This window comes from Toxotes jaculatrix, chromosome 17, assembly GCF_017976425.1.
Source record: "Toxotes jaculatrix isolate fToxJac2 chromosome 17, fToxJac2.pri, whole genome shotgun sequence".
NCBI lineage: Eukaryota > Metazoa > Chordata > Actinopteri > Toxotidae > Toxotes > Toxotes jaculatrix.
The window spans coordinates 13172694-13233641 of record NC_054410.1 but is presented as its reverse complement, the minus strand read 5'-3'; the positions used below and the strand labels follow the sequence as shown (position 1 = coordinate 13233641).

The window sequence follows — 60948 nt, the reverse complement described above, 5'->3', positions numbered from 1 at the left end:
ATGTTTGCTGTATTGCATGCTTACTTTGAGTGCTTTCGCTTTCTGAGGTCATAATGCTCACTGTTCCTGGCCAGGGTAGTATTGATTTTACTTCTGAGAGGGTGAATACTGCATAGCATAGGTTATATTAAGATTATATTACAGGCGGTGAGGCCTCATGTGTCTGACCACATATACTAGACACTGATATGTCCTTAATGTAAATGCCCAAGCAATATTTAGGTCCATTAAAGCCTCAGGTAGATAAACCACAGCTTGAGATAGAATGGTAGGCGGGCTTTCCTTGAGATGGAAACTCCTGACCACAGTCTCAAGGCTGACTCACATGGCCCAAAGTGACACGCAGGTCCACACTGGCTGCTGATAGGAGGGTTTCCCATGACTGTGGAACAATAATGGACATTTTTTTTCCATTATTGTCTTTTATTTCACTAGCCACATCACAGTGTAAATATTTAATATAAAAATGTGGAAATGAGGAAGCACCAGTCAAAGGTGATTACAGAAAGTATAATGGGTTAAAGTAATGAAGCATAGCATTAGTTCAGGCAGAACACCGAAGTCACGCCAGCATTAGCTGATTGGCATCATCTGTTTCATTTATGCTTCACACGTCACTGGCTCATTCACAGCTGTGTGGCTATCATCTAACTGTCCAATCCAAATTCTTACACAGGTGAACAGCACAGATGCCAAAAACTGACACCTGATATGATCATGCCAATGCCCTTTGCTGCCACGGCTCCCTTAACCATCACAGCTTACTTATACACTTCTATTTGGTGTTGTTGATTTAACTCAGATTCATGTGCTATGTATTTTCATTAAGTGGGGTTAGCCCTTGTTGCTGCTCTGACTCTTTGAGACTCCCTTCAACGACCAGAGCCTTTTCTAGGTCTAACTACTGCTGGCTCGTTTAAACCCTATATTCTATACAGTCCTCTTACTTTCTACCACCAGTAAATAAAGTACAGTACAGTACTTCCCTCTAAAATACAGGACAACAGAATGGGGGTCACGCCTTGAACGTAACATCCAAACATATACACATGTACAACACTGCTTTCTACCTCTGCTGTGTAGGACATAGGTTCTCATGGACAAAAAAGTGTTGATTCAGTTTCTCCAGTCGCAAAGAGAAAACATAACCAGGCTCAAACTTTGCTCATTTTTTTTAGTTTTCATGAGACATGAGTCAGGTCAGTAACAGATAACTAAGGGTGAGTAAGGTGCATGAGAATAATTCTTGATTTAAAGTTGTTAAGATAAGCTTTCAGTCCAAAGTAAACACAGGACCACTATCTTCAAATGTATTCTTCTTAAAATTTGGATCACTATCTCAGACAGAATTAACATCTATGGGATTGCCATATATCTGTGTGCAGTGTGGGCACAATAGTTTTTATCTTTTTCAGAGCTCAATCGATTGATGTTGCAGTGGTGAAGGCAACAGGAGAGAGCTCTACTAATAATCTGATTCTCAAGGAGTAGTGAAGAGCAGGAGATGTGCCAAGAAGAGAGAGAGAGAGTCAGTGGAAGACAGAGGACAAGAGTATACAGAGCGAGGCAAGGAGTGAGGAGAGTATGGCCAGGTAGAAAGGGGAGGGGAGGAGGACTGAGGAAAGGAGGGGGCAGCAGCTAACACAGCATAATTAGCCTGGGCTGCTTGGTTACCTTCCAAACAAAGCTGCTGATTTGTGGAGCAAAAGAAGAGGAGGGGAAAAGCTAGTGAGACAGAGAGAAAAGAGGAGGGGGAGGATAGAAAGAGATGAGGGGAGTGATTGTGCCATGCCACACACACTTGAAGCTCAGTCTCCCTTGGAGACAGTGGCAGCGCTGGATCACAGCATGAAAGTGCAACAGTAGAGTCTCCACTTCACTGCACTTGCACTGAGCTATCTCCACTGAGCTGTGTCACTATCCCGACAGACAGACAGAGAGAGAGAGAGCGAGCACCAGTAAGAGTGAGAAAGCTGGGCTGGAGAGGAACGGAGAGTCAGGACTGGAGTGTTGGAAGAAGACAGAAGAGTTGACAGAAATCTGTGAGGAGGAGGAGGGAGGGGGGCGCAATCAAGATCCTGGAGAAGAAGCGGAGGAGTCAGGACTCTGAAGATGCACGGAGCTAGCGGGAGGAGCTGCTGAGCGTGCAGCAGCAGCAGCAGCAGCCCAGGCACATTTACACACTCACATAACACACACTCATACACACACACACACACTTCCTAGGGAAGGACAGTGTGTTGTGCCCCCAGTGGAGGATGAAGAAGCACTCAGCCCGAGTGGCTCCTCTCAGCTCATACAGCACTCAGGTCCTGACCTGCCCCATCTCTGAAGGTAAACTGAAAGAACCAGAGTGGCCCAGGACGGCATTTGTACTGAACTGTGTATGCTCGTGTGTGTGTGTATGTTAGCATGAACTGAGCTATTTGCAGTAGTAGCTCACAGTGGCTGCTTAAAACTGTGGAGTACATTTATTTTTATGGCTGGCATTTACAAGTGACAACATTGATCACCATAAGGCATGTGCAGTGAAGTGTATAGAGCACAGATATTCATGTAAAATATTAGCCTGATGAAAATGTTTACCACTTAAATCTGTGAAGCATAAAATATATTCAATTCAGATTCCTGCTGGCAGAGCTGAGAACTTAAATGTGTTGACAGCGAGTGTAGCTGTAGCTGTAGCATATGTTTGGTTGTTTCTGGCTGCCCTGGGCGGCCCAGCGCTGATGTTGAAAAGAGAAAAAAACAGCAAAAACAAACAGGCCCAACTCAGCAGCTTTCACATCTGTTCATTCTGTTCACCTGTCCCTCTTTCATGCAGCATCTCAACTCTCCACTCTTCAGCATCCTCATCACTAAAAGCCTTGAAGTTCACCTAAATCCCCCCCAGCTTTTACTTTTGCAGCAGAGATTAGGGAGAGATAAAAGCTAATCACTTTTTCATCAGTATCATCATAACCAGTCCACATCGTCTGACCTAATTTGGATAAAGACTTAATGCTGTTTGACCTGTAGTAAGCCTGCCTAGCACTGCAGACGTGACTGCGAGCTTCAGATTGGATTCAGCAGGGCTCCATCCATCAATGTCACTGGCATGCAGCGTCAGTGGCGAGGATAAAACACAGGATGGATTGAAATGTGAGGTTCGAGCAGCATACTGCGTCACACAGAGGATAAGCACTGTTAATGGCTCCCGGTAGTGAATGATACTTTGCAGCACTGTGATTTCTGTAATGAAAGGGCATCATGTTAATGCTTTGAAATACACTTTTATCAAAGTATGGTGAGTTAACTGGCAACTGAATCTATAAAAAGAAGAACATTTTTCAAATTCCAGAGTAATGTATTGCAGTTGTGAGTACTGCAGCTTTAAAATGCTGTTTTTTTTACAACAGCATCATTGCTCTGGATTGTTGTTTGACAGAGGTGGAAAGGACCTTGTCTCAATTTCAAATATAGGTACATATTTTAAGCAGATATTTGAATGATATTGTTAATATTTAGCTGTATTTGTAGAGTCTATGTTTAAACTTCTAGGCATTTATTCATACTTTTATATAACCACTCACTTCACTACATAAACCTTTGCAGTCTGAATGTTACCTACCAAAAATAATCATTGCAGGTAAAAAAAAAAAAAAAAAAAAAAAAGCATCCCTGGGTTCTCCTTTGCACATTTTTAGCAGCATCATTAGTCAGCAATAACACTGTCTGTTATGAGAATACAATTTTGGCCACGAGAGCTGCTTTCACGAGGCAGGGGAATAGTAGAGTTATAATATTACTGCATCTTGGCACCAGATCAGCCTGTAGTGGCTTTTGCTTCAGCACAGAAGAACCTGTATCCAACACTAAAAGCTTTAGGTTTTGTCAGCGCTGTGAAACTCAAACCACTTTGCTTGGTGGATGAAGAGAAGCAGACATAAAGACAAAATGAATAAAAGAGCAGCTTCTCTCCTGCAGTAATATCAGATCTCAGTTTTCCAGTTAGCAACCGCCGGGCTCATTAAGTTGATTAAGAATACTTGCTGTGACAGAATGTAATTAGAACAAATCCCTCAATGATCCTGTAGAAACGAATCTGTATTGGTGTTGAACATTTTGCTTTCACCATATTCTGTACTTCTGCCCCCAGCTGGGACGTACCGTAAGGTGAAACATTTTATCTGAGGTTTTTTGTTTTTCATCTGAGAGATTTTTAAGGTGAACTGAACTGCAAAAGAGTCTGACGTGATCGATGGGTGTCATCATCAGTCTTACATTTTCTGGAATGCTCCAGGTTTTCATTGCCACTTTGTTTAGTTTGAAATGTTTCTTTTCACTTTACAGCAAAATATTGTACGTCTATCTCTACTACATTTGTACTACATTTATTTGACATCCATAGTTACTATATCGTTTTCAGACTAAGATTTTACATAAAAACATATGATGAGCTTAGGAAATACATTGTACATTGTATTCTAAAGTAGTAGTTTCCAACTATAACGGCCCGTTACCCCTTACAGAAAAGCAGCGTCTAGCTCGTGCCTCTTGAGTTGTTTGCAGTTCCACCTAAAACACATTTCACACACAACACAGTTAAAACACAACAGACAATTAAACTTCTCAGACAGTTTCATTTGAATAAGTGTTTGAATTTCAAATATGAGAGAAAAGTCCGAAACAGGAATACAAAATTTGTGTAGCAGAGATTTGTTTTTCTTCTCTCCAACCTCATTAATCATCTGACAACGCCTGAGATTTATCTTTTGACTTTTCCATGGGTTGGGAAACAGTAAACTACCTAACTGTATACAAAGCAATTAGAACCAGCTGCAACACTAAATGCTACTAACACAAACATGCATCAGTATTAACAGTCTATTAATGTTGTTTCTGCAGAATAAATACTTTTAGTTTTGATACTTTAAGTACATTTAGCTAGTGATATGTCAGCACTTTTAATTAAGAGAAATTTTAAATTCAAGACATTGGGGTTTTGGTACATTTACTTAAGAAAGGGAACTGACTACTTATTCCATCACTGCACTGCATGACTCTCTAAAATGTGACTTCACCATTCATTCTTCAGTATGACAGTTAGAACCATCACTTAACTTCAGTACTCTTGCTAGGTGCCAGCAATGGTCTCATGCATTCATTAGGCTTATCAAATAAGTTTGGCAGGACTATTGAGCACTTTTCTGAATGAATGAAGTGACCCTCCTTGGTTTGGTGAAGTTTTCTTCTCTTTGTCTCAGGGAAACTACACACACTAGATGGAAGTGGAGTGTCACCACACTTTACACACAGAAGTGAAGCTGCTACCAGTATTTTTACCGCACATTGGTTAGTTTGTCAGAGAGTTGGTGTTCCATCTACTGTGTTTTGGAAGTAGAACTAGAAGGGCGCTCAGTAGATCCTGCTCCTCTGCTAAGGCCAAATATTGACAAAAAGCCTGAAAAAAATCTTGCAATGTTGAGGGCAGTGATAAAAAAAAAAAAGTCCTGAATCTGCTCCAAAATTGAATAGGCTCTTCCCTGGCCCAATGCCGCAGTCCTCCAACAAGTTTGGAGCAAATCAGTTCAGTACTTTTTGGTTGATCCTCGTGACAAATAAAGAAACAAACCAACAAACTGACCTCCGTGGCAGAGGTAATTATTTCCTTGTGAGTACAATCTACTTTCATTATACATCTCAGTGATGCCACTTGTACTCCCATTGCTTGACATCCTTCTGAGTTCTCACAGCAGATAGCAAACCAAAGCTTATCAGACAATAATGAGCACCCCTGAGATGCCCCCCGCTACTGTGGAGGGGTAATACAAGTTTCAGTGCTCGCAGGGCTCTAGTATCTGTAGCCATGGTGGAAATGGCAGAGCTTCACGTGCTGAGCTAGCAAAGAGGGCACAGGCAGCAAACACCCAGCACATGTCATCTTTTATTCCTGCCCTGGTGTAAATTGATCACACTGTTGAAAGGTAAAGAACGGATCTGAGCTCTCTCCGGAAATGCTCACACACACAGCACTTCACATATTATACAGCGCAGTTAAGGTCCAGAAGCCATTCACTCCCGCAGTCCATTAGGGCACTGAGCCAGATCTACCATGCGTCACTGGCATAAGACTAAAAATAACAAAACCTATCTGTCTGTGTGTCTGTCTGTGTCTGTCTGTCTATCTATCTATCTATCTGCTGGTTTTCATGTTCCAATATATCCCAATTCTCAAGAAATGTACCAACAGTCAAAACAGAGGCTGCCAAGGTTGACATGACTTTGTCATGTGGTTAGGTTTACTTTGTGAACACCTGACTACAACGGGTGTACAGCATGTGCTGCATCATGAGGCGACAAAGCTATTTATGACACACACAGCCACGACGCTAACCCGACATATTTTAAACAAAGCCTTGCCTCATGCATTAGTGCCTTTACAGCAAGAATTGCAAACTGTGGTAGTGATCACTAAGGACGATTGATCAATAAATGCTTATGTGCTGGTCCCCAGCCAGGGGGTCAGACAGTAGGCTACATCGTAGTGTATCTACAGTAATGCAAAAAATATAAAAAAAATATGCAAAGTTTGGACAATATATCTTTAAAGAAAAATTATATTTTGACATTAAAATCTAAACAAAAGTCAAATATTATAACACATGGTTTTATATTTGTCGCTCACATTTAAATTGAATTGAAGGGAGTTGAGCCCACCTGCAGAGATGCTACAATACATGTTCTTCCATTTTCTTTTTGCCTCTTGTGTCTCATCAGGAGAGGATGGTTCGGAGTCTCATGCAGAGACACCAGGCAGCGAGACCAGCGGAGAGAGCCGATCCTACCACACATGCACCAACACAGCCCTGAAGGTGCTTGGTGGCCTGCTGGTGGTGCTGTGTGTGTCATCCTCCTGGGTGGGTACCACTCAGGTGGTGAAACTGACCTTCCAGTCGTTCTCCTGTCCCTTCTTCATCTCCTGGTTCAGCAGCAACTGGAACATCCTCTTCTTCCCCATCTACTACTCTGGACACGTGGTTACAACACGGGACAAGCAGACCCCCATACAAAAATTCAGGTAATCACATTTTAATTCCAAAAAGAAGAAATATTAATACTATTATACTACAAGTGTTTGCCACTGTTAAAATGATCTGTAGCAGAAAGAACACTAAGCACTTTTTCCACATTATTAATGTGGCGGAATGAAAATGATAGAAGCCTTCTTCCATTGACATTTACATTTAGCTGTGTCAGCAGAGTCAATCACCAAAATAAAGGGAAATTGTCAGGTACTTGTGTTTCTGTTTAGCTAAATAGAGGACAGAACATCAGAGAAGAAAACACAATTAAATCAAGATAAAAGCTCCACCAGTGGCCCCTCGAGGCCCCGCTGCTCTTTGCACTCATTTGGAACAAAAGTAAAACACATGACTGTCCATGAGGAACCAGGCAACTAAGCAACCAACAATTTCACGCTCAAAACAAGGTCCTCTTGATACTGAGGGTAAAACTGACAAACAAAAACACTGTTCCAGAAGGAAAAAAAGCAGATAACATGACTTCCTGTGACCTCCCATGGTGTTTCTCTCTAACAGGGAGTGTAGTAAGCTCTTTGGGGAGGATGGGATGACTCTCAAGCTTTTTGTAAAGAGAACAGCACCCTTTTCAATCTTGTGGACACTGACCAACTACCTGTACCTCCTGGCCTTGAAGAAACTGACAGCCACTGATGTCTCCGCCCTCTACTGCTGCCACAAGGCCTTCGTCTTTCTCCTGTCCTGGATCGTCCTCAAGGATCGGTTCATGGGTGTTCGGGTCTGTATGAAAACACCAAATGCAAATTATTCTGTTAAGGACAGTTTCTCATACTTCTCAGACACACTCATGTCACTGACGGCTCTAAATCTCTACCTGCAGATTGTGGCAGCTATAATGGCCATCACGGGTATTGTCATGATGGCCTATGCTGACGGTTTCCATGGTGATTCCTTTGTGGGAGTGGCACTGGCTGTGGGCTCAGCCTCAACATCAGCTCTATACAAGGTCAGAATGCCAAGCACATTAGACAGGGAAGTTTGAGTGACTGTCTCTGCGCTGAATTTAAATATTTCTATACTCACTGATATAACTTTCCTGTTGTCTTATCACCCTCCAGGTGCTGTTCAAGATGTTCCTTGGCAGTGCCAACCTAGGAGAGGTGGCTCACTTCCTTTCAACCATGGGCTTCTTCAACCTCATCTTCATCTCGTGTGTGCCCCTCATCCTCTACTTCACCAAGGTAGAGCACTGGGGCTCACTGTCCTCACTGCCCTGGGGATACCTGTGTGGACTAGCAGGACTGTGGCTGGGTGAGAGTGCATACAAATCCTGGGGAAGTGTGAGGATCATAGTTTCATCCATGTGTTTGCATGAATAAAGCATATGAATTCATTTCATGGAACTCACAATTATTTTCAACATTGATTAAGTCACGACTAAGTTACTTTCTTTATTTAAGGTGTCAGGTGGAGTTTTCTTGTGATGTTCTCATTCTGTTTCTCACCGAAACACGTCGACAAGTGTGCATTCTTGATGTAGAAACAGGCTGAATGCATTTTCTTCCTCATAAAACATTTGTCAAGCAGATTTTTATCACTAGCAGACAAAAACTTCTCAAGGTACCCAATCAACACAGATATCCATAATCTATACCCTGTGGTTGACCTATAAAATATAGAGAACTGAGAAAATGGCACTATTTCTGTATTACTCTTCTTCAAATTCAGTAGCTTGTTTTGTCTAACCAACAATCCAAAACCTAAAGATAGGTTTAACTATCACACATATACATTTGCACTTCTGTGTATAAAACTTCCTCCATGTCTTTTACAGTGTTCAACATCTTGGTCCATGTTGGTGTGGTGTTGACCTACCCCATTCTCATATCCATAGGGACTCTGCTCAGTGTGCCGGGCAATGCAGGTAGGGTTTCTTTATGTGTAAGTATTACCTCAGAGTTACTGATTATTATTTCTTGATTTTTATGTTAGAAATTAAAATGATTGTTAAATGAGATTAAGTGGCCACATATGCTGTGGTTCTATATTGAGAGGTCAGCACTTAGGGCCAATGTAGCAAACAGTTTGCACAGCAAGTCTGCCTCTCTCGTCCTGGAAACCCAATCATCAGTGTGCCTCAACAGACCCTGCAACTATTCCCTCGCTGAGGGAGGATCAGGTTGCCAAGGCGACACTAAATGCCTGCAGACGAGTTCTTTTCTTTAACCACGATGGGCTGTACGAAGGTCAGTGGGTTGCGTCAACTTGTCCCAGGGCTCCAGACCGCAAAGACACAGAGGATGAAGTGGATCGCTTGTGCTGATTATAAGCCGCATTTGCTGCACTCATCCCCTACAGCCGCAGAGTCCTGTGGTTTATCTTACTTTATGTAATTAATCTGAACTTGTTTGTGTTTCTCCCCCACCTTCCCCTCCCTCTCTCCCTGCCCTGCTCTACGGCTCCCTCTTTTGTTCCCTTCTTTCTTCACTTGCTGTAGCCATAGATGTTTTGAAACATGAGGTGATCTTCAGCGTGGTGCGCCTGGCAGCCACCTGCATCATCTGCCTGGGCTTCCTGCTTCTGCTGCTGCCTGAGGAATGGGACTCAGTCACGCTGCGTTTCCTGGCCACCATCGCAGACAAGAAGTCAGAGGAACACGGAGAGGAGCTCACGGAGTCTAGCGTCCACACTCGAAGCCGCAGTCGAGCAAACGGCACTGTCTCCATTCCCTTGGCGTGACATGGCTGAGCTCTGCTAGTAACCTCTGTTAACCAGTTCTGAAGCCCTGTCTGCTCATGTTCCTCCTTTGCCCACCCAGGAGGTGAGGCAAGACATTAGGTCCACATGGACCATCAGGAAGACAGGAAGTATTGTCTTGAACTTTAAACTTCATGTGAAGGTGCATCTCTGTCTCCGTCACTTCACTACAGGAGAGAGAAAGAGAACATTTATGGATTTTGCAGATTGTAGGGGTGGAAAGTGTTATTTACTTTCTTGAAATACTTGCCACCCTCAGTCCCGTTCGTCGCACGCACCCAAACCAAGAGCTGACAAGCCTTCCCTGACATGCTCTGCGGACTGTATTCTGTGAATATAAATATTGGCAGGGCCAGTTTGGCTCAATCTTATATGTATTTATGATATTTATTTAGAGTTGCATCAATAAGAGTATTCATTTTAAATCTTATTGAATAGTATTATATAAAAGAATGACAATTATACTATGCGTAATGTACAGGTTCTTTTGGTTTTATAATAAAGGACTTAAAACCCTCATTCATTGCAGTGTATTACCAGTTTAACTCAGGACCACATGTATGTGGCTAAATCTTTTACTGTAGGTTATTTAAAAAAAAATTTGAACTTCTTTTAGACGGTTTAGCTGTTACTTGGTTGCTCAAGTAGGATGCACACATTGCTGATGCTGCTGATAACATCTAATTTGAAAAATATTACATTTAATGATTAATAAGCATTTGGTCTATTTATTATAGGCTAATATTTGGCTAATATTTTTTTTAATGTATTTGAATGTGATTATTTTAGATCAATAAATTAATGAAAAGTAAAGGGCACAGTAGTGAGGACAAACAGCTAATAAATAAAAAATGTTAGCCAAGACATTTTTCAATGTTAAAGTAGCTAAATTTAAGGTATGAGACCTGTTTTTTTTTTTTTTTTTTTTACTGAAAATGTGGCCCTATGAGAACATTTACAAGCCAAACTATTGTTGTTACCACTATACTTGTATCATGGCCAAGTGTTTTTAGGAGAACTACGTGGTGTGATTCAGTATCTGTAAAGTAATCTGTACAGTGCACTGCACTGGATTAGCAGTGATGACTTTACAGAATACATTATGCAGTGCTTTACTGCGCTGCATTTAGCTGTCACTGGCACACACACACACACTGCACACTGAAAAAGATTGAGAATGATTGTTTCTACTGTAATTCATCCTCTTTCACAGATACACACAATCTGTGGTAATAAGGTATGTCTCTCTGCCTGACAATGGAAAAAGCCCATGGGACCTATCTTGCCTGTAGAGCATGACACTGTGATAGACACTTGTTCAAATGACTCTCTAGTGTCACATAACATTAGTGGCAAAATTAAATTTTAGTCCAAACAGTGCTATTGAGGTGACAAGGGTGTCAGTACAATACTTTTTCACTCTTTTTTTACATCACTCTCACACCCGCACACACACACACACACACACACACACACACACACACACACACACACACACACACACACACACACACACACACACACACACACACACACACATACACATACACATACACATACATAAACTCCCAAGAGTCACACCACAGTGCTGCTGTGGTACAGTCAGTGAGGTGAGACCTCTAATGAAGCATTTGCTGAGGTGACAGTTTCAGCTAAACAGCTGCGGTGGCATTTTGACATATTGAAATAAATGAACTAGAAGAAACAGAGGAATGTGTAATGTTCACATTTTAAATTCATGATGGTCACTGGCATCCAGCTGAATACTGATAAGAGACTTAAATCAAATAGGGGCCTCATGTAGTGATTGTAAAATAATGCTTTAGCCACATTTTACAATCACTACCAAACAGATTTCTGTTTTCTGTGATTTCTGTCTGTCTTACTAACTACTTTGATAGTGGGTAAAAGAAATATATGCAAAATGTGTAAAGAATAACAAAAGGCTTCTATATAGTCTGGTTATATTACAGGCTGAATGCCAATCAGCATCATTTGCTAAAAAGGGTCCAGCAATCAGCGTTTTTCAAAGTAACATGAGACAACTAATAGTGCTAAAAAAAAAAGCTGAATAATGTAAATTATAATAAGACTAAAAGTCTACAGCCATGCTAGCAGCTCTGCCAGGCACTGCGGTGCTTAGAGCTTAATGCTAACATCAGCATACTACAGTAACTTGCTCATAGTGACAATACTATAAAACTATTTATATGTATACCATGTTAGCTTAGTGTGTTATCATGATAATATTTGTTAATTAGCATTTAATGCAAAGTACAGCTGAGGCTGTTGGAAACATAATTAGTTTTGCAGTTATCTGGTCATAAAACAGAAATTTAGATTGGATGGTGGCGCTAAATGAAAGTTTCACAGCAAAAGCTGTTGAGATATTTCAATTAAAAAACAAACAAACAAACAAACAAACAAACCAAAACAAATATATCAACCTCATGATAGCACCAAAAAGGAAAAGTTATGAAAGTCATTACGATTTATCCTCTGGGAATCATGAATGTCTGGACAAAATTTCACAACAATTTATTTCATGCCACTAACATGGCTCATAACCAAAATTATGTAATTCAATAAGGGGAGCAGTCTTGGAAATAATCACCACATAATCTATGCCAAACACAGACACACTTTAGCCAGCGAAAAGGAACAGAAGTCATATTTTTAAGCCAACTAGTGGGGATATAATGTACAGTACAGAAGGGGCTGATGAAACTACAGCCTGACAGGCAACCTGATATGGTCTACCTTTGTAACAGTGTTTGTCTACGCTCTGTGGTTTTCTGAGCACTGGTGGAGTCACATTTTCACTCAGTTAACAATTTCCTAAAGAACCTGCCTCTCTCTTCAGCCCTCTGGGCTTTCCAATAGGGGGTGCAGGGAAATAACAGGTTCTTTCAAGCATTAACTTATGAGTTACAAAGTAACCTGTAGGGAGAGTTACCATAGAAACCTTGCTCATTATAATGAGAAAGTCAACTATGAAGGCAGGGATGGAGTATGCATCAATTCTTTTAACCACAACCAGAAGTGTTTATTGTGTTGCATTTGTACTTTGGCACCAGGCAGAGATGCGTCGGGACAGACATTAAGTTTGCCAGCAGGGGAGATGTGAAGACCACCAGGATTGTTTGGGAGTAGCTGGAACAAATGGGACAAGATGAACAGCCAAATTTGTGGGTTATTGTGTAACTAAAAGTGGTTTTATAGGAGAGGCCAAAAAGCTGCAGGGACTCAACATATACATGGGAAAGGTCAACAACACCAGTGGACCTACAGAGACAGAAGCTACATGTGACTGATTAGAAGACATTAAAAAGGTGAGAATGAATTAATGCCCAATTTGAAGAAAGATACACTAACTTTAAGGAAAAGTCTGTATTTGAGTGTGGTCGCCTTTGAGACAGAGAGCAGGGCAATGGGCTCAACAAGCTCCAGACCCAGGTTGCGTAAAGTGACCCCATGTAATGGTCCACAAGAAGAAGGGGGGCATCTCAAACCACAATGGACCCTCCCTGGTCTGCCAGTCACCCTGGAGCAGCCATCAGGATATTTGGGACAGAGGAAGACAGCCTTACCTCCACTGAAACAGGAAATAACTCTTTCCTCACTTACAGGTTAGTAGAAGTCTCCTGTCTCTAATTTTTCATAACCACTCATGCTTTCATTGTTTGTTTTTTACACATCACTCGGTTGTGATACTGATTTCGATGCTAGATAACACTGCATGCATATCTGTGTTGTAAGAACCAAGCTTTGCAGAAAGCCTCTCACAAAAGGAAAGCAACAATTCAAGCATCATTCATTCTCATCCGCCCCGAAGACCTCAGGTTAGCACTGCAAAATCAGTTGCCTTGTATCGTTTCGTTAACAATAACAAGCTATTCTAGCTCCCTGACTCATAAAAGAAGTTTCTCATCTGTTCAGTCCTGTGCTGCGACAGACATAATTTTGCTTTATTGTTTCTGACTGGTGGTGATTTTTACCCAGACATCCCATCATTATCTCTTCTCAGGCACTACAACCACTAGCCCTTCAAACTGGCCACACAAGCACTGCCAATCAAATTGCCATGGTAATAAGAAAAAAGAAAACTATCCCTGCTGACTGTCCCAGTGTCACTACCCTCAAGCTATTTTGAAACCCAATAAGGAATTTTGATGTTTGTTGTAGGGCAGGGACTGCAGAGATGGGGGTGTCCACCGGTTTTCTACAGCCGGCCGGACAGGACACTCTGGCACCGGGAGAATGACTCAGGTAAAGCATCGGTTCAAAGTATGGAAGAGTTGAAGTGCATCTGTAACATTAATAATTCAGATCATACATTTTTATACTGTAGGAAAATTAAAGTGTGCAGCAGTGCTTGAGAGAGAGGTAGAGGGTGGGAAGATGGGGTGGAAAGAAAGAGAGAGAGTGAGAGAGAGACAGCTGTGAGTGTGGGCCCTTTGTGTCCCAGTGGATCTGATTAAAGTGCCGGTGGAGTGGAAAGTAGGGTGGTCTATAGCCATGACTGGCCCTCAATGGGATCTATTTTCAGGGTACAGGGAACAGAAAAGCCCCCTCTATTTGATACACACTCACCGACACAAAGAAAAGTATTGTCTTGACAGTGGAGGGGTTTGCTTCAAATCCACTTCTGTTGATAGGACAAAATGTTTACTGAGTTACAAATCCAATAAATCATATAAAATATAAATTGTAATTGTTTTTTGCCAGGGTGAAATAAATAGTTTGATCCTTTGAGTAAAAGTACAAATGCAACCATATAAAAACACTATTTTTGTCCTGCATTCAAAATCCTACTCAAGTAAAAATATTATCAGCTATAATATAATCATTTATTTAATTTTACCTTTTTGTACCTCGAACAGTTATCTAAGTGAAACTGAGCATAACAATTCATAGACATCTGAGACATGACCATGGGCCAGGGGCCTTGATCCAAAAGGTGTTAGGAAGCAGTGATATAATCCATAACAATGTATTGCATTTTATAAGCTTGTTGTATATGATAAATGTATTTACTTACTTTCTACCACTGGTGACTTGTGGCTCTGTGGCCTTTCTAGGGAGGATTTCTGGAGGCCCAGACAGCTCTAACTCAGCAGGCTCATCGGCATCGACGAGCTCACCTCCGACAAGCCAGAGAGCAGAGAAGACATAAGGTTGTCTACACAGTTAATGGTAGGAATGGAAATTATTATTTCAGCAAGTAAAACTGGGACAAAGTCTAAATGAATGTTTTCTATAAATTGATTCTAACATCATCTGCTCGTTTCATTTGGACCTTTAGTCGGAGGTCCAAATACAGAAGGGAACCACAGGCTGAAACTTGTGAGAAGGCCCACAGAGAGGGACATCTTCTGCGATGAGACCAAAGGAGAACGTCTGGACCCAAGCTGCCTTCTGGAGCCAAAATCTCTACCACTCCTCCATCAGCCCAACAAACAGCACCTGTGCAAAGCAGCAGATGCGATCCAGAGTGATCGAGCTCAAGGTCCCAAAAGCAGACATGAGGAAAAAACTGTTCAACAAACTGGGCACAGGGGACTATATTTAGACAAAAACTTGTCCTGAATGGCTGAGAGGGAAATAGAAAAAATAGAAGACAGGGGTAAAATACAGGGAGATGGCTGGATGTGGCCTGAACCTGCCAGAAGCTGTCAGACAGGGAGGATCAGAGGTAGAAGAGGAATCTTGGACTGAGAGCAGGTGTAAGAGAACTTTTTGCATTTAGCAACCTGGATCAGAACAGAGTTAAACACCAGGTTATGCAATATCACTATCTTGGCTGTTGTAACGCAAAACAACCAAAAAAGGTTTATTTCTCTCAGTCAATCATGGTCTTGGAGTTTTTTGCTTAATTGGCTTTAACAAATTAAAAGTCATAATGGTCACTGCATCGTATGGGCAGCAATGGCATCAAATCATAATTACCAACAAACTCAGGATCGTCAGTACATTTTCCTTGCATGATTAAGTTTATGGTGCCCTCTACAGGTGAAAGGGACACACTAAAGTGAGAAAACCTGCCATCGAGGCAGTGAATCTGACACTCCTGTTGCCTTCCTACAAACATCCAAAAATAAACTTTCTATTTAGTTCAAAGAGTTCAAAGGGATTCGGATCAGCCAGCTTTGAAGCTCCTGCTCTATTACTGGATGCTTGGTATAGAAATTAGCACAAAAGAATCCTTCAGCATCCAAAGATATCCCATTATTTGAAAAGATCTGCAGCTCTTGAAGAATAATTAGACTGAAAACAGGAAGCTGCTAATTGCACCATCATTCTTCAAGTGGTCTCCCTGAGGCTGGCTCTTAGCGGGTGTAGAGAGGCTGAGAGGAACTGGACTCCAACCAAACACCTGTGGCCACAGCGGCCCGACAAAAGCAAGGTCCTCAGGCACGGTGTGTTCGGTGCACATGGCTAAACTCACATCACACAGCAGAGGGCTGGACAAGAATTAAATAAACAAAGATTATCTGGCAGTGGCTGAGTGGAACTATTTCAATGGAAGAAATGGGCATAGAACTGCATTAAAGAAATCTGAAGAGTCAAACACCGACTATATTGTGCTCTACCACTGGGTGTCATTATTGGGCTGAAGGACACAGTGATGTGATCTTGTATCTTGTGATGTATAATGTAGTGTAGTAAATGTTTTGGTATGGAAAATATTTTGAGAACTTACAGCTATGCAACCTAAGGATGTATTAACATGATTTATGACAATCTATTCTGCTGTTTAACTTTCACAAATTTATTTTTGGCCCATGTGATTTTTATTTTGATGATTATTGTACATAAGTATTAATCCCTTTTATGTATCTGTGTATACAAGAATAAACAATGATGGAATAAATTAATGGCTCTGAAAAACACAACAGAGTTGAAGGCCCAAAGGTATGGGCTAAAGGCACTGGAGCAGAGCAACACATTAAAACGAGTCCATCTACTTAGCAAGCCATTCAATCAACAAAGCAAAGTCTGCCAGTGAGAGGCCAGAGACTGCAGACTTGAGGAGCCAGACTGACCACATATTGGGATACTGAGGAGATTTAGAGTGGCCCAACTCTTCAAAAAAAACGTCTCCCTTTCCAGTTCGCTAGCCACACACACTAGGCCTTAAAGCCAAGTCATCGTGGAGGGGGAGAGCCGAGAGGTCCTGGTGTCTGCCACTCCGCACCGCTACATAAAAAGAAGGTGAAGGATGCCGTGTGAGCAATTGGTTCCAATTGACAGAGGATTGGTCATGGTCAGCCTTCTGAGTGGAAATCCACGTGAGAATGTAGCATTTGGACCAGCAAGGGGCACAAGAGGCCAACAGCAGACAATGAGGGCACTCAGAGGAGTCTGGCTGCTGTGGAATAGTGGGGCACAATATCCTCTGATTTAACCCTTCATCAGCTAGTTATTCATTCAACTTAATACACTGAGGTGGAGCTTACGTAGCAGAAATGCAACAGAGTTAGTATGTAACTTGTCATAGTTCAGGTAAAAATAATCACAAACTGTGAAAAAGGTTCTGAAACGCAGTGAATCTCTTCAAATAAATTCTATATAATTAAGTAAAGTTAAAGGGAGTCCTGCCCTGACATTTGTGTTAGAACAAGAAAGATCAAAAACAAATACTTCAAGTTCTACATTAATTGAGTTAAGGCACCTCTGCAACCTCAAGAGGTGACCCAACCGTTACCACCCTTGTGACTTTTTCACCAATTAGGCAGGTCCTGCACACTGAATAGGACCGGCTGCTTTTAAAGCCTTAGAGGGCCAGAGGGTCAGGGCTCAATCAGAGTCTGGCTGGAGAGGTTGGGTGTTTGAACTAACCACTAGTTGACAGGGCGGGGATGGGGTCAAAAGAGGTGGGGGTGAGTGATTGGTAGGGGTAAGGACTCCTGCCAGCTCTAAAAGAGGAGCCTTTTGTAGCCAAAACACTGGCCAGAGCAGCATGGCCTTTCACAGCACAGCCACCCCTCTCCTCCAGGCCCACAACAGCTGATGACAAGGTCCCAGCTGCTAATTATCCGGCTGATGGAGAGTCACTGAAGTGGGACTGTCAGAGCGAGGGGTGGCCCTTGTGTCTGCAATGGGATAAATTGGAGGGAGGGTGAAGGCTGGAGGATAAAAGAAGTTGGATTACAGGGGAAAGTATTTTTTTTAAATAGCCATCCATCAACCAAATCAATGCTTCCACCAGTCAAAGTTCAAAGACTGTGATCTGTCCCGAGTGAAAGCCAAATTATTTTGTCCTTTGCATGTGAATATTAGGTAATGTAAAATCCATAAACCATTTTGACTGGTCTTTCAATTCTCATTTGTGAGCACTCCAGCAACAACATAGTAACAAGTGAATTTAATGGGGTCACATATCCAGTCTGGATCCTCAGTGCCATTACTATATAATGAACTGTGCAACTTTCCATCAGGCTAATCTTTATGGATCCGTGCTACAGCATCATCTGCCCAGAGGACACCGGAGCGGTACCTGTTGAATTCCATATGAAGTACTCCTTGGATTGAAGTTCTCGGGCTGAAAATAAGACAGACAGAATTTTTTTTACTTTCAAAAAATGTGTAAACAGCAAAAGGATTTTGATATGAAAAGTACTGTAAGCTTACATGTTGCAATCCGTGGTTTGGCAGAGGAATAAACCTGCACTGAATGCTGGTCCACACAGCATCCAGACAGCGTCATGTCAGGCACCTTGAAATACAACTGTTAAGGCAACAGCGGATGTGTTAATGCCTTTAGAATGTAATGATTATGTTTTAATAGGTGAATTAGGAAATTACCAGAGACATAATATTGCTGACCCATGTTTTGACAGACTACTGACCATCACATATGAACTTACTTTGATGTAGGCTGTAAGTTCTGTGCAGAGGGGGTCAGTAGGTCCTGGTGTTGGCCCCGAAAAGGTGATCCTGCCTTCCATCGTGACCTCACGAGATTTAGGGAACTTTTGTCCTACATATCAGTGAGGGGAAATCTACTCATTAATTTCTTTTGCAAACATAAAGCTGCAGTAAAAGGGTGTTTTTTTTTTTTTTTAACACTGAGACTCAGGAGCACAGAGCCTACCCAGGTTCCAGACCAGCAAGTTCTTCTCCTTTGAAGCATCCAGTTGTCCAGAGCTCACCTTCACTTCCACAACATTCATGTGATCCCTGCACAAGGCACACAGAGCCCACATGCAGATGTTATTACAGTTACTACCAACCACGCTGAATTTACTCTGCAATTCCAAAAATTTTCATTAATTAAATTTCATGGGTTCTGCCACATTAATCTGAGTTTTAAATAGAGGTATTAACACAGAGAAAACTAATAAAAGCAGATTTGACACAGGAGAACTGTTTATCTTGATTGGACCATTTTTAAAATGAGAGAGTTTCAGCCTGTAAGAAAACCCTACAGGGACAAATGTTCTTTAATTGTATTTCATGTAAGAACAGTAGAAGACAGTAGAATGGTCTGCTGATATAATAAATGCTAAAGGGTTATTTCTGTGTACTGTGAGAGAATATTTTATTACACGGCTGTTTTGAGATCTGGTTACTGGGTTATTTCTTAGGTTTGGAGAACTCATTTATTCAGTTAAGGCGAGTTATTTAGTGCACTGTAATGAGACCAGTGCAAATGTTTTGCAAAGAGAACTGTGCTGCTTAAATGAGGATGCAGGAGGGTTCTGTATAATACACAAAGTCCTGTGTGAGAAAATGTACAAATATTATAAACTAACGCAAAAATTCTCAGCAAAAGATAAAAAAAAAAAAAAATCAATAATACTGTGTGTGTGTAATAACTGGTGTTTCTAATGTTACTGTTCAGTAATTAAACACTTAAAATATATAAAATATATTTCATGTGTTCTTTTTTTATTGCAGGCTGAAATTAATTTCAGGTTGGTTTTCTGGCATAACTAGAAAACGTGGGCATCAGCAATTTAAAGGGATTGTTTGACCGGCATGAAAATTACATTCACTGATTATCTGTCTTCCACATCTGTAAATTAAAAGTGTTCTCATCAAAGAGACCTTTATTGCTAGTTGGCTCGCAGGTTCACAATCTAATCTTACAGACGACATGGATCATGAGACATCAAACCTCTTTGAACAAACACACACTTGCAAGTTCTCATATCTAAAAAAAATTTGCCCTCTTGTGTTGTTTACCTGTTAAAGAAGGGCAGATGAGCCTCACAGTACTCAAAGCTATTCTTCACACTTTCGTGAAGTTTGAGGGTTACTGACACACGCAGCTGGTTCTCTTCTTCCTTCAGCTGATAGGATCCAAGGATAGGGGGAACAGGAACCTGTTGATAAAATTGGAAAAGTCACTTAACATAGCAATACTAATGTGTGGAATGAGAAGAAAGCAAGTAAGAGTTCTATGTCTTCTAACCTGAGATGTGTAGCTGCACAGTCTGAAAGGCTCCAGAGGAGGAGAGAAGGGGAACTTATATGGTCCAGAGAAAGCTGAGCCATCACCATTATCTATGCTGCTGGCAGTCAGGATACTAGAATCCAGTGAGGTGACGCAGGGATGAACCAGGATGTCCTGGAGCGGAGAACCATTTGGTGGCAGTGTGAGGGTCACTGTCACATTTGGGAGCACCCCCTCGACTTCACACTTTTGAAAGTTAAAAAAACATATGTGGAATAAAGGAAAAGTTAGTAAACAGCCAAAGATTTATAATATTACTTGCTTTCTTTTCCACTGTGCTCTTACTTTGCATGTCACCGTGCCATAAACATCCCAGAGGTCCTGTCTGCTCCGGTTCCCATACTGCATGGAGCGTACTGTTTCCTTCAGTGCTACATTCACAACAGCCCGACCACGATGGAGCCCTGTCTTCCAGGCCGGCTGCTTCTGGTTCCCAGCAGGTGTAGGTACTGTGGGCATAGTAGGTGCCCCCTGTACTGGCACATCCAGGGGTGTGCCAAGTGGACAAAGCTGCAAAAGTACAGAGGGCAGCATTGCCAGGCGAGAGGCCAGTCCCTCGGTATCAGGCTTACTCCCCAAGCCGAGGAGAAAGGTCTGCAGGCCTGCCAGGAGTGTGAGGCCCTGTGAGACAGACAGCAGGTTGGCCAGCGGTGGCCGTGGCTCAGGAGGGGCATCCACTAAAGGTAGGCAAGCGAGGATAAGAGGACCATGAGAGATGGCCAACATGGGCCAAAGTATTCCCTTTCTCGGACTGTCCACATGCAGCTCCAGGGCTGGTGACCGCTGGCAATGAAGGCAGTCATCTCTGAGAGCTACATAAGGCTTGTCTGAGTCTGAAAGGCCCAGCTCAGTGAGCAGGAGCTGCAGCACAGTGCTCTCCTCAGGGACTGCTACATATGATGAACCTGCCAGGCGCTTTGCACGGTGCTCCACAGTGGAGAACCTCCTGTGGGGGGAGACACAAGACATTATAACACAAGGCAGGCTCCATGCAGTGTGACAGCAGAGATTCTAATGATACCAGACCGCTGCTCTAGTCGTCCATGTTAAAATGAACGGGAAGTGTGTTTGTGTAATGAGAGCAATTAACAGTGAGAGTTACAAACCTGGAAAAGCGTATCGACACATTTCCCCCCTTCTCGTGAGAAATAATCCACAAAGCACGCACGCTCATTTGTCCAGCTGTCCTGAAGTCCTCAAATTATGAAAAATTCACATTCCTAAAACATATGAATCATCATATTTTGTCACACATTAGCCGGACCAAACATGCCTCTCTGTGTGGATTTCACTAACGCAGCGACCTACTTCCTGCTGTTGTTTCATGTGACAACAATCACCAATCAGCCGACACACGCGCCTGCGCACTTTCAAGCAGCTATCCCCACCCTACAGTCCCATACAGGAAGCTGGACTGCTAATCAGCTAGCTGTCAACAAAGGGCAAAACTGTTCCAAATCAGCAAATCGATGTGGAAGTCGGCGGTATTGCCGACTCTGAGCTCCTTCTCCTGAATTGCACTTCATTGCACCGCCAGCTGAATCCTGAACATGGCAACAACTGCTCAGCTGTTCGAGGTAAAATGACCGGAGCTGTGTTAGCTGTCACGTTAGCTAAGATGCTAACTATCGTTAACGGTATCTTAACGGTACCGTCCTTATTCAACCTCTCAGTGTGTAATTAAGGATTAATAACGGTACAGACAGCTGGGAGGATGTTGGCTTCATGTCGTAAAAACTGCAATGAAAATAGGACGAGCACTGTTAATTTCTACGAGTTTTCTAAATCGAGGAAATGGCAGTTTTATTGGCTGTTAGTGTGTGTGTTGTACCGTTAACGTTACCCAAGGTTGTGTGCTTTTACCATCGTTTTAATAGCTTTAGCGTTTTGCTGATCGTGTTTGGAGGTAGAGATCAGGCCACTCATGACTTTCTCTGCCCCCAGGAGCCCTTTGATGCAGATGAGTACATTGAAAGGCTGGCATGGAGGACTCCTGGAGGAGGCTCCAAAGGAGGAGCTGAGGCTTTTGACCCCAAAAGGTACACCAGGAGCTTGATACTCACATTTGTATCTCACACTCCCCTGAAGACACTCCCCTTTTTGCAATCGCATGTTCATTTAAAAAGAACACACAGCTGTTTCTGCGCCAAGAATAATTTTATTTTCACAATCTAAATGAATAACAGAAAAAAAATTGTTAAATTAAATAAAAATGCTGTCACACTCTCTGAGCTTTGTTATCGTGTTTGTATATTTAGCTTAAAAACTAATATGACCATGACAAGCTCATAAATAAATTCATGAATAATAATTATAACTTTTAAATATGCAGAACAGCTTTACTATTCCCATCCACTGACACTGTAATCATCTCCATAACAATGCAACACCTTATATGACTTTACACTGTCCTCCTGGCTTGTTCCCTACTGTGATTTATGCTCCATCTTTTCAGATTTTCACTGATTAGACAGTGACATCAGTTTCTTCAGCTATTTGTCAAGTCATGTCTGTCTTTGAGCACATGTTATTCCACTTTATTCCATTTTATTTTCTCTGTTCACAACCAATTAACACTTGTTGGCAACTTTTGAAGGGATCAGGTGCAAAGATCCCCTTTTTAAATGTGTTTTCAGCAAATTTACTTTACTTAAATTGATCTTTTAATGTAAATGATAATTTCTTTATTTACAGCTGTCAGTATCACCTTGCTAAATACTCAGAGTGAAACTGAGTTAGTCATTTGACACTTACAAAAGCTTATCTCGGTTTCTTCTATGCTAATTTAATGTTTTTGATGGTCGGGTGGCAGAAAAACAGGAAATATCTATGTCTAAGAATTTTTTTCATGGTATTTTCACTGCTTGTTGTTGTGTTTACACTTGGGGACCAAGTTATGTCTCGTAAGCAAAAATGCCATAAAAGTTTAACTGTACTGTAGATCCATCCTGCCTTATCTACTTCCTTCACAAAATTGTTGCCACCACGTCCTCGGAAGCTCTTAGCGAGGAGTCAGAGACAACATATCTGTGGAGGCCACCATACTGTGAGTCACCAGCCAGGGAATGAGTGTCTATTGGGAAGGGATGGGAGATGTCTTTAAGCTGTAGCCAGTGCTGAGGGAATTAGTCAAGAGATTATACACTCATCATTTTGGGATGTTTCCTACTCTGTGAAATGTGGTGCTGACTTAGAACATTTGCTCTGCAGTCCTGATGACACTTAAAATGCAGCTGACGAAGCTGCTAGTTCTCAGAGCTTCTTAAGTCTGGGGACCCAGGAATTAAGCATCCAGTACTATTCTGTAACTATTAACTATAACTGTGAGGTCAGTGGGACAGATTTAACCTTGTGGTCAATTACTCCTCAAGAGCAATATTTGTATCCTTTACCTGGTGTTTGTTGAAGATTTACTGTATGTTATTTAGACTAGAGCAGAGTTCTGGATCTACATACCTTCTCTCCTCTGTGATAGGCTGTTGGAGGAGTTTGAGAACCACATTGAGGAGCTGAAGCAACTGGATGAGAAGATCCAGCGACGGGTGGAAAAGCTTGAGCATCAGTGTCATCGTGAGGCCAAGGAGTTTGCCCACAAAGTGCAAGACTTGCAGAAAAGCAACCAGGTGTGTGGTATGGTCAGATATAACCAGTAATGGCCACCTGAATGTCTTTGAGCTTTATTTCTTCATCTTTACACCTCCACTGTTCTGTCTCAATTCAGGTGGCCTTTCAGCATTTCCAGGAGCTCGATGAGCATATCAGCTATGTGGCCACCAAGGTTTGTCACCTTGGTGACCAGCTGGAGGGGGTGAACACACCCCGGCAGAGGGCTGTGGAGGCTCAGCGTCTGATGACCTACTTCAACGAGTTCTTGGATGGAGACCTACGCAGTGATGTCTTCAATAACCCAGACAAGGTGAGTACGCTGCACACGTTCCTTCCATTCACTTCAGTGGAGGTGTGCGCGTGTGACCACTGACGAGGACCCCTGCTGTGATACTGCTGGAGGTGAGAATGAACAGGATTAGGAGGTAAACCATCCATATTAATTTGTCAAGTTTATCCCTTTAGTTGGATCCCTCGGCTAATTTGGATTAATCAACTGTCATTTGCTGTCTGACAATAGCTGGCTGATTGACTCGCATGGATGTCAACATGCTCATGTCAACCCTAATTGCATTTACAGTAGGTTGTCTGGGAGCGAGAATTTAGTTGGTCTTCAGCTTTGTGTCGCATTACAGCAGCAAAGAGCTCGTAGCATGATGGTACATGTAAGGGCGGCGATAACATGGGTGCTGGGTGATGAGGCGCACACTTTGACATAGTTCCTGCCTACACAGAGGCCATATTGATATTAGACAAGTGACCCCTGAAAGTTGGATTTTGTAGTTTTTTAAGTGACAACGAGAGATTGGGATGCTTTAGATTAATTCCTGTTAGTAGGAACATCATTAGAGGATGCAGAGCAGTGAGTCTTGGGGTCAATCCCAGAGACGAGTGCTGGAGATGGAGCTAGTTTTCTGGAGAGGCATGCAGAAATATCTGGCCAGATTCCTTTTCCTGAGCATACCTCCAGACGAGGGGGAAAGAGGAAAGCTGCAAGTGAATAGCTGAAGGGGGGTGGCTTTGCTAATCCTTCTGAAAGGGAGGGCTGGGCCGCCAGCGTGGAGACAAGTGCTGCTAAACCCTGACTGCAGGGAGACGGCTACATTACTTACATGGGATTTAGCTAATCTTAGCTGGGGGACAGATACTTAGAAAACCTTCGCCGAGCAGAAAGGCTGGATCCTCCTCACGGGAGCAGAGTAATGATGTTAGCTGAGGCAGGCATCTGCGGGAACAGAGGAGTTGCGGACGGCGGGCCTTTCGTAGGTCTGGGGCTTTTTCAGCCAGCGTGTATGTCAGGAGGGGCGGGGGGAGGGAGGGGGTTCTCGACAGGGCCCCCTTTTTTTAGACAGATATCCCTGGCCGGACAGATTATTGAAGGCGATTTAGACTCCTGTGGGATTACAGCCCATTCAGAAAAGGCATGCCAATAAAGAGCTGGATGTGCTGCTAAGTCAGGACTGCTGCTGTTGCTGCTGCCGATGCCCAGGTGAGCGCAGCCTGTCTGTTATCAGCTCCGTGTACAACACGGGGAGGTGGAGGAGGGCTGCTCTAAGATGATGATCCCCCAAGTGGAGACACTGCCGGCAGCCTGCCCGCTGTCCGTCTCGATGTCCACCTCTCATGGTTCTGTCGTGCTCTCTCTCTTTTTCCCTCACCTGACATCTCTCTCTCTCTCTCTCTTACACACACACACTCACTTTCTCTCTCTCTCCTTCAGATTAAGGAGGCTGCTGATATCATTCAGAAGCTGCATCTCATTGCCCAGGAGCTGCCATTCGACAGGTGAGTCAGGCATCCTGGAGGCAGCTTTAGGCAAGAGCCCTGTCAAACAAGGGAAAGGTGGCGTATTAGTGAGGTTGACTATTTCTCACAGTGTAAGCCCATTGCAGAACATATCAAGCATTTAAGCATTTTAATTCAGTATCAGTATGTTTCTAGAAATGAAACGCACATTAACTTTTAACAATAATTGTGGGATGTTATTTGTAATTGTCTCCTTGATGATTTCTTATGTTTTTCTCTGGCAGATTTGCAGATGTCAAGGCAAAAATTGCTAGTAAGTGTGTGACAAAGTGTTATCCTCGGCAAAGTGCGTATTGAAAAATACAGTAAAAGGTAGCAACAAATGATAATATAATTTTTGCATGTCTTTGTTTTTGCTTTTCTGTGCAGGTAAGTACCATGACCTGGAGAGGCAGTTAATCCAGGAGTTCACTGCTGCCCAGCGCAGGGGTGAGATTGGACGTATGCGGGAGGTTGCAGCGGTGCTGTTACATTTCAAGGTGACCTGGAAGAATCATATTTGTTGTCTGTATTGGATTTTTGTATATATTTGATATAATAGTTCGCTTTTTAAAACATGATCATTGAAAAGGTAACTTGACTTGTACATGATGTACTGCACTAACTCCAGTTAAAAGTAACTCCTGTGTCTTTTTTGTACAAGGGCTACGCACATTGTGTGGACGTCTATATCAAGCAGTGTCAGGAAGTGAGTGTAAAAAGTTCCTATTGTACCTCCTATTCCACTTTTTTAAGGGCCAGCAAAATCCACAGTCTCTTGGTTAACACTTTTTTTTTTTTTGGTCTCCCTAGGGGGCCTACCTGAGGAATGATGTGTTTGAGGACACTGCAGTCCTCTGCCAGAGGGTCAACAAGCAGGTGGGCGAGGTCTTCAGCAGCCCAGAGACTGTCATGGCCAAGCTCATCCAGAATATATTTGAGAACAAATTACAGGTATTTTTACTACGTCTCATTTGCTTAGTGTTACGTAGACATGCCTCGTCTGTCACGTCATATTGACTGGCTGGCTTTGCGTCTGCAGGCCCACGTTAAGGAAAAACTGGACGGGACTCGACACTCTGATGTAGAGCAGTACCTCAAGAACCTCTATGACCTTTACACTAGGTAATTAACATATTCACTTATTTTTTTAATCCCCTTCCTGTCTACACAGTAACCTTTATGCTTACATTTTCACACACTTTCCTTTGCACATGCTCCAGGACCACAGCGCTGGCCACTAAGCTAACAGAGTTCAACCTGGGCTCAGACAAGCACACTTTCCTCTCCAAGCTGATAAAGAGCATCTTCTCCTCCTACCTGGAAAGTTACATTGACATGGAGAGGGAATACCTTCGCACTCGAGGTGCCATGATTCTGCAGCGATACTATGACTCCAAGAACCACCAGAAACGCCCAATCGGCACTGGCAGGTCAGACTTTATCAGGCCTAAGATTATTTGAAAATCTCGTTTTCAGAATAATAAGAGGTCATGCACAAAATGATCTCTACTTCCTTCTACAGTATTCAAGAGCTGAAGGAGCGTATCAGACAGCGCACCAACCTTCCCCTGGGCCCTAGCATTGACACTCATGGGGAGACCTTTCTGTCCCCAGAGCTGGTTGTCAACCTGCTGCAGGAGACACGCCATGCCTTTGAGAGATGCCACAGGGTGAGGCTTCACTGCTTTGTTTAATTAATTCTTTTTGAGAAAAGCCATTTTGAAAGAGTTTAGCATCTTTTTTTTCCTGTTTGGGTGTGACACAGCTTTCAGATCCCTCTGACCTGCCCAAAAACGCCTTCTCAATTTTCCTGCTGCTGGTTGACCATCTGTGTGTGGAACACATTGACTACGCCCTGGAGATTGGCCTCTCAGGTACATCCAACTAAGCTCACTATAAACCATAATGTCAACATGCCGTGTGAGCTTTGCAGAACAACACAGGCCGGCCTTAGCCCCATTTCTTGGCCGCATGCAAAGGATCCTTTAAAATACCAAAGCCTCGTCAGTCAGTTGTGACGTTTTGGTCTTGAAATGTGAACTTGTCATTGCAGCATGTGAGTTCATACCTTAAAGCCTGTGACTCCCTCAGGCCACATCCAAATCCGTGATGCCACCACAGTTGTTTTGCCTTTGACACCTGAAAGAAAACACCTGCAGTTGCATCACTTATTGCAGTTAGTTACATGTACGTACTATTGTCTACAGCCTTTCAGTTTGTCAGGGACTGGATGAAGCTTGTTGCTATGGACACATTCAGTGCTGTAACCAACAGATTTAGTGGTTGTTAACAATTGTAAAAAAAAAAAAAAATACAGAAAAAAGATAAATATCCAAGTTACCTTACCATGAAGCGGGGGTTTTTTGTCTGGCCTTTCTGTATCAGCTTATCATTTTCAGGCAGCTACAGTGGAACGAAACACATATTTGTTATCTTCCAGTGGTTGATTCATAAGGTACATTCAGCATTAAAGAAATGCATCACTGATGTCCCCATGGTTTGATTACCTTCTCCTCACTGTCTGTTGCTGAAGCAGAGCATTACTGTGAATGAGAATCTCTTTTTCACACATTGTATTTCTGTAACGTCGACCCTGTGGAGAACAGGCAACAGCAGATTTCTGCTCTTTGTGAATCATATTGATTTATCCTTTCACCTACTTTTTTGTTTATTGTCTCTACACATTCTCTCTGTCTTTGATCTACAGCAATTCCCTCAGCAGATGCCAAGAATGCCAACCTGTACTTCCTGGACGTGGTTCAACAGGCAAACTCTATCTTCCACTTGTTTGACAAACAGTTTAATGACCAGCTAATGCCTCTAATAAGGTCAGTTAGAGGTTAAAATCATATATATTCCAGACTGTGTAGCTATTATACACCTACTGCTTCTCAGAGACACAGCATTTATAGATGAAAGGGAGTCCTCTGATTATACCTTAAAATCTCTCCCCAGCTCATCTCCAAAGTTGGCAGAGTGCCTGCACAAGAAGAAAGAGGTGATAGAACAGATGGAAGTGAAACTGGACACAGGAATTGACAGGTCAGTCTGTTTATAACAGGCAGCAAAGTACTGTCACGTGAGATGTTTTATCTTTTATATATGAAAACTAAAACCCTTAATAGAACAACAAAAGGTCTTTAAAACAAGAAAATTTTGTATATATATATTTTTTTGCTACACACAGAACACTAAACTGCATGGTGGGGCAAATGAAGCACATCTTGGCAACAGAGCAGAAGAAGACTGACTTCAGGCCCGAGGACGAAAACAACGTCATGATCCAGTACACTACAGTAAGAGCCTCTGAGTTCGTATGCAAAACAAAACAAATCAGCAAATGAAACTTGTAAATTACTCACTTGTTGTTAGAGTAGACACTGAAGGTTTTTGGAATTTGCTTGGTCTTTGTCAGCTTCTTCTCCATGTTTCCCTGTGTGTATTTCTGCCCTGCAGGCCTGCTCCAAGGTATGCGCCTACGTCAGTCGGCAGGTGGAGCATGTGCGGAAGTCCATGGATGGGAAAAATGTGGACACAGTGCTGACGGAGTTGGGTGTGCGTTTCCACCGGCTCATCCACGAGCACCTACAGCAGTACAGCTACAGCTCGATGGGAGGCATGCTGGCCATCTGCGACGTGGCTGAATACCGACGATGCGCCAAGGACTTCAGGGTGAGCGGGGGGGCATAGGTCCAGGATAGAGTGGTCACAGGGCAAAACATAGCTCTTCCTACAAATTGTTATTAAATAAACTGGTCAGGCCAATCAGGGTAAATGCTCTTAGCCTTTGATAATAAAAAGGGCAGCAACTAAAGATTATGTTTAGCATTTGAAAATCATAGAGTTTCTTATGTCTTCTTGTGTCCTTTTACTGCACAGAAGTCACAGTACAAAGAAATCTGTGATTTGTCATTTAGAGCCATTGTCATGACAGCCTTGGACGTGTGCTTGAAGATTGTATTTTTGTGACTCTGTCCTCCAGGTCCCTCTGGTGCTGCAGCTTTTCGACACACTCCACGCCCTCTGCAACCTCCTGGTGGTCGCCCCTGACAACCTGAAGCAGGTCTGTTCGGGTGAGCAGCTCACCAATCTGGACCGGAACCTCCTGCACGCTTTCGTCCAGCTCAGAGTGGACTACCGTTCAGCCAGACTGGGTCGACACTTCAGTTAATGACTCGTCGAACACTTCGCTGCCCTCCGTCCAGTAACCCATGCTTTGATGAGATAATGCACCTTGAAGATTCCCATCCCTGTTTCAGAGAATGCATCGGTCTGGCCCCAGCATATAGACTTTTCTGGGATTGCTTTGTACATCATGGAGACAAAGGCCACTGCTCCTTGAATGTGGGAAATGTTCATTTTACCAATTTACTTCTCCGAGCTCAAGAAATTTAAATATCTATTGAATTAATTTGTTTTTAAATACTATAATCCATCACCAATCTACATGGCTAAGATTTCTGACTTACCATAAGTAAACGGACAACATTGAATTCTGTGATTATATAAAGAAACTTTTTTTGATTGTGCCAAATATATTAAATTCTGTGGCTGCACAAAAATAGACCCTAACGCTGCTGTAAAGGGAGACTGTCAACAATCAAGCTGTAAAGACAAATATCAGGCCTGTAGAAGGAGTGTCGATTGGGAACAGCTTCCCTTTGTAATGAATGGAGGACAACAGCCAGACCAAGCATGAGATAGAGCTCTGTCTGGCTAAGAGAGACACATGACCACCTCTCTAACCTTTGGGCCCTGACCGCAAAAGTAAAGGTCAAGAGGCCATCACAGAGAACTGTGATCTGAACTATAAACAGGTCAGAGACTCTCTCTGGAGATTTGGGTGGTCCCTTCTTAGGCTCAGATGACTGGTGTGATGGGTCACTGAGTATGTGTCACTGTAATTGCACAGATCAACACTAGCCCATCCAGCAATGCACACAGTCCAAAGGCATTGTTGACTGGATCTGCAGTGTTTCGGGGTCAGGAGACATTGAAATGTTGACCTCTGCTGATTAAGGGAAAAAAAAAAAGAGAGTTCTTCACACAGGGCTTATTGGTGGTTTGCAGTCACTGTCTTCTGCACTAAGAAAGAAGACAGATCATGTCCTTGATGCCTGAAACTGTCTCCTACGCAAAGCTGCTCCCTCTGTACTGCTGTTTACTTTAATTAGTGACTCATTAAAAAGATGTTGCATTTTATTATTGTCCCTCCTCTGAATATAAAACGTAACAGCTGGGAATCAAAAGTTACTACAGTTCTCTGGCGAATGTCACTTTCAAAGTGAGATGAAACAGTCTCCCTTTCTATAGAAGTCATCAAGTATTCATGGGAATTCTTGCCACCAGAGTAAAGTTCTTTCTTAGACTTCAGGAAGTGAGCGGAGCCAGAGGGGATTAGATATCTACGAGTTGATGAATTGTGTGCAGTAGTCATGGACTGGGGGAGAGCTGGGGAGATAGAGACGCCTGAGAGCTCAGTTCCAGCTCCGGCTGGTTAGTGTTGTGTAGAAGGTACACACAGTGCTGTGCAAGTTCAAACAACATAATTAATTAGGCTAATATTAATATTATCAATGCCACATAAATTCAATTCTCTCAGCCCTAATCACAACTGGATAGCTTGTAAAAATTATTTTGTTAGGCCCTGATGCAAACAGTGGGTCTTTTCCAAACATTTGAAAACTATTTGTTTTTGAGGCGATTAATGTATGCGGCGCAGGAAGGGGGTTGGAGGAGCGGAGCCAGGCCAGGGACGATAACTGGTGTGGAGACGAAGGCAGAGGCGCAGCCTGGCCCTAGGGACTCCCAACACAGGCACATGGAAGAGGGGGAGGGATGTGTTTTTTTGGGGGTGGGTGTTTGAGCAGGTGGAGGGGATTAGTAATACTGTCAACACTGGAGAGCTGGATAAGACTGTCCTCTCTTACTCGTCAGTTTGAGCAGCTCTTGCATACACATTCAGACACATAAAGACACCAACACATACAAACACAGGGGCGTCAGGACAGGAGGGGGGAAACTCGTCTGTGGTTGTACTGACCATGGACAAGTTGTTCACGTTTCACCTTTGATTCTGCTTCTTGTTGAGGCTTTTTCATGCCACAGGAGTTTACTTATCCACATCCTTCAAGAAAAACAACACCACTCAATCAGCACCTGCACTATACTGTATTTCCCCCAGTCATTCACATACAAGGAAACCTTCCTAATATCACGGTGCTTAGCCTGTGCCTTAGCCTCTGCTATTTAAAGCGCAAATCACCTGATCTTTAGATATAAATTGGACCTTCTCTTGAACAGTTTCAGGCCTCCTGAGTCTGTCAAAACATGTAAGCATCCATATTCAAGTTGAGATTCAAAATTCAAAATTCTCCAGCTAAATCCTCTCTTCCCTCTGACCACAGACACCCTCATTTGTTCACCCTTTTTCACTCATCTACCTCTGTTCATCAACCATACTTTCCTGTTTGTCCACTCTTTTTGCACACCCAGTTAGTCCTCCCAACATCCCATAAATCCTTGCTTTCGGCGCATTGCTGCTACCCCAAATAGGCCGGCCCTCCCTCTGCCTCCTGGAGCACTGACAATAAAGCATTACAGCAGTCAATCCATGTCAACAACAGCTTTGCTTAATTCCTGCTAAACACGTTTAAACTAAATCTTCACCTAATGATGCATAATGATTTGCTCTTTAGTGTGCTGGCGGCTCATATCAATTTCGGCGGTTTATTTTACCCACCATCAGAAAGATGACTCAGGTGGTCTCGCTGTAGCAGACTGGGACGGTATTAAGGATCCCCCCTGTTTGAAATTAGTCGAGTAGTTTTTACCGCACACGCTGCAACTGAGTGTGTTTCCCTCGCACAGGTCATGCTGCCTGAGTTTCTCATGCCAGTAGGTGTCTCTTAACTATTTTCAAACATAAGAAAGTTCTTCATTTATAGATCATGCAACAGATATGATCGGTTGCAGATGTTTGATTTTTAACCAGTTTAACTAGAAGAAACTTCCTAGTCCTAATCATGAATAATAAACATACTGAGCAGCTGAGCTGAAAATGGTGTCTGAGCCGGAAATTTAAAGAAAGCACTTTGTGGTCATTTTCTAATCTATTCTTTAGGATTTCTCTGTGAGAGACTTTCATGGCGTGGGCAGGCAGCCAGGCTCTCTGATGTGATGCAGATGTTGCCCTGGCCTTGACCTCCTGCCCATACGATGCCGAGGCCAAAATGGCACAGGTGCCGCGCCACCTTCAGTCTTGGGCAGCCGGGAGCTGCACTGTGCAGGATGTGAACGGTGCCAACTCTCCTCCTTTGCTCACTTTTCTCATTATCACGAAAACTCTCCCTTGATTCCTGCAATCATGCACCACCGTCCTTTTCCTGATGCTAAACTAGTGTGCTTGTTGTGATTTTTTTTTTTTTTAGTCCCACCCTCCCCCACGCTGTCTCTCCTATAAAAACACTATTAATTCTCTGCCATAGTGGAGTGTTTTCCAGTGCTATTTCCTGGCCCAGTGCCTGTGCCTTGCTCTCTCTTGGCTGGGTTTGTCTGGTTGACTGCTCCACAGGAACAGACTGGCACTCTAGCTGAGGGCTCCAGGGTCTGCACACACAATCCACTAAACATGTCTCTGTGTGAGAAGCTGCACTTATTCCTAAATATTGAGTAGGACTCTGGATTTCAACATTCAACACAAGTACATTTGATAGGATATTATTATACTTTGTAATGCGCTAATATTATGTTTAAATAATAATATTATGTATTAGTAGTAGCTGTAGTATCATTATTGGTATTAGGAGTATAATTACAAGTCCAGAATGTCTTTCCCTTCTTGCTGTTATACAAAACATGAATCTGTGCTCAAATACATGCAACATATGCCACTCATGCCACAAACTGGCACATTCAACACAAGTACAGTACACATGAAAATGCATACAGTGTACACTACACAGTAAAATCACACAGTGACAGTATAAAGAACAAATTGATTCTGATGGTTGAGGGACTTCAGTGCTTAACACATTCACTCACAGGGCAAACAAACATCTGTTACATTTGTAAGGCCTATGGCCCTCCTAACCCACTGATGTTGAACCAAGCCTGCACATATGCCAGAGAAACAAATGAGGTCTCTCTCTCCTCCACTGAAGATGAAACACTGCATCACCAAAGCATGTGCATTTGTCTAATCAAGCTTTTGCCTGTGGCTACACTGAATGTAAATGAATAGGCTCGTGTGTGCCAGCCTCTATTTCTGTTCAGACTGGCTGGTGTTTGATGATGAAATGGTGCGGTGAACATCAGACAGAAGGGGGCACTAGTGCTCCAGTGTAGCTCTCCTCCCCTGTGGAGCCCTCTCTTCCTCAGAGCTCCTCACAATGGGGATCTGCCTGTGGGGGGAAATGTTGCTTTTTTAGGTCTGTGAGCCCATATCCCTTAATCCCCAGCCATGATTGACAATCATGATTTAGGGTATATGGTGTCCCATTCTAATCCACGAGCAATGATTTCATTTGCATACCTTCCGTACGTGGCCTCATTTTGGAGGAAACGGCTGCCTTTGTAAGTGATACAGAAAGAGAGAGGGAGAAAGCCGAAGCGAGTGAGTGCAAGATAGAGAATAAGGAGGGGAAAGAGAATGGATGGGGGAATGTTTGTGGGGTTTTTTTATTCTTTGCCCGAAGGAAGATGATAGCAGTCTCCACGCCTAACCAAACCTTCCCGTATATATATGCCTTTCCTCTGCAGCACTTTCCCCTGACACACAGTCACACACAATGCATGTGCGTATTCAAACTCTCAAGCACAGTCACAAGTATATTCAGAAATGTAAAGATGTATGAAGAGGCGAGAACACAGAGGAACACACAGAGATGCTCCCTCACACGATGCAAAACTAAATTGCTATTTGCTCATTTTATAACCAAGTCAGGCTTAATTATAATCATGGGAGTTTGGGAGTTACCGTATAATCTCTAGAAGGTATTAAGAATTACCCAGAGCACACCACAGTGAAAAAGAAACAAATACAAATACGTACAATTATTTCCCAGTCATAACACCCAGGGGAGTCTGAATCAAATAATGCTCAGTGTTTGGTATGCCCATAGAGACCATTCATCCTCGCTTTTATCTACTGAGGAAGTGGAGCACAAGTGAAACACTGGATAAAAGGTCAAAAGGGTCGCATCAAAAGGCAAGGTAAAGGTACAAATTATAAAGATATAGAAGGTAAGATGCATTTCTTTTATGCTCAGATATAATCTGACACTGAATATTCATTTAAAATTTTTAGTATTTCATTGTAATTTGCATTGGTTATAATTAATTATATGGCTCCTGTCGTTTAGACTTATGGATAATGTATAGCAGCGCATAAAGTAATTTAAAATAATGAGTAAAGCCATATTAATGCAAAATTCCACAAGTTACCAGTTTAATTACAGAATATAATAGAATATCAATGGAATTATACTATTACTTATAATTATATCTACTATATCAGTTATTGTAAAAAAAAAAAAAAAAGAAAATTATTTGGTTAGAAATTAAAATTGCATATTCTCAGATTGCATCATTTGGTAGAAGGTGTGAGGTAATATTATAATTACTAATAATAAATGATAATATAATTTAAGTGTAATTTTCACAAGCTTCAGGTGAGTTAGTAAAAGTTTTATACATGATATATAGATGTACTGTGTAGTGATATATGGTCCTGTCAGTGTTGAATAAGATGATTTTAACAACATTAAAGCTACTTATGTGGAAATAAAAGGAGAAAATGGTATGTTAAAGGGTTAAACCTTGTGATTTAGGGGCAGATTATAATACGATGCTGCCATTTTCAAAACAATTGTCAAATATCCTGTTCAATATTTATCTGATTTTGACTCCCTGAGGCGCCACCACCACCACGGTTAAGCTTACAACAGAAGGAAGAGATAGTGAGTGATCCTCTTCCCCCCTAAGTAATCACCACCTCCACCATATATTGTACCATCCATCCATTCATACCTCCTTCTTGCCTCTCTGATTGACTGGGCCTGGCCAGGTCTCTGTGACAGAGGACTCCCCCTTTGGAACAATAACAGTCTGATAATCTGCTCTTATCTCCAGTGTGTCTAGTGCCTGGTTAACAGGCTGTCTATGTGATGGGTGTCTCTCCACGCCTCCGCCATAGGGGAATGATCATGTCATGAAGAACCTGAAAAAACAGAGGAGTAGTTTAGAGAATGAAGAGTAGAGAAATTTTAATCTTATAGTATATTTTTGAGCGTGAGTTATGTAAAAACAAATAATGTCTGAGGTTCATTTGGGAATGAACTGATTACAGGAAAGTAAATGCATGTTGCAACCACAAAACTTTTCTCTGTCTTTGACAACAAATTTAGCATGGCAGCGAGGGCAGGTGAATGGACGGAGCCGTGCATGTCTACCTGTCCTGAGTTTCCTCCCCCTCTGGCCTCACCCAGCCCCATTCTCATCCAGGATGTCAGTGTGGGAGGTGGCGTGAGATTAGGTCGCCCGAGGGTGTGTGCACTTGAGCATCGCACCCATCATCCAACCTCCATGGGCCATCCCACCCTCTCTACAATTAGCACTGTTTACCAGCCCTGGCCTAATTGATTCCCTCTCTTTATCTTTTTACCTCCTTAATTTTGTTATTAAGTGTGCGGGAGAGGCGCGAAAGCTCCTCTTTTTCCCATTTTGAGAAATTATACTCTTGTACTTGATCCAGCTAACAGGATTTTCTTAAATTACTTTATAAAAGACCATCTTTTAACTTTCTTCTTTCTCTCTCTATCCATTCATTAGCAGGTCTGCCTCAAGGCCTGCTCACATCAATTTCTTGGGTTAAAGTTACAAACTTAGGCAGCTCAGCTCGACGCTCACGGTGGTTTGCGGACGAGAGGGGGGTGGCTGGGGGTGGAATGGGGACGAATTATTAATTTATGAAGTATTAGAAAAATAAAGAGATTGAATTAAGAGTATTGGTCCTCTGTTATCCAGCATGGCTAGCCTCAGGGACTTACTGTGGTGGAGGACATTATGCAAATGCTCCCCTTCTCTCTCTCACTCTCTCTCATCCATGCTCTCTTCCTCCCTCCCTCTTTCACCCTTTCTCTCTCTCTCTCTCTCTCTCTCTCTCTCTCTCTCTCTCTCTCTCTCTTTAGCAGTCAATCTCTGCTCTCCTATAATCTTTCTCTCTCTGTTTCTGTCTCTTTAATCTTCATCAGTCAGCAGAGACAGAGAGGGTGTAGAGAGAGTGTCTCCTGTCGAAACAGCTCCTCTCTGACTCGCTATTCTCTTCCCTCTCTAAAGTATTGGTTCCCAAAATCTCCAAAGGCAAAAGGTCAGGAGGAGGGATCCTAGACACCCACAGTTCCCAATAAAAATCAAGCTTTTAAAGATGCTAGAAGCCAGATAGAAACCTTCACACCCTCCATCACTGTGTCAGCAGTGAGGTGCATGTATAGATATACTGAGGGTGGAGTTTTCTGTGGTTATGATCAGTGGGGTTGATCAAGAGGAGCTGGAGTCATGGGAGGTAGCACTTTGAGGCAGCAGAATCTTTATTTCCCAAGCAGCTTTAAATGTGATATCATGTTACATCTTATTAAAGAGGAGCTCCAACAAATTTACACATCTCGGTCTGTTTACAGGTCTTGAGTTACAAGTCTTGCATATGTGAAAAAAGTTATATGAAACCTTTTAAGGCTCCAGAGGGAGCTGTACAAAATCAGATATATTGCCTCAAATGATGTCACTTGAGGCAGTGTTGGTCTGAGTTGAACATTTACAAGTTGGAAAGTGTAAAAAAAAATTTGGGGGTGTGGAGTTTGAGCTTACCAGACATCTGTAGCCTGCACCTCATCACGTCTTGATGTACTGTGGGTAACGTAGGCACCAGAAGAATGTGTGGAATAAAAAGAGACAATATATCAGGTTCAGCTGAATTGATATTGAACTTTGTCTTTTAAAATGTCCACTGTGAAGCTTTTTACCCACACCGTCTGTGAGAGTGTTTGGGTGAGGTAGGAAGGATGGGGTGGAAGGTGGAAGGGTTGAGGGATGACATGGAGAATAAAGGTGTTTGTGTTTGTTTTACACATTATGACATAGAAACCAAGGTAAACAAACTCATCACTGGTCTGTTGTGTTGTGAATTACAGACTTCAAAATATCAGCACAAGAGAAACAGTGGCTTGAAGAACAACAAGGACATGAACTCTGAATACATTTTGAATGGATCTACTTACTTATATTCTTACACACACTCTTGCATGCATGCCAGTGCACACACAATCTTGTACACATACATATGCACACAGACACTGTGTCATCTGTTATGTTGTTTATATTCTAAATCTGTTGCAGCAATTTGTCTTTTTAACCTAATTTTAAAAGCCTAACCATGAAAGAGGAGTGCAAATTATCTTCAGCTAGTTATTTAACAGTTCCTGTTAAATAAACTATAAATAAATAAAAATAAAATAAAATAAATAACCACAGAGTCAGTGTAGCCAAAAGAATGTGGAAGAAAAAATAACATGAAGATGAGAAAATGCCTCCTAAATGCCCTAATTTTTCACAAAGATCTACAGATATAATCCAATCTCCATATCTGTCTATTGGTTTTAGGATTCTCCTCAAAGTAGATGATTAAGCCAATAAAACACCACAAGATACTGAGTATTTTCTCATTTAAGACCAGCAAGTAAAGACAGATTAAACGCACTCATCATCTGTGATCTGTAAAAATCCTGATAACCTAAACTGATGTGCAAAACTTTGGTCAATATTGATGTTTATTCAAGAAAGCTGATGAGGCCCAAGTCCAGTTAATTTAGCCTTAATGGAGGAAGAAGAAGATGAAGAAGGGGCAGGCTGGATGATAAGAGGAGGGTGGCTAAAGGAGAGGAGGAGGGGAAGAAGAGGAGGAGGAGAAGGAGGAGGGCAGCGAGGCATGGTGTCAGTAACAAGGCCAGTAATCTTACAGCAGGAGGGGGAGAGGTTCCCAGCAGCACCGGTGGCATCCTGTTCCAGCGGCGTACACGGTACTAGGGGCAGAACAGACAGGTTTGATGTTAGCAAATATTAGCTTTGTGCAGGACGTGGGTGTATTCTGTTTGACACGCTCATTGCATATTCAGAGACAGATGTTTCCGAGGAGGAGGAGGAGGTGGAGGGTGGCTGAATGAAAGGCCTGAGATGGCAGAGTTGCTCTCGGAGGAGCAAGTAATTGGCCCCTCGACAGTAGCGGCGACAGAGAGAGGCACTTACACACACATACACATACACACACACACACACCCTTTTCCCCTCGCTCATCTCCTGTGCCTCTCTTCCCAGATCTGATAAAGGTAAACGTGTAGCAAATTTGTCATTTGATGAGGGAGGATTTCCACAAACAGAGCTGACATGATGAGCCTGTGATCTGCCTGTATGAGAGTCAGCAGGGGCCCAGGCAGGCAGAGATCTCAATCCTCCCTCTGCCCCCCCCCACCCCCACCCCACCCCTCGCTCTGTGCCTCTCTCTTCCTCGCATACTGTCACACACACACTCTCACACTTGGCAGTGTTCACACTGAGCCTCAGTCTCAGTAATTGCTGCCTGCCATCCATATCTTTCCCCTTCTATGTCTCTGAGTCCCTCGCTCTGCTGCTGTCTATCTCTCCTCCTCAGAGACATCCTCCTCTCCTTTTTCCCGTCTCCTCTTTTCTCCATCAAATAAAGGGCCCGGCCCTCGCCTCAGCATCACACTCAATTTCTGACTCTTTCACTTATCTCTGGGCTCCATGCCTGCAGACTGCTCAATTATCCACACTCACCTAGCTTCTACTTCTTCTTCTCACCCATGCAAAGAAATAAAAAAAAGTCAAATATTTCCAATGCCATATTGACAAGTTAAAGGGGGTTAATGGTCAAGAGCTCAGTCGTAGACATGTGCTGAGTGATACAGTTGCAACACATTCAGGTGATAACAGCCCCACTGGAATAATACAGGGATTTATAAGCAGGTTTCAAGGGGAATGGTATCAGATGGATTCAGAGGGGCTCAGTTAAATGAAGTTTAGTGGCGATGACCCAATCAGGTTCAGAAACTGACCTCCATTACCACAATCATTCTCACTACAGTAACCCCTCCATAGAGATTATGAACACATTCTTTCAAAATGATCACAAGACTCTTCTCTGACCATAAAAACACATCTTCCCCATCCCACCACACCTAATTGCCCTGCACTTCTGCAATCCTCTACTCGGACGTGTGCCCCCTCCCTCCTGCCCTCTCTACTTCTTTTTCTCTCTCTCTTCTTTTTCTGACTCTTTTCCTCTCCATCTGATCTGAGAAGGAGTCACTGAGTTTGAGCCTTTCCACTCAGAGGTAATGGTCCTGCCTCTGCCTAGTCCCATGACTCTAATCCTGGGACTCGGGACCCGAACTACTGCTCTCCTCCATGCTGCCTGCTCAATGCCCCTCTGTCTCTCTCTGAACTGCTTCAGCTGACGTTAACCCTTTAGCACAATTTAAGAATGCAAATGAATAGTTTAGCTCCACAAAAGTTGACAGGGCTGAAGCAAATTCTCTTGCAAATTTAAAGGACCACTACGGTTTATTACAGTTTGGGTCTTGCTTTTTGTATAGTTCTGGCCATCACCCTTCTCTGTAATAAGAAGATTACTCAAAGTTAAAGTTCAACTTTTTGGGAAAGTAGTAGTGATCATGACAGGACCAAAGGAAGAAGTTAGGTAACAGTATATAGAGCGACAAAGTCTGCAATAAAACACAGGAATTTCACGAATTAGACTGCTGTTCGTTTCCCGTGAAACCCAAGACACAAGCTCTCCTAAACCTAACCAAGTAGGTTTTGTGCCCAAACCCAACCAAACCATTCCACAACCTTAACCATTCGTTCATTATTGTTACCATGATGACAGAGATCCGCCTGCCACCAATGCACTCCTATGGGTTGTATCTGACAGGTAGGGACTAGTGACCTATATGGTGGTTTATGTTGGAGGACTTATTGGTTCCAGTGTATCAGACCAGTGCCTCCCTACTTTATCCCTTTTATCATCTGATGCCTTGTGTTTCCAGATGTCAGCAATTAACCTGCTGAGTACAGTGTTATCATAAGAGATATAAATAATGGCCAAAACTAGCAAAATACAACTCAAGTTGTAAGAAACTGGAGTTATCCTTTAACACTCTAAACAAACCTGGGGCTTGCTCTCTTATGTACATTCTTCCTGTTTATTAAGGCACAGCATCCTGAAACATCATTAGAAAAAAAAAAAGCTGTGCTGCCTGGGAGAGGTCTTCTGTGGTGGGAGAGGGGGGAGAGGAAGGAGAGGGGGAGGTGGGGGGGGGGCTCAGAGGAGAGCTGAACTTTGTTAATGGAGTGTTTCTCCGTGCAAGTCACTCAGCTTTGAAAGCCAAGCCCCCCGGGTGAGGACTCTGAAGCGCAGGAATCAGACATGCACAATCAGTTCCACTCCTTAAATCTCCTTCAGAATCATATCTATTTGAGCAGCCTTTCCTTAATTTATTTCTCTATCAGTTAGTGGGTTGTGATCTGGCGAAGTGCTTCGGGAATAGGAGGCACTGCTGAATGGTGAAATGGAGAAGGTTCCTCTCTTTCTCTCTTTCTGTTTTCTGCTCCCTCGCTGCTTCCACACACACTTGTACTCCCTATCGCTCCCCCTGTGCCCTCACCATCCATTTAGGCAGCGCCTCTGACTAATTTGCCCATCACGCTTGCTGTCTGGTTCTTTACGGTTGAAGATGTTTTGACGTGTCTCTCTCGGCTCGCTCTCTCCACTGGCACTGTCTCCACTATGATTAAGAATATTCTGATAATAAGCAAATGCCAAGAGTCACCGAATGGCTGAGGGATCTGGAGTGCCACAGCCTGAGAGAGTGTGTTCCTCTGCATCAGTGGAAAAAATGTTTAGAGTGAGCAGTGCATGCACAGCATTTTCACTCAAAGGAAATGTAATCCAAACTGCAGAAAGAGAGGGGCTTCTAGAGGGCAGATTCTTTATGCTGAAGATGAAAGAGACGCTCGCTCACAATGTTCATTTATACCTCAGATTTCACATTTAGATCAATGACAACTGGACTCATATCTTTTCTTAATTACAGGAATTTGTTCACAGGAGTTTGGTGGATTTGTGAGTACCCTGCATGGATGTGGGTGCCACATGCACGCACCCACGTGGCCTTTCCACAAGAGTCAACACCTCCTGCCATCCAGTGGCTCGCTCCAGAGGTCGCCCTGTTTGACTCTTCCCACAATCCCCTTGGAAAAAAGGGCGTGTTACTGACAGGAAGAATGTGCCAGGCCACCGTGGCAGCCCCCCTCATAGCCCTCAACCCCCACAACCCCAAACCTCCACCCACTGGACTCACCAAGTGATTAGTTGGGGATTAAAATATTTGCTGGGCAAATATCTGCCTTGGCTGTCTGACCCAACATCATAGTTCAAAGACACGGGCTTAACCAACTTTTCTCTTTACTTGACAAACCATCAAGACATCCCCGGACCACACCCAGTACACAGGCCATGAATCATTAATAACCTCCAGAGTTCGGTGAAAATGACAATAACTATTCTCATTTAATTGTAAAGCTTTGTATTTAAATAGTGCACATACTTGCTGAGTGCATGCCACATGGAGCTGAAATGCTGAGAATGCATGTGAAGTGTTGATGGATCATGTGCCCCACTGAAACTGAGGTAATTACTGAAGGGGTCTAAAGAACAAAAACATGTATACTATGGATTACGATGAACAAACTCTCTCTTTACTTTGAGTACAGTACTTGGGTGGAAAAATGACATGTTTTCAAATGGCATTTAGCATTTGCTCATAATGAGGAAGTCTGTGGCAGTTTTAAAAAATATATAGATTTAAAATTGCTAAAGGGGAAAGTTTTATCCATGTTTTTTCATCTACTTAAGCTGAAAAAAAGAAGTCTTTTCTGTCTGAGGTAACAAAGCGTCAACCTGGACGACTGGAGACACTCTGTGCTAAAGCAGCTAAAGCAGAAACATCTTTTTTTCCCCCAAAATTTCCACATAAAGTGCTGAATGCAGGGGAGACGAGGAGAAGTTGCCAAGTACATTATTACCCCTCAGGGCCAAACAACACGCACCCCTGAGGACTTACATCACTCAGCAAATTAACAGCGGGCTCTGTGGCTGGGGCCGTCCACCTTAGCAGCCTCCACCTCCCTGCCGAACAATACAACCTGCACTACCACCGCAGAGCATTCATCTCAGCTCTATGCCCGGTCTTGTTATTCCTTTATTATGAGTCCTGGCCACTAACTCAGGGGGCTAATATTGTTTTGCTTCCGACGGTCATTTGGCACTGAGTGTTCTTAATTTCTTGCGCCCCCTCTCTCCATTCCTACCTTTTCTTTGTGTCTACTGAGGGTGGGGGCAGACAAGGCATGTCGGCAAAATGCAAAGGTTTAATTACTTTTTGTTGAATTAATTAAGGAGGAAAAACTTGTTCTTGGGGAACAAAAGTGAGGCTGGCTGGAGGCAGTGGTCGAGAATGGGCGTGGGGCACAGGGAAAGCGTCATAGTAGCCTGGCAGCCTCAGAGGATTTAATTTAGAGTGGGTCTCCTGGAGGGCCCATCTACTGGAGCCAAGGGCCCCAAATCGACCACTTGGAGGCTCTTATTGGTACCGAGCTTACAGCTATCCATCATTGTCACGCCACCCTCCGAAAATCAAGGCACACTGGGGAGAAACTGCATCAACACTTGTGGCTTGAGGAATCTAGAAGTCACTGTCTGCAGGGTGGGAGCTTTGAACCTGAAAACTAAGCACAAACCTCTTCCTGTGCCTGCGGATAATTTGCTGTGATCCTGTGAAAACAAACAATTCTCTAAGTGAGAAAAATATAACTGTGATTTGTGATGTTACTTTGATGCATAGCCTGGAGCTGCTCCATTGACAGAAAGGAAAGTGAATTTGTTGATACATCAAATGTTTGTTTTAGTCTTCACAGCCTAAGGGCTGTGAGTTTGAACCAGATAAATGTACTCATACCCACAATAAAATCTTCAGGGGTACAGTCACTTCACAGAGGAAAAGGAAAGCCCTTCCTTCTATGCACCCAAAAAGAAACATTACAAATATGGTCTCTCCATATTTTGATAGCAGTTCAGTATAAGAATCTGTGAATCCTTTCTGTCCAAAGTCTAAAGTTACTGCTAAAAGGTCTTTGGGTTTGAAAGGGTTTATTATTATTATTATTATTATTATTATTATTATTATTATTATTATTATTATTATTATTATTGTTATTATTATTATTATCAATACTAATAACACTACTACTACTACTACTACTACTACTAATAATAATAATAATAATAATAATAGGTGACAATGTAAATATCATTTTTTAGATTTTTACTGATGATAAAAGTATTTGTGTTGAAACAAACGGGAAACGGCTTTTTTTTACATCAATATGTGAAGATGACACTGTTGTTTGACTTTTTTCTGTGTATATATTGTGAAACTCACCCTGTCCATCTTTTTAAATTTCATTTAATTCTATACACTGTTGTACACCTCTCTGATCTTTGTATCTTTCCTTCAATGGCTATTGTAGGTTTCTGCATGTTAGTGAGCAAATACACTGAATGAACTGTGTGTACAGTAGGGTTGTATTTGGTACACGACTTATATATTTAATCTGATCTAATCTGTTTATTGCATAGTTTGGGGCTTCGTCCAACTCTTTCAGCTGCTCTGTTTGTCCCTTTTATCTGCATCCATTAGCACATGTGTGCTCCTGTGTGCCTCTACACCCTGATTTCATTTTGGAAATACTTATCTCTGTTTCTGAGACTTTTTTTTTTTATTCCTGTCCCTATTTTGAACCCTTATCTGCCGAACACACCACAATGTCGATGTCCAATAAAGACATGAACCGAGAGTCTTTCAAGCACATGAGAAGATACTTAGCTTGGCAAGCAAGATAACTACACTGTGTGTTGCAGTGTATTTGTTTTTTGTGTTTTTGTGCTTGTGGCAAAGGGGGAGGGGAAGACTGTTTGAATACTACATCCAAAGTGTGCATGACAGAAATATCACCAAATTAGATGTTTCTAATCCCTCGGGAATATGAATTAGCCTGGAATGAATCAGTCCTCAAATGAGTAGGTGTTTTGAGGAAAGAGAGGCACTGATACAACACACTGAAGCCAGTAAACAACAATCCACAATGAAAATACAAAAAGGAAAGCGAGTGAGGCTGCCAGGGGAAGATGCCAGAGAGATCTGAGACATTACATTCAGTATCACAAACAATGAGGTAGTGCCATTGTCAGCTGAGGATTTTTTTGTCTCGTGTTTCTTACCTTTTGGCTTAATGTGCAAAAAAAAATCGCAGGAAAACACGGAACAGGTTTTTGCTTTTGTTTGATTTGTCAGTACATCTAATATATGAAGTTTTAGTTCCAAAATGACATTTATAGACAAACGCTGAATGGTATTTTGTCTTTTGAAACAGAGAGGGAACCTTGCTGGACAAATACAACCTCACGCTGTTTAAACTCCTTTGATGTTGAGAGGGGGGAAAATGATTTTGAGTTTTTGTGATTTAGAGGAAGTGGGTTAAATGAAAGTGGTAGATGTGTGTTCATGTCGTCACTGCCAGTGATTCAGTGATCAAAGCCGCTACTTTTGCAGCCTTTGGGTTTGTCAGTGTGTGTGAGCTGAAGAGCTGGTGCTGAACTAATGCCTACCATCGCCAGGGTGTAGAGTTTCTTCTACCGGGTGGCCGTGCAGCCCCTTAGCTCTGTGTCTCTCTATGTGTCTGCCCACCCACAGTATGGAGGTGTTCAAATCTCCATTGGGACAAATCTGCATCTCTCTGGCCCACGGCTCCCTCTTTCCCTCCGCTCCCTCTCTGTTTCTTCCTCTCACTCACACACAAAGATGCACTCCTCCCCTATGATGGCTGCTAAGTGGCGGTGATGGCAGCCAGAGTTAGCGCCACCTCTACAGATTATCCTTTTAAGAAGCTCCAAACTGTTTTGGAAGGGTAAACAAAGTAGCATGCAATTCTTTACTTTTCTTTTCTTCTTCCCCACCGTACACTAAAAGGCACAACACTGCATACACACATTCACACACAAGCATCAAAACAGGGAGTTGTCTATGCTGAAATACACTGCGACCGCCCTGCCAAGGTTCTGCAGCCCTGCTAATGAATTGCCAATTAAAAGCGGTTTAGCGTAGCCTGTAATCTAAAAGTGTGCACTTTTTTTTTTTTTTTGAGGCACCATCTTCCCCCTTAATCACACTATCAAGTTGTAAGATCAATAAAGCTTAGTGCTTAAGCTCTGTTTTATTTTAGGGAGGAAAATGGAGGCAGTGTACTCTGTAAATGTTCTTACTGGCACATGTGAATTTCTTTGCACTCAAATTAAGCAGGATTAAGGGGTGTGGGGAGGGGGACACAGAGGGACAGAGGGGGAGCACCAGCTTCTTCAGACCACAGCTCATGTGACAATAGCTGAGTGTGGTCAGCCAGACTATCTGTCCAGCAGTAGGCAGACGTGGGAGCTTTAAGTTTGCCCTCTGTTAGCACACAGGGAGCGCCTCACAGCAGGGACACATACAGACGGGTGACATATCAAAGGAAAAACAGGCATAAAGTGTCTTAGTAAGGTGCTGGGCCACTATGGAAAAGATTCTCCAAGTCTCTGAAACCTACCCCGATAATCACACTTGAACTGCTATTTCGCTTCACTTCATTCATTCAAGTCGTGTTCAGGTTAGAAAAGGCTGGATGTTGTTTCATTCCTGTGGGTGGACCTAAAACAACTTGCACAGCTGTGTCAATCTTAGCCACACTTGTCACCATTTTTCTGCAGCTTTTTTTTTTTAAATTAAAGAAGCTGGTTATTATTCCTTCATTTGGTGTTTAGGAGATGGTGGTCTGCATTTGTAATGTTTCTCCATTCATTTATGCAGGGTTTTCCTTTTATTTTTCACCTGTCTGTTAGATATAGCACTGTCTGTATTCTTTGTCCTGCTATGAAAGTGGATCAACATCAAATACAAATTCATTTCTTGCTGCAGTGTTAATTTAGTACTTTTGGAGTTAGTTTTGTAGACAATCTCCTGGGGTGGGATCATCTATGAGTGAACAAGCAACTCTTCAGTCATTACATGCCAAATTACTGGCACTAAAAACACAACCACTTAAACACTTCAAAGAATTTTTGTTTTTTAGAAATTTCTTATAAGATGTTTCACTGTTGCTCCTTCAGGAATAATTTACCATTAATACAGAGATACAGCTGAGATGCCATTCGACACGACTGTTAAGTACATTAACATCGTCATATTGAGGAAAACATACGCAGCTGAGGTCCCTATAGGAATGTCATAGGATTATTACAGTGATTATTAGAGATATGTAAAACCTATGCATACCTTTTTCTAAAGCTAAGCTAATCCTGAAAGTATAAAAACAGAAAATGAGGACAAGTCAGCTTGAAGAATGGTTGGTGCAAGCCAGTAGCTTCATATAATAGTCAGAAATGCTCAGTGTGACCAAACAGTTGCTGGAGGACACCTATAGGTTAGTGTGCTTTAAAGATGGTGGAGTATAGAAATAATTTACCGAGAAACACAACTTGGGGCAGTTGTGCCTCAACCAAAACAGATTAAACTCTTCAGCTGAGCCTCGTTATTACCTTCCTTTTCCCTCTTTCTGTCTTTCTCTCACACACACACACATCCCTTGCTCATGTTGACCGAAAGCAAATGAAAGCAGGCAGACCCAGAGAATGGATGAGGCTGCGGCCATAGTGTGAGGAGGGGAGGAGGCCCCAGTGTGCTGAAATAGCTTAGGCTCCAAAAGAAATGAGATCCAGGCACTTATTTGTCAGGGTGTCTGCCTGCTCTTTCCCCGTCTCTGCACTGTGTGAATATGCATGAGGATTTGAGAGGTATAAATAGCGGAGGTGTCCATATTGCCACTGCGTTTTCCATCAGCACAGAGAAAGGCTTTAATGGGCTTATTATGAACCGCATTACATCACCAACGGCCAATTACAGATTCCTTAAGGGAGAAGGAAAGGGAGAGCTTACTCTTGGGCAAAGTTTGTGCAGCTGACAAGTCAAATGGCCTATGTTTTGGTTAAAGTGGATGCATTTGTCCTATAGGTGCCATGTAATAGCTGTAATGTAATACCATCTTGCTCTGTTGTTTTCTTTAAGGAGAAAAGTTTGTTTAATTAGCTTTTGGTGTGAAAGCTTTTTACATGTTGATCATAAGACCTACAAATTATGCAATGAAATAACACTCCTATGGCCAAGTCTTGAATGTATTTGTAATATCTTATATTTTAGCCTAATTATGTGGTCCAGTTTTGAGGTAATGATCTCACAGATTTTACTCAGGCTAACCCACACACCTCACTGTGAACAGTTTTTGATGGAACTACAGAAGAAATGGTCCCTCTCCAAACTCTTGACAGAGTGTCCTGTGGATTACCCAGACTAATTTGGGACATTCTGTGGCTCTGAGGGTAGTTCGAGAAAGTAGCTCTGATGACATCTGTGTGTCAGTGTGATAGACTAGCGCGACAGAGTTTGAAAGTGATGGGCATGAGCAGCAGGGAGGGTCCAATGAAAGAAACAGTTGAATTATGGGAAGCGAAGAATCCTGTGTTTTTGGAGCTTGACCCATTCTAGAGATGAAAAGCCAACACATCTCAGCCTCTTCTGCTTTGATTTCCAACCTGCTTTTTTCTACATCTGTCTCCTGCAACTCCCCTATGCTAATGGAAGCGTAATATTAAATCGATGGAATAATAAAAGAACTTAACACAGAAATTTAAACTTGGAAGTACATATTGCTTGTCAGTGAATTGCTAAGTTGGGGGTTTAGGTGAACCCAACATTGCAGCAAAATTACAGTGATGAAAAAAAGAAAAAGAAAGAAAGAAAGTATTCTGTTGTTGCTGGTTTTTGAATACAATCTGAATACAATCTTTGCTTATGGTGTTTAAATTTGTTTAGCAGCATGCACCCTGGCCCACTTCCACCCATAGTTCCTGTTGGGGATTCACTCAGTCAGACTTCTGCTCCACTTTCTCCTCACAGTTCTGTCTTTGACCCACTTTGATTCACTTCAGTCTCCTCAGTGTCCCATTAGAACCACCTCCGAACATGGCGACACTGGATGAAACAAAACTGAAGGAATTATGGATATATAAGTGGAAATATTCCGTAGAAATATCCCATGGGGGGATGAAGAGATGAGTAAGAGGTTGCATCATCAGAGGATGGCAACTACATGGTAAACGGTGCATTCAAGGAGAGCACAGAAGGTCAGAAGCAGAAAGCTCCCTGTACAGCTGAAGAGAATGAGTACAGCCGTGGGAGATTAACATGTGAGATACAGCCAGAGCCAGTGTAGGAGAGAAAGAGAGAGCGAGATAAGTTGAGGAGGGTGGGCGAGGAGGAGATGAAGCAGTGATCTCATGATAAGCCTGATAGAAAGAGGGCTCAGAGTTCTCTCAGGGAGCAGGTCGAGGGAGGTGGATGGATGCAGCAGACAGCACATCGAGCACCCCTGCCATCAGCAGGACACCGGCACCGGCAGAGGGCCTGCCGCCGGGTAGGTGCCAGTGCAGATGCAGATGAACGAGCGTCGGAGAGAAACAATTGGGCAGGGGGCAGCGGGCTGGGCATGAGGGGAGGCAGATAGAAGGAGTGAGGGAGCTGGGGAAAGGGGACCATCCCCGTCGCTCTTTATCGCAGCCATTGATCGTGGCGTGTGTGCATTGATCCAAGTCGACCATCTGCTAGAGTTAGATAAGCGTGCGAGGGCCTGGGCATTGTGCTGTCACTCATGGAGTGTGCACTAAGAGAGAGAGAGAATGAGCGAGATAGAGGGAGAGCGAGATAGAGAAAAAGGGAGTGGTGATGTTGAGGAAGGAGGGGTGCTGTGGCTGCAGGGAATTATGGGGGCAGGATTAGCCTCCTCACTTGCAGGAAACAGAATTTTAAACGGCTGTCTCCTGGCTCCCTCACACAGACACATGCACACACACACTCACACTCACACATACATAGCCCCCCTCCACCCCCATGTCTTCTCTCCCTGCCCCCACCCTGACTCCTCACACACACTCTATTACAGTGAACTTCATCAGAGCAGCTCCAGTGTGTGTATGTGTTTCTGTGTGCCCCCAGAGGCCACATGGTGGATCGTCTCGATGACTTCAGTGGCCTTGAGATTCAGTCCTCATCTCTCATCTACTTTCTCTCTCCTCTTGCTTTGGTGGCTCCAACCATCATAAGAAAGGGAACCCCACTTCACTGAGATGTCTCAATTCATATTCAAGTCACATCAACACCATCATCATCATCATCATCATCAAAATCGTCACGGTGACTCTTATCAGATGCCTGTGCAATAAATCTTTAAAGTTCCTTTTGAGATTTCTGATGCAATTTGGTTTCTAGAGATGACTCAAAAGACACCAAATTTGGACACAATTACTTACTACAGCCTGATTACGAAGCAAACAGACCAGTTTTTCTCATGTGGAAATATCCAAGAAGGTGAATCTTATGTAAGGACTCTGAAGTGAGATTTACATTTTCTTGATCATTTCTTAAAAATCACTTTTGATCCACTAGCAAAAAGAGTCCTTGGAAGCTACAATCCCCACTTTTTTTTTGAGTTGTTCACATTTGGCTGCCTTTTTGTTTTAATGGCTAATCCAGCAGGATTTAGAAAGAAACAATATGGTGTATCACAGTCGGTATTTGTGTACAACAGTAAGCCCATGTGCATTCGGCTGAGTGGCACCTGTCCCCTTCCCCCTGGCTTGCAGTCTTTCTAGAAAATGGAAAATACGGAGGGATTCGGGAAATATTTCGGTTACCAGGGAGACCTATAAAAAGAGCAACTGCAGCAGCATCAGGGCCCGACCTGAGGGGGAGAGCGGCAGCAGAGGGAGCGTGTGTTCTCGCGGCGAAGGAGCCTACCATGCCCCCACCCTCACCCCAGAGCTCGCCCTATCTTCTGTGCAACTGTCTTTAAGTCTATTCTGCTCTGTTGTTGCAACTTTTCCTTTGCTCCATTTTCCTCTTTAGAATTTGCACATTGGGGTCCAACGCACAAGACCACTGCTTTGTGGAACGGTGGGGGTGTTTTTGATGTGAAGGCGAAAGTGGTATGGAGGGATTAGTGTGGCCGGTTGGATCATCTTACAGCCGCCGACCCCCCCCAGACTCGTGGACAATGGGGATTAAAACTTCTCTTATTCTTCGGCCCCAAACGGCAGGATGACAAAGACAGTATTCCTCTGGGTCTTTTAACACCGGGCTGCACAGCTGAAGTTGTGGACAGGGCGGGGGTTGGGGGCCTGGGCAGGGGTCTTATACAGAAAATTAATCCTATGGAATTTTCTCCTCATTGCAAATGGAGATTTGTAGCTTTTGCCTTGCTATCTTGGCCAATCCCACATAACGCATCAGTGTCACTCAATAGAGGATAACAGCATCCGGTGGAGTGAATGTTTATATCTGAGACACCCATGGGCCAGACACAGCTGATACGCATCTACATCCATGCCGCAGCACAGCTTCAAAGGCAAGGTGTCAATGGCTCATTTGGAATAGATGTGATAGATTAATTATATTTCACTTACACCGGCGTCCCACAGCACAGCTCGTTTGCAAATCACAAGGCCCAGGCAACAGTCACCATGTCCGACACACTGAACAGGCCTCGATTTCTTCCTCATCATTTCACTTAGCAGTGCAAACCTGTTATTCTCTGCACAGGGGAGGGAAGGTGCTTCTCATCTGAAATTGACCATTAAATGTAATGTTATGTATTGTGAATCCCAGGTCATCACACAAATCGTCTGAATGTCAATCACCTGACTATTACAACCTGCCTGCCTGCTGCTCTATGACTCCACCACAAGTCAACAAAAGGCTACTTCTAGGTTCAATTATGCCTGGCTCTAAAATCACCCTGCCGTCACCACATTGTATTGTTGTTGTGTTGCTGTTGGTTGGCTTTATCCCACCAGAGGAAACTCACAATGTCACTCCGTTCTCTTTCACTGATGAATTGAAAAATGTAATGTTGTCTTTGGGGGTTGACGGCGAGCAATTTCCAACAACAAATGACAAACTACCCCCTCCTCCGCCCGGGTGTGTGGCAAAATTGTTTCTCTAAAAAAAAAATGCATCTTTTGATTGTGAGGGTGGGGATATTTTAAATATATGCATATTATCTTTCTCTCTTTCGCCCTAGCCTCTCTCACCCCCTCCCCTCTCTCTCTCCTATCGCCCCCCCCCCTTCTCTCTCTTACACCCTCTTCTCCTCTCTCTGTCTCTTGCTCTCTCGCTCCCCCTCGCTCTCTTTGCAGTAAATAAAAGATTAAAATGACTGTTCTAAAAACACCGACTGGTCACCAGAAGATAATTGTTTCAGCTTTGTTTACTGTGCGTGAATGTTTTCTCCCTTTTTAGTCCTTTTTTCTTTTTCATTGTGTCCATAATTAAAATTCCTTTATTTTCAAAGTAGTTCTAAAAGAGGGAGCTAAATTGCCTTTTCTGTGTTTACGTTGTCATTGGCCCACTGTCGGGAAGGGTAGAGGAGGGGGAGGATGGGAGACAGCAGCAATGTCCTTGGGCTGGATGGAAGATCAACTTTTAGTGTATAGTAAATGCCATATAAACTACAAATATGTGTGCACGTTGAGTGTGCCTGGCAGGCAAGTAAGTCAATGAGTGTGTTTTTAAGTATATGTACATTCAGACATGAACATCTGCTGCCATCAGATAGTGCAAGCTCACTTTAATGCTACGATTTACAGGAAAAAAAAAACTGAATTAAATTCCCACCTATGGTTCTGGAAGGAGGTGCATGCTGGGTGGGCTAATCTAATATCTTCAAATTGGTCGTTATACAGAATTGAGGTGTTGATGGATCCCAACAGCAACAGTATGTAAATGTGAATGAAAATTACAAGAGCCACTCTAACACCTTATAATGAACAACGCGTCTCCTCAAAAACACACTGCACAAACACTGACCTGAAACATGCTTATCTGGCACAGGCGGCAGAAATGAATTTCCGGAAGCCTGACTTTCATGCACATTGATGAAGCCACAGTGTAGCTCCCCTACGCCTCCCACAACCAGGCTGTAAGTCTACGCCGCCTCCTCCACAAGCAATGTCAGAACTGAGAACACATTTGACGATCAGGGAACTCATTAGAAAAAGGTGACAATGAGGTTTCACAACTCTGAATTTCCACCAGCCAATTTTACACATCTCCCTCTGCAACCCAGAGCATGGCCAGGGAGACTGACGTGGTCTGCCTTTGAATGACGACAAGACTCCTGGAAGAGGAGATCGGATGGCCTTTTGCCCCTGATTCAAGTCGGCGAGGACCAAGACCAAGATTATAAGCCCTTATATACAACTAACCTAGAGGTCTGAGAGCAGGAATGTTCACGCATACATACACTCCACACAAATACAGAAACATAAAGACAGGCCCAACCATACAATCACAGTACCCTCACCCCTGCTCGCAGCGCTATCCCTCTTCTGCTTAGCCAGGCACCCATAATTGAATCTCAGGTTGGGATTAATTCTAGGAGCTGCACTTGACTCGGTCAAAAACAACTATTACAGGGAGGCAATGTATTTTTTACACAGCACTTCACATTGATTAGGCAATGTGCAGCGATGAGAGATGCATTGGATTCTAGATGACAGTCATTTGCATTAAATGAGGGGTTTGCCGCATCCAGGGGAGAAGGGCTGCCTGACACCAAGCGGAACAGACTGAATAGCACTTTCCATAATGCACTGAGAGCGACACACACACACACACACACACCTGCATGCGCAAGTGCACACACAAACACAAGCTTACACAGTGGTTTTGATGCACATACATATGTCAACCCCATACATACATGCAAACACAGCTGCTTATGTTGTATGAGTTGTACAGAAGAGAGTTAAACTCAATAAAATCAATGGGTTCTGAGCCGACTTTGAAGAAGACAAGTGTTTTTTAAGATCTACGAGTGCTCTAGAAACCGGCAGAGGTGGGTGGGGTTTGCCCAGGGTTTGCAGTCAAAGAACAGTAGAAAGCGCAGACAATCATAGTATCTTGAATTGTAACTCCTCTGTTGTCATTCCAAGGATGAGCTCAGTGAAACATAGTGTGATCTCAGGGGAGCTAGTGGTCCAAAGAAAACTACGGTCTGTTTCATTGCAGGGTGTAAAGAAGAGGAAGAGAGGCGAGATGATGAAGGGAAAGGAGGGAAGGCAGACCTGGTTGGTGGGGGGCAGGGGGTGGGGACTGAAAAAGGCCCTCTTTCAGTTTTGAATGAGAGCAAGAGAACGTTTTTCTTGCCTCCTCCCGTCGTGCTGTCAAACTCGATCAGCGCTGAGGAGCGGTGACGCTGCTCGCCTCCCAGACTCCCACTCTGCACAATGGAGTCTGCGAGGACCCACCATGCATTTCACATTCAATTTAGCCCTCCCCGGGACATGGCTGTCAGGGTCAGCATCGGCGGTATGAGACAAGACTGGGGGTGGAGGCCAATGTCTTGGACTGTGGCAGGTTTCAAGGGGAGGAGGGGTGTAATGACAATACTGATGGGTTTGGGCTCATAGTCCAGAGAAAGGGTGCTGGTGTTGGTCAGGTTGGAGGGAGGTTGGCGGAGACAGAAGATCCAAGGAGAATGGACAGGAGATTTGGGGTGAAAATGGGGGTGATGGAGGGTGGCCTCTTCCCAATAATAAAAAACTCCAAAAGAAAGGTCTGGCCAGAGCCTTTATTCGATGCAGCTTACGCTGCTTTCCATGGGGTCCTCAATGGGAGCTGGGAGACTGTTACTCTGCCGAAGCCCATTAGCCAGCATTAGAAGCGTCCACACACCCGCACAAGGAGATTTGAGACAAACCCTAAACAGCCCACAATAACCACGAGGTACAAGCCTTGAGCCTTAAGACCTCAGCTTGGCCTAAAAGGGCCTTGAATAGACGCGCCCCAAATCATGTTGTTGAACAAATCAGGTATTAAGGAGAGAGGAGTTTGTCCGAATTTACTTTCCCTAAAGACTTTAGTTAAGCTAGTTACTGCGGAGCTTTAGTTAGGCGTCGGTTGCTTGTGTGTGATTGTGCATGTGTGAGGGGCCATCATTCTTCAGGCATCGTACACTATGACACCCTACAACCCTCCCCGCAACATAAACCCTTCCATCTCTACCCCCTCTCACCCTCACACATATAAACACAGCCGCAGTGAAGCCTAAATTCACCCACTCCAAACAATGAGCTGCTATTGGCAATTAAATGGCATTTGGCGATTCAGGGTGCAAGTTAATGGTATTACTGTTGCAATTCTTCTCCTGAATGGCAAAAAGGATTTTCCTCTCCACCAATAAAGCACTACTCACTGTCTTACCAGCATTACATAGCTTACCTTGGGCTTATGATTCACGGCCTTCCGATTACCATTTGAATATTTCCTTTTTCCGAAGCGCTGGCAGATGTAGTTTTAACTGCTGCTGGGCCTCCAGCTATTCATGGGCGAGGAGGCTGGGCTGTCGTCACCCATCGCAGGCCTGTCGGTCAATTCGGCCAGTGCTCTCCCACAGCTCGTCACTGGACAACCACCCAGGTAGATAGGCTGCTCTCTTTGCTCACACTGCTCTCTGGATTTGTCACTCACACCCTATAGAAGCTTGAAGCATCAAGACAAATCGGTTAAACATGTCATAAGCCTTCTGCAAATACACTTTCAGGTATAATGGATGCTTTACAATTTCAAGTCTAACTAAAAAATAGTTATTGACTCTTGGAGGCCTTTTTAATTTCATCTTTAAAGGTTTAAAATTACTCGGATTTTCCCTGATGTTTTTTTTCCTATTAAAACCAGTAGCAACTCGAAAAAGTGGGAGACTGAGGCAGAAATAAGAGGAAGCATTTTTATGCTTCACCATTGGTTAAATAATTTGCCTCCAATAGGTCTCCCATCTCCCTCTTTCTCTACATCTCTTGTTTGTCCAGAGATCCGGTTTGGCAGGCGCCTTTTCTATGGACAAGACGCTTTGAGAGGAATATGAAAAGGCAGATTTAAAGGTGACGGCTGGTCAGAGGGGAGAGAGAGAGAGAGCCTGGTTATCACAGCTATGCGACTACATTTAGAAAGCTCCCTCCCCTTTTCACCCTTGGCTGAAATGAACAAGAGAGGAAATGCTGAAATTTAACAAAGTCACAGCAAGAAAGGTCTGATCCTAACAAAGATGAATGAAATGATGAAAGGGCCGAAAAGCTCCAGGGAAATATCTAATGTATTTCTCTACTGCTCTATTCATTCATACATTTTATTCTGGTCTGAGGCACATTCTGACAAAACCAAGTGAGCCTAAAACTTTATTACAGAGCTATCGTCAAACCTCAAATATGTGTGTGTGCTGAAATATAATCTCCCCACTCCAATGTGGAATTTAAAAAAAAAAAAACTGAGCATTTTGTTGAAGCAGCCAATTAAAAAAATGATTCCCACTGAAGGAGCAGGGATGATGGTAGGCCAATGACAATAGATAGGAAAGGCTCGCAGATCAGTTGAGGGTTTGTTTATAGATTTGGTTCCCACAAGCACTAGAGGGGCTCCCTTAACTTGACAGACCAAACAGATCAGGCGGAGAACAGAGCAGGCCCTGTCAATAGTGAGGATTATGGGAACGGCTGTTTGGCCTCCAACCATTTTGCCCGCCAGAAGACACAAGAGGGCTCCAGTTTGATTCAGTTCCACTCTTATTGTCGAGTGTCTCTGGCGCTAACAGGCCCAGGCACTAGCAGACAGACTGACAGAGATTTGGCCATTTACCTACTGTAGACTGAATTGCAATGACTCAGACTGTTATTTCTGCGATTTTAAAATAGAACTATCTGAATTAGCTAAGCTATTATGTGTTCAAATTCTTATTAATTAATAGGTAACTTCATCATATATCATGACACTGACTTCATATGAACTGAACCAAGGCACATTAACTCCCGTGAGTGTAAAGAAAAATGTGTGGCTCCCTAACACCCTCCTTTAAAACAGCCTTAATCGCCAGTATGTGCATTCGTGGGCTGCAGAAAGATGGTGTCTCATTGGCATTGTTCCGCTCCTCTGGGACCTGACTGGTATTGCAGTGCAGTTTAAGCCATTTCAGCCACAGCTATGATCTTAATTAGCTACACCTAAAGCCCATCTCTTCCCCAGACAAGTCTAATTAAGCCCAGCGCCTTTCCCCAGCCAGAGCCCCTCTGCTGGCTAAAAGGGAGCGCGCAATCTCTTGTCCAAGGATTACGACCTGGGATACATCACAGGCAATCATCTTCCCCCACAGCCCCAAAACCCTTGGTTGCCACCCCCCTCCCAACCCCCTGAATCCTTGTTTCTTGAAAAGCACAATACTATTTTCCCACTAATTTGCTGTGTGTGTATTAAACAGCCTCTTCACCCAAGTCAAAGAGGAGAATCCCTCTTACAGGAGTCTTAATAAGCCAAGGGCAGAGAGGCTAACCGTGTAGCAAAGAGCAGTCGTTCCTTTGAACATGGCAGCAGTCACTCAAGCTAAACGACTTGATATTAGTAGATGGGGGTGTAGCTTTTCTACATTAGGCTTGAGCAGTGTCTCTTCCCTTGCTTGTGAAGCTCCAACTTTGTGTGAATGCTTTGAAAGGCACGCTTTCTTAATTGGATAGTTCCCTTAACCCGGCGAGGATCTTTGATCCTTATTGTAAACTTTCATTGTTGTCCATCAGTCTTACGGCAGCTACTGCGATTGCTTGGTCTCATCTTAGCATCCTAAACTCCTTAGTGTTAGTATCAGCTCAAGCTCTTAGCGCTGGATAAGCCCTTGCTAATGTCATAATGGTGATGATTTGGCTGAGCCCTCCGGCGTTATGTCAATTCAGCCGAGGAAAGTAAGAGGCACAATTAACAGAAATTAGCTAAATGCTGTCGAGTGTTTCTGCTTATTTGAGGGCAGGGCGCTGACCCTAACAACCCCACTCTGTGTTGCCAATCAATTATATTTTCACTGCTGCAGGCCAACTTCATGATTGTGAGCATCAGGCAGAATCATTCAGTCAATTATCCAAGTAGAGATAATCTCTGGAGTTTGGATGCTTTTTGCCTCATCATCAGTTCACCATGAACAGATGTTAAGTACAGAAATATCTTTACATTAATGAATGACGCGCACTGTGGTACATGAAAGTCAGTGTATGACACACATTAGAAATTCTATATGATATTAAGTGAAGCTGAAAATGTAATGCTTCAAGGCATTTAAATGTTATAGTATGTATAGCCGTGGTATCTATGGGAACACAGTGGAAGGTGTTCTTGGCTCCACTCACAGTTGAAACAGCTGAAATGACTCTGTGCACTCCCACTTTGAAGTTCCTCAACAGACTTGTGGGTCAGACCTCCTGAGGAGAGAGAAAGACTCAATTCATCAGGGTGCAACAGAAGTGAAAGTAGAATACTTTTCATGTCCAATCACTGGGAAGGGGGCCTGAGGAAGAGCAAGTGTGTGAGGCTGGAAGTGAGAGAGCTGCAGAAAAGATGGAGCAGAGCAGAGCAGAGCAGAGCAGAGGAGTGTGTGGGGATCTCCTGCGAGGAGGCCAGCCCTGGGTGGTTCTCACTGAAAGCCTATTTGTGGATGAAAGTGCAGCAGCCCTGGGGTCCACTCGCACAGAGAGACGAGGCCAGTGATTAAGGGGGCGCGAGGGCAGGACGGCCCTTTAATTTGGGGCTGCGGAGAGAGGGGGGGCCAGCACTGGTGTATCTGTAGCCAGACAATGGCGATTACCTTCCTCTTTATCTGGCGGAGAGGGGGCTTTGAGAGAGCAATCTGAGGAGCGGAGGAAATGGCACGACACAGGATTAGTGGCACAACAGGACGGTAAATTAAATGTTGGAGATGAAAGAATGAGGCTCTGACATGCATCAATAGAGAGCATTTGCTGCATTCTAATAACAGCAGCAGAGGAGAAATACCTGTAGAGATTAGTGTGTGTGAGAGAGAGAGAGAGAGAGAGGGAGAGGGAGGAAGGATACACAATCATATAAATGACTTTGGACGCCTTTTGTGGTGTGACAACCCTCGGCAGGGAAGCAAACAGGAAAGGTGTGTTTGTGATCGTGAATGTAACCCCACTACAAAGTGCTTGTGTGGAGAGAAATGGTGCCAGCGGGTCATAACTGCACAAACACAATGAATGTTTAAATGTGACTGCATTTGAGCTAATCCATAGTACAGTACCTCTGCCCGGTCAGGTGAGATTTAAGTCTCTGTTTGGCACAGACATCACTTCATGAAAGGTGTTGACTGGTTGCAACTGAGACTTTAGACTGTTCTTTTCTTTATTCCACTCTGACCCCTCATGACCCCTGACACACTGGTAAATACTCAATAGTTACTTAAAATTATTCAGTCAGACAGCTCCATGACTGTGCCACTTCTTCACCTGTATCAAAGCTATATCTCCCTAACTCACCCTATCCAATGCAGTTTGCTGTGTTTCCACTGACTTGCAGCAAAACTTCTCAGGAATTTATTATGATGTGCAAGATTATCAGAACCCCACACTTCATTTCCATATGGGAGGATTGTTACTATCAGCTGCTCAAATAACTCCACTGAAATTTAACATTATATCATCACATTTACATGAAATGATGTAATCCAGCGCTATAATTCCGAGTTAGTATTCATACCGAAGTCCAATGCAGATGCCCCCCCCAAAATCTAAAAGACTGTTAGACATACAAAACCATTTCCTGGCTGTCTAATTTGAATATGAGTGTTTGAGTGTGGGAATGTCATTTATGAAGCTGGCACCTATCAATAAAAACGCTGCCGCGAACCCACAGCACTTCCAGAGGGATCATCAATAAGTCCCTGTCGACTCCCACACGACAACAAACACAGCTAAAGACTCCTACACAACGCTGTACCTACACTCAGCCCCCAACATTACACAATATCACTGCATTTTTAGATTCCTGAGCATAACTGCTGAAATTAGTTGGTGTCTTTTACAGAATCAGTGAATCAAAACTGCACCCAAACAAACCTACATGAGACTTGATGCAATTACAAGACTCTATTAAAAGTTCTTGCAAAAGTTCTTTCGTTTGTGTCAGATATAGTTTAGACATTTACAAACAAAAAGCAATATTCAAACATATTCAAATCATCATTAGTGGAAATCAACAAGCACAAACATTCTCATTAGCGTCTAGCACTGTGACTGACAGGTATTATAGATAAAAAAGTGAGAAACTAAAAACAGAGATGAATGACAGAGTGACGGAGCTATGAAGGGAAAGAACGAGTAGAAACGAAGCGTCTGATGTCTGAGCGACAGCTGACAGGGGGAGCGAGGGAGAGCAGGTCCTGAATGCAGGCAGAAATGATTCAATCAAAGAGTAGCTTTATCTAGGTTATTACTACACTGAAGCAGGATGATGAAGAGGAGGTTCGCCTTAATCTCGGCCACAATGGAAGGGAACAAAGGCGTACTTACAAGCACTATCAGCCACAAATATCAAATCAGCTCTAGCTGCACCTAATCCTGCCAGACAGCACTGTTGATTCAATGAACCTGCGGTCAGAGACATACACAGCCATATGTGCAAAAGCTGTACACACACCGACTCGCGCACATAAACACGGTCGTTCACACAGATGGCAGCAGTTTACTTTGCATTAGGTGGGAGCTACAGTGTGTCTCATGTTGTCATGTCCTGCCTTGATTCAAAAGGTTACAATTTTGCCTCAAGACCATTTATTGTTCCAACTTAATTAGAACTCATATTTTCTCACGATCTCATATGGTTACACTGTCCTGAGTATGTAAAACCTCATGCTACTACTATATCTCATACTATTCCCAGACAAAAGGGTGCTACAAGATCCATAACAACCTCTGTGACCTTTGAACTTCTAAACACCCTCATCCTCAGGGCCCTGTCCACAGTAACAGCAGCAGTGGTGGGAATGTCCTTGTTCAGGATGGCACTTGGCAGAGGGAAAAGGACACTGGCAACTTCATTATCCCACAATAACAGGCTAATTATTGTGTTTGTTAGCAACAAATCAGAGCACAACAGACTGCATGTCCCTGTCCTGTTTTGAGCATCTTAATTACTTACCCCCCCACACCCCCATCCC

At 43.2% G+C, this 60948-nt stretch overlaps 3 protein-coding genes across 4 annotated transcripts; 2 read left to right on the top strand and 1 right to left on the bottom strand.

Moving 5' to 3' along the window:
- Positions 1-2258: 2258 nt before the first annotated feature.
- slc35f4 (solute carrier family 35 member F4) lies at positions 2259-10077 on the top strand. Its single transcript, XM_041061107.1, has 7 exons — positions 2259-2366; positions 6777-7060; positions 7581-7800; positions 7903-8028; positions 8141-8333; positions 8857-8946; positions 9520-10077. Exons 1-7 carry the CDS (start codon positions 2259-2261, stop codon positions 9759-9761), a joined length of 1263 nt encoding a protein of 420 aa, XP_040917041.1. The 3' UTR covers positions 9762-10077.
- A 3112-nt stretch (positions 10078-13189) lies between these two features.
- Positions 13190-21532, bottom strand: ap5m1 (adaptor related protein complex 5 subunit mu 1). Of its 2 annotated transcripts, XM_041061105.1 has the most exons (9): positions 21348-21532; positions 20527-21187; positions 20200-20427; positions 19971-20110; positions 18877-18962; positions 18650-18762; positions 18414-18510; positions 18280-18324; positions 13190-14923 (listed from the first exon to the last, which is right to left on the bottom strand). In XM_041061105.1, the coding sequence occupies exons 1-9, from the start codon at positions 21413-21415 to the stop codon at positions 14817-14819; spliced, it is 1545 nt and encodes a 514-aa protein (XP_040917039.1). In that variant the 5' UTR covers positions 21416-21532; the 3' UTR covers positions 13190-14816. The 2 variants fall into 2 exon arrangements, with proteins under 2 accessions (XP_040917039.1, XP_040917040.1); XM_041061106.1 differs by lacking the exon at positions 13190-14923 and having other exon boundaries at positions 14931-18324.
- A 98-nt stretch (positions 21533-21630) lies between these two features.
- On the top strand, positions 21631-30837 carry exoc5 (exocyst complex component 5). The gene is made up of 18 exons (XM_041061255.1): positions 21631-21818; positions 22186-22280; positions 23717-23864; positions 23963-24157; positions 25568-25632; positions 25878-25906; positions 26023-26132; positions 26297-26341; positions 26446-26586; positions 26675-26757; positions 26856-27065; positions 27158-27305; positions 27401-27509; positions 28343-28463; positions 28591-28677; positions 28823-28931; positions 29092-29307; positions 29618-30837. The coding sequence occupies exons 1-18, from the start codon at positions 21792-21794 to the stop codon at positions 29804-29806; spliced, it is 2127 nt and encodes a 708-aa protein (XP_040917189.1). The 5' UTR covers positions 21631-21791; the 3' UTR covers positions 29807-30837.
- The last annotated feature ends 30111 nt before the right edge of the window (positions 30838-60948 follow it).

Excerpts from the sequence above, each read along its gene's own strand:
- exoc5 (XM_041061255.1), top strand. The coding sequence starts at position 21,792 with ATGGCAACAACTGCTCAGCTGTTCGAG. Across the intron at positions 27,066-27,157 it reads CGCCCAATCGGCACTGGCAG|TATTCAAGAGCTGAAGGAGC; the intron begins GTCAGACTTTAT and ends TTCCTTCTACAG. Across the intron at positions 27,306-27,400 it reads CCTTTGAGAGATGCCACAGG|CTTTCAGATCCCTCTGACCT; the intron begins GTGAGGCTTCAC and ends GGTGTGACACAG.
- ap5m1 (XM_041061105.1), bottom strand. The coding sequence starts at position 21,415 with ATGAGCGTGCGTGCTTTGTGGATTATTTCTCACGAGAAGGGGGGAAAT. Across the intron at positions 21,188-21,347 it reads GTGTCGATACGCTTTTCCAG|GAGGTTCTCCACTGTGGAGC; the intron begins GTTTGTAACTCT and ends CTCCCCCCACAG. Across the intron at positions 18,511-18,649 it reads AACTTACAGCCTACATCAAA|TTGTATTTCAAGGTGCCTGA; the intron begins GTAAGTTCATAT and ends TTGCCTTAACAG.
- slc35f4 (XM_041061107.1), top strand. The coding sequence starts at position 2,259 with ATGAAGAAGCACTCAGCCCGAGTGGCTCCTCTCAGCTCATACAGCACT. Across the intron at positions 7,801-7,902 it reads ATCGGTTCATGGGTGTTCGG|ATTGTGGCAGCTATAATGGC; the intron begins GTCTGTATGAAA and ends CTCTACCTGCAG. Across the intron at positions 8,029-8,140 it reads CAACATCAGCTCTATACAAG|GTGCTGTTCAAGATGTTCCT; the intron begins GTCAGAATGCCA and ends ATCACCCTCCAG.